A 71,146-nucleotide genomic window follows, 5' to 3' on the forward strand; every position below is an offset into this window, starting at 1 on the left:
CTAATTCTCATGTATTATGCATGTCGTTTTCGCATTTGTCTATTTGTCCTCCAGTTAGGGATGGGAGAAATTCCAACATGGACTATGGTGTTCTGTTGGTGTATATGTGAGTCCATGTATAGAGGCCCATCTAGAGACCCATGTATAGGATCTATATATCCCACCCTTCTAGGGTTTGGAGGAATACAAGTCATTATTCTTTGCATCATTGTATCATTAGCCTAGAGTTAGGGTTCCCTCTTCCCCTCCCTCCTCACCCCTCCCAGCCACTGCCGCCGCCATCAGCTATGGCTGGCCGTCGGCGCCTCCCATCTCCTCCTCCTTCCCTCCCCTTCCCTCCTCTTCCTCTGCTGCCAGCACTGCTCCTGCGCCGAGCGCCTGGCCGGCCACCGCTTCCTCCGCTGGCGCCGTCGCCTCCCCTGCGCCGAGCACCTCCTATGCCTGGGCCGCCGCAGCTACCTGGCTGCAGATCCGGACCGCCGCCGCCCAGGGCTGGCGCGCCCCTGCCGCCGCCGCCGTCCCGACCAGGCAGGGCGCGTGGCCCTACACAACCGCGGGAGGGGCCCCCACAGGATCCGCCGCCGTCGCAGGGGCCGCTGCCGCCCCCGGCGCCGCCACATGGACCGCCACTGCCGCACGGGCCGCACCGCCCGGCCTCGGGATGTCGCCCGCGGATGCGCCGCTCTCCGCTGCCGCCCTCCGTGGGCAGCAGGCCGATGCTGTGCTCGCCACGGCCCTCCTCGCTGCCAAGTCGGAGGCTTTAGCGGCCCAGGAGCGGGTCCGCGTGGCTTCCCTCGCCTGGGAGCGCGAGTGCACCACGGGCGACGCCCTCGCTCTCCGGGTCGCTGAGGCGGAGCAGCACTTCCTCCGCGTCTACTCCGGCCAGCCCGTCGACCCCGAGCCCGGCGCCTTTTCCTCCCACCAGGGCCCGCCCGCTGGATCTGGAGCCCGGTACGACCCGATCGACCCCATGGTCGCCCAGCTCCACCTCCAGGCCGCCTGCGTCCAGAACATCCGGGCCCCGGTCACCGTCCTCCTCGACCCCACGTCCTCCTCCTATGGACGCTGGCGGGACCAGGTCCTCCTCGCCCTCCGCCTCTACTCCCTCGATGACCACGTCCTCCTCGACACGCCGATCAAGGCGCGGGACGTGGTGTGGCTGTGCCTCGACAGCGTCGCCATGTCCTGGATCTTCGGGACCATCTCCCTCGATCTTCAGGACCTCGTCAGGACCCACGGCGGCACCGCGCGACAGGCCTGGGTGGCGCTCGAGGGGTAATTCCTTGGCAATGCCGAGTTCCGCGCCCTCCAGCTCGATGCCACCTTCCGCACCTTCGTGCAGGGGGACCTCTCCGTTGGTGAGTTCTGCCGGTGGATGAAGGACATGGCCGATGCTCTTCACGACCTCGGGTGTCCGGTGTCTGATCGGGTCTTGGTGCTCAACGTCCTACGGGGCTTGAGCAGCACCTATGACCACCTGAAGACCTGGATCACCCGCCAGAGGCCCTTCCACTCCTTCCTGCAGGTCCAGGACGACATCGCCCTCGAGGAGATCACCAGGGGTTTCACGCCCGGATTGTCCTCGTCCACCCCCACCGCGCTCGTCGCTGCTCCACCGGCCTCCTCCGCCACTCCTGCCACCTCCCTCCTTGGTGCTGCTCCCGACGGGCAGACCGGAGGTGGGGGGCGTGGACGTTGCTGGCGGGGGGGGGACGGGGTGGTGGTGGCACTGGTGGCCCTGCTTCTAGGGGTACCGGTACCGGTGGGGGCCGTCGGGGCACGCCGACTCCGGCTCCGGCTTCCGCTCCTGCCCTTGCCCCTGGAGGTACGCCCTAGCCATCCTTCAGCAACCCATGGTCAGAGCGCATCTTGACGTCACCGTTCCAGGGTCCGGGAGGGGGGCCTCGTCCTCCGCTCCAGCCGGCAGCCATGTTCACCGGTGCTGCTCCCCTCTTCGCGCCGTTCTGGACCCTGCCCGCTCAGCCCAGCCAGCAGCTGGCCTGGGGGTGGGACCAGACCGCTCTGGCGCAGTCCTTTAGCACCATGGGACTGACGCCGCCGGTCAGCACCGAGTGGCTCGCCGACTCGGGTGCCTCCTTCCACACCACTCCTAATACCGGTATTCTCTCTTCCATCCGACCCCCACACCCCTCTTGTCCTTCTTCCATCATGATTGGTGATGGGTCTTGCCTTCCTGTCACCGCCGTGGGTTCTGCTCCTCGTCTTCCTAATGTTCTTGTTGCTCCTCAAATGGTTCACAACCTTTTTTCCATTCGCCAGTTTACTGCTGACAACTCTTGTTCTATCGAATTTGACTCTTCTAGTCTAACTGTGACGGATTCGGTTTCCTGGCGTCCGCTCTTCCATTGTGACATCCCGGGGCCCCTTTACACTCTTCGGCTTCGTGCTTCTGCTGCTCCGCCTTCAGCTTCTTCCTCTTCGTCTGCTGCTTTTGCCGTGACGTCTTCTTCCACCACCTGGCACCGCCGGCTTGGACACCCTGGCCGCGACGATTTGGCTCAGCTCAGTCGTAGTACCGATGTGTGGCGGAACCACCCAAAACTACTGGGCCCGGGTGCACTGATCTTTGTGCTAAGCAACTCTGACCCAATTTGGCACTCACCGGTAGTTCCTCGAGTGAAGCCTCGATAAAAGTCACGCTATTCTAGGATCAGCAGACAACACTCACACGAAGGTGAGCCCAGAGATTACAACACAGATCATTTCATACATCTCAGAGTGATTGCAGCGGAAAGAAAATTTATTACAAACCAGGTTCAGAGTAGCAAAGTACTACAGAGTTCCAACTACTCAAATTATTCAAGTCTCATCATTCAGCGGAAGCAGTGAAAGATAACTAACGACATAACGTGACGCATCGATAAAGCCCGTACGAATGTGTCACTCAGCGGGAGAGTGGTTAGCACCAGCTGAAGGACCATCCCACTCTACAGACCAACCCGGAGGCAAAGTACACGGCCAAGTAAGACTTGCAAACAGATCTTCAAAGTTAGTACCTAAAAAACAGTGCCACAAGCAAGGCTGAGTATACTAATACTCAGCAAGACTGACCCGTCACCGGATATAACATAGTCCGATAACTAGACATGCAAGGCTTTTTGGTTGGTGGGGTTTGTTTTGCCAAAAATGCCACTAAATGTTGATCCTTATTTTCAGATTTTATTTAGCCATCTTCCAGTTGGATTAACCATTCTAAGTTTGCATCTAACTCTACACAAACATGGTAGAGCAATCATTTAATCAACCAGCAGTATTATCATCATCATGTTCCACTTGTTACTCTGTGTGACCGAAAACATTAAGCAATCTCATGCCGTGAGAGGCGGACGATTCTGAATCGAATTTCAACCTGGCCAGGGGAACCTAGACCACACGCATGGGGATCGACTTCGCTCCCGCCCACGCTACTTTTCCCCTTTCTTTCCAGTTCGTGGATCCGGAACACCCTCCCCGACTACAGAGTCCGACCACTCTGCACCCGTACGTCGCGACAAAAATATAAACCCTACTTCTACCAGGAGGGTGCGAGATCGTTCCACTCGCCGGTCCAATCAGGTACTTAAGCTTTCCGATTACCATATTTCTCGGTATGTGGCTAGTACTTTCAAACGCTTAACGAAATGAGCCACACACCGCGACCTTAGCCATTTTTTACTACACCAGCGGGGTATCACAACTACACAACCCCGCCCGTTGTCCTTATATTTCAGCAGGAATTAAAGTCAGTACAATTCCTATTTGCTCGCGAGAGGCAGGAAACCACTCGACTTCTACCGTACCTAATTAGCATGGCAACTAGTCGATAAAAAGATCCGGGATCAAACATAGGTACCTAGGGATCGTGCATCTAAGGTTTTCGATCAACGCCTAGAAAACTTAAATGCAGAAAACAAAATATTATAATACATTAATAGATAGATACCTGAATGATAATTCGGAAAATAGTGGGATTATGCTCCGGGGCTTGCCTTCTTGGGCACTGTCAGGCAGAAAGGCCTCTGGGGCTTGGCCCAGGTCTTGAGACAAGTTAGCACAATTCAAATTGACCTCCTGATCCACACGAGAGTCCGCGGGCACCAATTCGTAGTCCCCGTCCGCGAGATTAACCGTTTCTATATGCAATGCAAGATTATGAGTTATCCAGGGTTAACGATTTTTTTCCTTCACGATAAAGTTGTAGTTCAACAAAAGTTAATATAGTGATGAATTCAACATTTCATTCCATGGGCAGTCGTTTATAGAGTAGTAACCACAATTATGTTTATTCATGAATGAGTGGGGGGTTTTGGTTTTCATTCTCAAATTAAACACATAGCATGCTTTCATTATTTTATAACAACAATTCTACTCATGAGCTAGTGATGAAAAACTAAAGTAACACAGATCCAAACTTAAGCATTTTAGGGTATAAATTTCAGCATTTAACCATAAAGCAATTACCATAACTAATCATGTAAGTAGATCACTCTAGTTACTTCATCTTTTTGTACAGAACGCTTAATATGGGTTCTAGTGCTACAAATTTTACGAGAGCAACGTCATAGCATATACTCAGCACTGAAATTTTTCCAGATTTTATACACTTATACAGCAGGGGTGACAAAAAGAATAAAAACAGCAAGCCATTAACAAAGATTAATTCTACAGAAAGTTTTGCTAGGGATATGGTTCTCAAATTTTTACCAGAGTCTAAACATGAGCTAAACATACTCCAAAAAAACTATCGAGCTCTATAACCATCAGATAAATTAGTTATGCATTTAACTTAACATGAATTAGCATAAATTCCTCAAGGTGCATTTAATCAGTACTGCATATGAACTTTTTATTACAGATAGAACATACTCTAAACAAGATCATGTCCAAAAATCAAGATCATTTATCTGAAAGTACTCTAATAAATTTGAAAATTATGGAGTAACAAGATTTCAGTTACACATGAATGCAGTAAAAATTCCAGAGCAAGTCCATGTGCATAATTTCCAGTATTAAATCGAGAAAGCTAGCAATAGATTAGAGAATCTTGATTGTTCCAATATGATAACTGTGTTGGTTGGGTGTCACCTTTTTACTGTGATCTTAATATTCCATTAGTGATAAGATATCCAAAAATCAATGTCATTTGCTGAGTAGAACTTCATGAACATGCATAAGGTGGTTTTCTTATTCTTTTTCCCAGATTAAATTCGGTTGAGTTTCTGCAGATGTGATTGTTACAAAATTTGTAGATCTGGTTACAAGGATTCCAGATCCGTTGAGTTTGCATTTTTAAGATTTTTTTGTGATTTGTTCTGCATTTTAGAAGTTCACTGGTATACACTGGAATACTTGCAAAAACACCCTTGAACGAAAAAAAGAAATTACAACCGGGCCCTTCGCCGGCCTTCTCCGCCGCTGCAGCTCGCCGGTGGTGTTCTGCTAGGCAGGGCTTACCGGGGCTGCAACGGGAGGCGCGTGGGAGAGTAAGGATCGAGGAACACCCACCCTGGTCGGCGTTCGAGGGTTTGACGCACGGAATCGAGCTCGTCGGCATCAATGGCGGAGCAGTTGTTCGGTTCACCGGCGTTGGAGGTGAAGGAGGGCTCGGGGTAGGGGAACAGGGCACGCACGAGCACCACGTGAGCTTGTGGATGCATCTGGGGTAGCTGTCATGCACGGACTCCTTCTGGGCTGGCCGGTCCGCGGTGAGCCCGAGCTCGCCGGCGGCGGGGCAGAAGGGGAACGGCGTCGGGAGAGGGATTAGGTTCGATTCCGCGCGCGTGGAGCTCTACTGGAAGGTGGAGAAGCTACTACGGTGGTTGGACGGGACAATGTGGGGCTGTGGTAGCTGGTCCGGGCGAGCTAGATCTCGCCGGCCATGGCGGAGCGGCGGGAGGAGGAAGAAGGAGGAGAAGGCGCGCGACGGTGGAGCTTTGGGGGTTCTTATAGGCCAAGGAGCTTCTGGGTGAGAGGAGTAGCACCTGGGGGCGGTTGATTTGGCCCCGGACGGCTCGACGGCGGGCTGCGGGCGTACGGCGGGCGGCGCGAAACAGAGCAGCGGGAGGATAGAGAGATGAAGGTGAGGGCCTATCTGTGATTTCTGAAAATCCAGGGACCTCTCGGTAATCTAAGAATATCTCCTATTTGGAGGGCTCTAATGGAAAAGTGTTGAATACCACTTTTGCATAACTTTTCCAGATCTACACCTTTTGTGTTATGCAAATTTTTATTTGAAACTCACATTTTGAACTAATTGTAAAGTTGCAAATTTGCACAAAAGGGCCTTGATTTTAATCAGTTTTTGATTTGTTTTTGGCTGATGTTCAATTGAGCACATGTCAATTGGAGCACCTCTCATGAGCCAACTAAACTTTTGTGCATATTTTTGAATTGAAAATTGAGTAGTTTTTCACTCTTTTTCTTTTCTCCTTTAATTTCTTTTGTTTACTTTGACTTTTATTTGACCTCTCCTCTTGAATTAATTGCTCACCTCTTTCTTTTAAGTTTAAAATGTGATGCAGTGATTGTATTTAAGTGTACTGACACCTGAGGTGTCACAACCTACCCCCCTTAAAAAGCATCTCGCCCCGAGATTGGATGATTGAATTTAGGTAGGGGAAGTGATATACCTGATGTGGAGCTAAGGAAACCCAGATAATGTCGATTAAGATAATCTTCCGTCTCCCAGGTGGCTTCTTCTTCCGTGTGATGAGACCACTGAATTTTATACATTTTTACCACCTTTTGATGAGTACCTCTCTCTTTTTGATCCAGAATTTTGAGTGGATATTCGGTATAAGAGAGATCGGGCTCCACTAAAATTTCTTGTTGACCGATGATTTCCGTAGGAACTCGAACACATTTCTTGAGTTGAGATATGTGGAAAACATTATGGATGGCGGCGAGTCGTGAAGGAAGTCGCAAATAATAAGCCATGGGTCCACATTCTTCAATGATTTCATATGGCCCGACATAGCGAGGTGCTAGCTTACCCTTGACTCGGAAACGTTGAACGCCTCGAGTTGGGGACACTCATAAATAGACGTGGTCACCAACCATGAACTTCAAAGGATCCCTTCTTTTATCGAAATAACTCTTTTGCCGAGACTGGGCTGCTCGGAGATTTTCTTGTACTATTTTTACTTTCTCCTCAGCCTCGACCACTAATTCGGGTCCAAATATTTGACGTTCTCCAGTCTGGGACCAACTCAAAGGAGTTCGACACCGTCGACCATATAAGGCCTCGAATGGTGCCATCTTCAGACTAGCCTGATAGCTGTTGTTATAAGAAAACTCAGCCAAGGATAAACATTTGTCCTAGTGCTTGTCATAATGGATGACACATGCTCGAAGCATATCCTCAAGAATTTGATTCACCCTTTCGGTCTGTCCGTCAGTCTGTGGATGGTAAGCTGAGCTTCGAATTAATTTGGTTCCGAGAGCTTCTTGGAGCTGCTCCCAAAACCTTGCCACAAACTGAGGACCACGATCCGAGATAATAGTTTTGGGTATACCATGTAGACAGACAATCCGATCGATATAGATTTCAGCATATTTCTTGGCTCGATATTCCGTATGCACTGGAATAAAATGAGCGGTCTTTGTGAGCCTATCAACGATGACCCAAATGGAATCATGATGTTGAGAGGTATTTGGTAGGCCCACGATGAATCCATACTGATATCTTCCCATTTCCAAGACGGAATTGGCAGAGGTTGGAGAGTGCCAGCAACTTTCAAGTGACTAGCTTTCACCCTCTGACAGGTGTCACACTCTGCGACATATTTGGCAATCTCTCTCTTCATGCGAGTCCACCAGAAATTTTGTTTGAGATCCTGGTACATCTTGGTGCTACCCGAATGAATGGAAAATTTATAGAGGTGTGCTTCGTCCAGGATTTGTTTCCGCAGCTCATGATTTTTGGGAACGACTAGGCGATCCTCGAACCACAAAATTCCTTTATGGTCCACTCGGAAACACTTGTATTTATTTTCACCTTCTACTACTTTCTGCTTGATGATACCAACACTTTTGTCATGTAATTGTGCCATGATGACCTTGTCATAAAGTGTCGGCTCCACCGAAATATGATTCAAAGAACCCTGAGGAATGATTTCCAATTTCAGCTTTTGCATTTCAGCACACAATGTGTCATTATATGACTCCACTGAAAGGCAATTGCAGTGAACCTTGCGACTGAGCGCATCGGCTACAACATTAGCCTTGCCCGGATGATAATGAACTTCCAGGTCATAATCTTTGATTAATTCCAGCCATCTTCGTTGCCTCATATTCAGCTCACTTTGAGTGAAAATGTATTTGAGACTCTTATGGTCGGTATAGATATTGCAATGAGTGCCTATAAGATAATGTCTCCAAAGCTTGAGAGCATGAATAACTGCGGCTAGCTCAAGGTCATGAGTGGGATAATTTAGCTCGTGTGGCCGAAGAGCTCGGGAAGCATATGCTATAACCCGATTGTCTTGCATTAGAACACAACCAAGACCAGTACCTGAAGCATCGCAATAAACATCGTAGGGTTTATTGTTGTCAGGTTGAGCCAAGACTGGTGCTGTGGTAAGATGTGCTCTCAATGCATGGAATGCTTCATCGCACTTCGTATTCCATTTAAACTTGACATCCTTCCTTAGTAGTTCTGTCATGGGTTTTGCAATTCTGGAGAAATCCGGAATAAATCTGCGGTAATACCCCGCTAAGCAGAGAAAACTGCGGATCTGATGAACTGAAGTAGGAGGTTTTTAGTCCATCACCTCTTGTACTTTGCTGGGATCAACTGAGATGCCTTCACTGGATATAGTGTGACCCAGAAACTTGACTGTGTCCAGCCAGAATTCACACTTGGAGAATTTTGCGTACAGTTTATGATCTCTGAGACGTTGAAGAACAAACGCAGGTGTTGTTCATGTTCTGCCTCATTCTTGGAATAGATTAGAATGTCATCGATGAAAACCACGACAAACTTGTCAAGTTCCGGCATAAATACCGAGTTCATGAGATACATAAGATAAACCGGAGCATTGGTGAGACCGAAAGACATAACCAAGTACTCATAGAGGCCATATCTGGTTGAGAAAGCGGTCTTGGGAATATCACAAGGCCGGATTTTAATTTGATGATACCCCGAACGAAGATCAATCTTGGAGAAGATCTTTGCTCCAGCCAACTGATCAAAGAGTACATCAATGCGGGGAAGTGGATATTTATTTTTGATGGTCACCGCATTGAGAGGCCGGTAGTCAACACACAACCTCAGACTATCATCCTTTTTCTTTACGAACAATGCTGGACAGCCCCAAGGTGAAGCACTTGGGCGAATAAAACCCTTGTCCAGGAGTTCTTGCAGCTGGATTTTTAGTTCAGCTAATTCTTTAGGCGGCATTCGGTACGGCCTTTTTGAAATAGGTGCTGTACCAGGCTGAAGTTCAATGATAAATTCAATATCCTGGTCTGGCGGCATACCAGGTAAATCGTCCGGAAATACATCTGCATATTCACGGACTACCAGAATATCTTCGAGACGAATATCTTTCATGGCATAGGCACAAGAGTTGTTGCATTGGGGATGAGGTAAATATAGAACCGAATGGCCATGAGTTGGAGAATTTATTTAAACGGCTCGGGAAGAGATATCTAACATTACCCCATGTCTTTTCATCCAATCCATTCCCAGAATAATGTCCATACCTTCTAGTGGCAACAGGATTAAAGTGGTAGGAATGGTTTTACTACCCAAACTAAGTGGCGCATTATGAACGATTTGATTTGATGCGACTTTACCACCCGGAGTAGATATCATGAATGACCCTTTCGTGTGACAAAAATCTAACCCAACCCTTGCTCCGAATTTAGAACTAATGAAGCTATGAGATGCACCAGAATCAAATAAGATAACTGTGGGGTGATGGTTTATCGAGAATGTACCCGACATAATTGGTGCTCCCTCAGGAAGGTCAGCAAGGTTGGTGAAGTTAAGTCGGCCCTGTCTGACTTGAATAGTTTGCCTCTTGCCCTTGTTCTGATCATTTCTGCGGGAAGCCTGCCCTTGAGATTGTCCCGCCTGGGGGCACATCTTGGCAAAGTGATCCGGACTCCCGCATCTGAAACAACAGTTATTGTGGTCAGGGCGAGCGGCTGGCTGAGCATTCGGCCTAGGGCCGTTCTGCAGCTGCTGAGGTGCAAATCGAGCTTGCTGAGGAAACCCGAATCGAGTCTGCTGCTGCTGTTGAGGAGACCGAATAATCCAACGCCCTGGCTGAGGGGCCTTCTGAGAGGGTGCGGGTGGGTTGTTCTGCATAATACGATACCTCGGTGCAGAGGCACTCGAGGGTCCAGCAGGTGCCTTGCGCTTCTTTTCAGCGCGGTGTGCAGAAATAAGATCCTCCTGAGAGATAGCCATATTCACCAATTCATTGAAAGAGTCTGCTCGGACAAGATTTAGCCTTTCTTGTAACTTAGTGCTAAGGCCTCGACGGAAGCATTCACGCTTCCTAACGTCGATATCCGCGTGGTGTCCAGCATACTGACACAATTGATGGAATACTTGGGCATACTGCACCACAGTACGAGTGCCCTGAGTTAAGGCCAAGAACTCATTGAGCTTACGGTCAAGAAGTCCAGCTGGAATATGATGATCTCGAAAAACCAATTTGAACTCATTCCAATTCACCACATGATCAGCCGGTAGCATCCCGTGGTAATGATCCCACCACATACGAGCTGATCCGCGAAGCTGCTGCGCGACGTAGCAAGTCTTGTTCGCTTCGGAACAAGGAGTAGTCAATAGAGAAAACTTGGACTCGATTGTGCGAATCCAAGGGTCCGCGTCCAGAGGCTCATCCGCTTTATTGAACAGCGGAGGCTGAGTATTGAGGAAATCTTGGTAGCTCGCTTCTTGTGCTTGATGAGCATGATGCCCACCCCGCGGTTGTTGCTGAGCTTGAACCAACTGCCGCAAAATTTCCGTCTGGGCGGCAAGAACCTCAGCGATACCCACTGGTGGAGGAGGTGGAGGTGGATCGCCATTGCCCCCGGCTCCAAAACCACTAGGGGTGCCTCGAGTTGATCCCACCATCTGAAATGTGAGTACTTTTGCATTAGACTCAACATTATCATCATTTCGAATGGAAATTACAACTCAAGATGACATGGAAATATTCGGAATTGCTTAAATCACGTCGTGCAGAAAAACCAGTGATACGAAAGCGCTCATAACTGGAGTTCTGTACATGATATAAACTTGAAACTTTTACAGGAGATAGATAATTTCATGGGCTACAACTTTGGTAGTCATCACAAAGTCAGATTTCCAGAGTAGGTTAGTCGAAAAATTCATTTACTCCTCCTCTGGTTTTTCTGTTTTACAGAAAACAGAGCTCTTGTAATTTGCGATTATCTCCTGCGATACCAATCCGTTTGGGCTGAAATTTTGTGAGCATTTTCCCCGATGAAATTTGGAACAACTTTGGTATTCAACTCAGGAGCTAATTCAGAAAGGAAAGGAGGATAAAAATTCGAACTAGCTGCTGCCTTCAGCTTTTCACATATCACTGATAATTCACATTAGTAGCATTAGGGATTCATTACATCCATCCTCCTCTCATTTCTACTTGGTTACTTCTAACATCAGTACTAAGGGGGTTACTCAACTCTAAGTTAGCCTAGTAGCCATGATCCAAAAGTAGGCTACACTAAGAGGAGTCTACAAAAGCTAAGAAAACAGCGCCTCGGTCTACATGTTGACCGATGCCTCACTCGCCGCGGGAGTGTGAACCTCAACCGGTGCGGGCTGCGGCGCCTGGTCCTCGGAGTCCATCTCTGAAACGCCCTCGATCTCTTGGGGCTCGTCCTCATCGTCCACCTGCATCTCGTCGGGAGGTGCGTGAAGGGCATCCTGCGCGTGCTGTATCGCGTGGAGCTGCCCCTGGGCCTCGTCCAACTCAAGCTGCAGGTCGTGGAACTGGTCCTCCAAAAAGTTGATCGTAGCGTCACAATCCATCACCGTGTCCTGAAGCTCGTGAACCTGGCCGTGGAGCTGGGCGATAAGAGTAGCCCTGCTCTCGAGCACGGACTAGCCTCCTGAAGCTGCCCATCTCTCAGCTGGACCGCCAGGTGCAAGGCCTGAGCGTGGTCCACCAACTGAGCGACGGCGTAACTCTGGTAAGTGTGAAGTCTGTAAAGACCGTCCAAGCACATCGCTGTCGTCCGAAGTGCCCCGACCGGGTCAAGGGTAACGACCACGTCCACGTGTGCCATCCGGTCGAGCCAAAGCGGGTCTGTCGGGTCAGGTGCAGGGAACAACCCGAACGCGGTCAGAACCACCTCCAGAGGGTGCGAAGAGCAAAAAGTGGTCATCACCCTCATGGCGGTGAGCTCCCAAGTGTCCAGCAGGTAGTGACCGACCATCTGAGTCACGATCGGCTCCCACCCGTTGAGCGGGTGCTGCGGGATCACCATTGTCACACTGCAGCGACGAACTCCGTCCTCCACAAACTCGTGGCCATCGTAAATCGGTGGCTGGAGGTAACCGGCTGCACTCAAAAGCTCCCAAAGACGGCGAGGAAACCCATCCCAGTGCAAGCAAGCGGAGTGCACGTGCCCCTACGCGTCAACAACTAGCAGCTCTTCCATCTGTCCCAACAAAAGACCGATGGATCAGCTGATGGTAACAAAACTACTAACTCTGGACAATGAAAGAAATTGCCAAAATGATAGATAATTTGCTCCAAAAATTTTCAAAAATTTACACAAGATCCCTATGATAATAAGGAACGATTGATCTAGTCAACACTAAGATCAACTCAGACTCCACGGGGATGATATGCTCGGGTTTTCAGAATGACGTCAACCAGGAAAACTGGGTGTCCAGAGAGGGTGTATTTTGACCATAACTCTCAAACCAGTTGTCAAAAATTATTCAATTTTTTATGGTAAGATCATAACTTAGTTGTCTACAACTTTCATGTTTAACTATTTTTCGTTTGAACAACTTATAAAGGTCGAAAAATTTCAGTTGTACTGACTGTTCAGAGTAAACAGTTTTACCCAGGGTTGATCTAAAATCATAAATACCAAGCTAGAAGGCTTCAAAAATTCTCAAAATTTTACAAGAGTTTGACAACTTAGGGAACATCGTTTTGTCTCACTACCCCAAGTCGGTTTGAATAATTTAACAGAGGGTTAAAATTCGTGGAAAGAATTTCCCTGAAATTGTAGACTATCTAGATGCTCCTTAAGATAGGTTTTTAGCTGTTTTGATTGGGATTTCTTCCAAGGATTTCTTGGTTAACCATTTTGAGGATGAGTGCAGAACCTATCCGTCCTCACCAAGGAAAAGAATTGCCAAGTAACCTTGGTCTTACGCAATGACTTTGGTGGCATACATATTACGTCTCTCACTATATAGTTACTCGATATAGCTAGATAGCCTAGAATTCGATTTCGAGTTAGCGTACCTGCAGAAAATTGACAAAATATAGATTGAACCTTCCGTGCCAGCACTCACGAAAGCGTTCCCATACATTACCGATCACTATAGAACCGGCATCCATACAATTACCGCCGTATGGACAACGTTAAGCATACGTCATCGAAACAACGTATTGACCGAGTACCGTCTTCGACGGGGAATTGAATTCCAATTTTCGAACCATTACTCCCCATATAATCAACCGAAGTTGGTATATGGGCAGCAGCTCAAGTAGGCCACTGCTTGAGCTCCAGCGTTCGGCTCGCATCACCGACGGGAAGGTCAGACTCCCTCAGCTGACTAAGTAAGCATACCTCCGTGGCGACGATGTAGTTGCAGAATTTAAATTATAGAATTTAAGTACTAAAAGATAATGTGCTGGAAGTTAGCCATACAATATAAGCCACCTGATTGTACCCATAAGATCCCCTAGGGCTTTACGTCCTAGACTTGTCCTTGGAGATCCAAAACTCTTTCAAAGACTTTAGCAGTTTTGAAGTCAAGTTTTAATTTGTTGTTTTAAAACCAAGGCTGCCATCTCTGGTAGGCTGTCTGCGAGCTCTGATGCCAGCTGTGACGGAACCACCCAAAACTACTGGGCCCGGGTGCACTGATCTTTGTTGCTAAGCAACTCTGACCCAATTTGGCACTCACCGGTAGTTCCTTGAGTGAAGCCTCGATAAAAGCCACGCTATTCCAGGATCAGCAGACAACACTCACACGAAGGTGAGCCCAGAGATTACAATACAGATCATTTCATACATCTCAGAGTGATTGCAGTGGAAAGAAAATTTATTACAAACCAGGTTCAGAGTAGCAAAGTACTACAGAGTTCCAACTACTCAAATTATTCAAGTCTCATCGTTCAGCGGAAGCAGTGAAAGATAACTAGCGACATAACGTGACGCATCGATAAAGCCCGTACGAATGCGTCACTCGGCGGGAGGGTGGTTAGCACCAGCTGAAGGACCATCCCACTCTACAGACCAACCCGGAGGCAAAGTACACGGCCAAGTAAGACTTGCAAACAGATCTTCAAAGTTAGTACCTGAAAAACAGTGCCACAAGCAAGGCTGAGTATACTAATACTCAGCAAGACTGACCCGTCACCGGATATAACATAGTCCGATAACTAGACATGCAAGGCTTTTTGGTTGGTGGAGTTTGTTTTGCCAAAAATGCCACTAAATGTTGATCCTTATTTTCAGATTTTATTTAGCCATCTTCCAGTTGGATTAACCATTCTAAGTTTGCATCTAACTCTACACAAACATGGTAGAGCAATCATTTAATCAACCAGCAGTATTATCATCATCATGTTCCACTTGTTACTCTGTGTGACCGAAAACATTAAGCAATCTCATGCCGTGAGAGGCGGACGATTCTGAATCGAATTTCAACCTGGCCAGGGGAACCTAGACCACACGCATGGGGATCGACTTCGCTCCCGCCCACGCTACTTTTCCCCTTTCTTTCCAGTCCGTGGATCCGGAACACCCTCCCCGACTACAGAGTCCGACCACTCTGCACCCGTACGTCGCGACAAAAATATAAACCCTACTTCTACCAGGAGGGTGCGAGATCGTTCCACTCGCCGGTCCAATCAGGTACTTAAGCTTTCCGATTACCATATTTCTCGGTATGTGGCTAGTACTTTCAAACGCTTAACGAAATGAGCCACACACCGCGACCTTAGCCATTTTTGACTACACCAGCGGGGTATCACAACTACACAACCCCGCCCGTTGTCCTTATATTTCAGCACGAATTAAAGTCAGTACAATTCCTATTTGCTCGCGAGAGGCAGGAAACCACTCGACTTCTACCGTACCTAATTAGCATGGCAACTAGTCGATAAAAAGATCCGGGATCAAACATAGGTACCTAGGGATCGTGCATCTAAGGTTTTCGATCAACGCCTAGAAAACTTAAATGCAGAAAACAAAATATTACAATACATTAATAGATAGATAGCTGAATGATAATTCGGAAAATAGTGGGATTATGCTCCGGGGCTTGCCTTCTTGGGCACTGTCAGGCAGAAAGGCCTCTGGGGCTTGGTCCAGGTCTTGAGACAAGTTAGCACAATTCAAATTGACCTCCTGATCCACACGAGAGTCCGCGGGCACCAATTCGTAGTCCCCGTCCGCGAGATTAACCGTTTCTATATGCAATGCAAGATTATGAGTTATCCAGGGTTAACGATTTCTTTCCTTCACGATAAAGTTGTTCAACAAAAGTTAATATAGTGATGAATTCAACATTTCATTCCATGGGCAGCCGTTTATAGAGTAGTAACCACAATTATGTTTATTCATGAATGAGTGGGGGGTTTTGGTTTTCATTCTCAAATTAAACACATAGCATGCTTTCATTATTTTATAACAACAATTCTACTCATGAGCTAGTGATGAAAAACTAAAGTAACACAGATCCAAACTTAAGCATTTTAGGGTATAAATTTCAGCATTTAACCATAAAGCAATTACCATAACTAATCATGTAAGTAGATCACTCTAGTTACTTCATCTTTTTGTACAGAACGCTTAATATGGGTTCTGGTGCTACAAATTTTACGAGAGCAACTTCATATCATATACTCAGCACTGAAATTTTTCCAGATTTTATACACTTATACAGCAGGAGTGACAAAAAGAATAAAAACAGCAAGCCATTAACAAAGATTAATTCTACAGAAAGTTTTGCTTAGGATATGATTCTCAAATTTTTACCAGAGTCTAAACATGAGCTAAACATACTCCAGAAAAACTATCGAGCTCTATAACATGGGTGCGCACGAACATCGCGTGAGCTTGTGGATGCGTCTGGGGTAGCTGTCGTGCACGGACTCCTTCTGGGCTGGCCGGTCCGCGGTGAGCCCGAGCTCGCCGGCGGCGGCGTAGAAAGGGAACAGCGTCGGGAAAGGGATTGGGTTCGATTCCGAGCGCGTGGAGCTCTACTGGAAGGTGGAGAAGCTACTGCGGTGGTTGGACGGGACAATGTGGGGCTATGGTAGCCGGTCCGCGCGAGCTAGATCTCGCCGGCCATGGCGGAGCGGCGGGAGGAGGAAGAAGGAGGAGAAGGCGAGCGACGGTGGAGCTTTGGGGGTTCTTATAGGCCAAGGAGCTTCTGGGTGAGGGGAGTAGCACCTGGGGGGCGGTTGATTTGGCCCTGGACGGCTCGACGGCGGGCTGCGGGCGAGCGGGCGGCGCTGCGCATGGCGGGGGTGGCGTGGCGGCTCGGGGAGGCGTCTGGGACGCGTGTGCGCGTGAGGAGGTGCCAAGGGGCGGGCCAGGTGGCGCTGGAGGGTTTTCCCGGGTCCACTTAGCCGCGGGCGCGCGGTGGACAAAGTCCACCGGCGGCGTACAGCGGGCGGCGCGAAACAGAGCAGCGGGAGGAGAGAGAGATGAAGGTGAGGGCCTATCTGTGATTTCTGAAAATCCAGGGACCTCTCGGTAATCTAAAACTATCTCCTATTTGGAGGGCTCAAATGGAAAAGTGTTGAATACCAATTTTTCATAATTTTTCAAGATCTACAACTTTTGTGTTATGCAAATTTTTATTTAAAACTCACATTTTGAACTAATTGTAAAGTTGCAAATTTGCACAAAAGGGCCTTGATTTTAATCAGTTTTTGATTTGTTTTTGGCTGATGTTCAATTGAGCACATGTCAATTGGAGCACCTCTCATGAGCCAACTAAACTTTTGTGCATATTTTTGAATTGAAAATTGAGTAGTTTTTCACTCTTTTTCTTTTCTCCTTTAATTTCTTTTGTTTACTTTGACTTTTATTTGACCTCTCCTCTTGAATTAATTGCTCACCTCTTTCTTTTAAGTTTAAAATGTGATGCAGTGATTGTATTTAAGTGTACTGACACCTGAGGTGTCACACGATGTTCCATGTACTAGGGCTCCTGTTGAGCACCTCTGTCATGCGTGCTAGTTAGGTCGTCATGTTAGACTTTCTTCTTCTTCTTCTTCTTCGCATGCTGCGCATGCTTTTGATCTTATTCACTGTGACCTGTGGACATCTCCAGTACTCAGCATGTCTGGCTATAAATATTATCTAGTCGTGGTGGATGATTTCTCTCATTACTCTTGGACTTTCCTTTTGCGCGCCAAGTCTGAGACCTTCTCCACCCTCCTCCACTTCTTTGCCTGGGTGTCCACTCAGTTCGGCCTCACCGTTAAGGCCGTCCAGTGCGACAACGGGCGTGAGTTCGATAACTCCACCTCCTGTTCAGCTACGTATGTCTTGTCCGTATACCTCTCCTCAGAATGGCAAGGCTGAGCGGATGATTCGCATGATGAACGACGTCGTGCGCACCCTTCTGATCCAGGCCTCTCTGCCCCCGCGCTTCTAGGTTGAGAGCCTCCACACCGCCACCTACTTGCTTAACCGTCTTCCGTCCACTGCTTCTCCTACTCCCACTCCACACCATGCTCTTTTCGGTACCCCTCCTCGCTACGACCACCTTCGGGTCTTCGGGTGTGCGTGTTACCCTAACACCTCCGCCACCGCTTCTCACAAGCTAGCGCCCCGCTCGACTCGTTGTGTGTTCCTTGCGTACTCCCCTGACCACAAGGGGTACCGATGCTTTGACGTCACCTCTCGTCGTGTTCTGATCTCCCGACACGTCATCTTTGACGAGTCAGATTTTCCCTACTCCACCTCCTCCACACCTTCTCCTGACCCCGAGTTGGATTCACTGTTTTCGACTGACCCGGTGGTTCAACCACCGTTACCTGTCTGTCCTTTCCCTGCAGGTTTTCCCGGTACACCGGCACTGCTTCCGATGATCCCTGTTGCGCCGAGCGCGGCCCCGGTGCTCCCAGTCGCGCCACACGCGGCCCCCGGACCTCCGGTCGTGCCGCGCGCGGACCTGGTGTCTCCTGCTGTGCCACGCGCGGCCCCGGTGCCTTCCCCTACATCTGCGCGGTACGCTCAGCTGGTGCAGGTGTACAGGCATCGTTCGGCGCCGACACCGGCACCGCCGCGGTACGCTGAGCCGGTGCAGGTGTACCGGCGTCGTTCGGTGCCGACACCGGCGCCGCCTCCTGCTCCGGAGGCTCCTGCGACGCCTACGCCGGAGCCGTCACCGCCGCCGCCTCCACTGGCTCCCTCTCGAGCCGAGCCGGCAGTGTACCACCCGCCAGTCGTCCATCGGAATCCTCGGCATATCCATCCCATGGTGACTCGGCGGGTGGCGTATCAGGCCGCGACTCTCTCCGCCACCGTGGGAGAGCCGCGGGTCTCTCCGGTACCCTCCTCTGTCCGCGACGCCTTGGCGGATGCTCACTGGCGTTGCGCGGTGGAAGAGGAGTATGCGGCTCTTTTTGCCAACCAGACGCGGGACCTCATGCCGCGTCCGTCTGGTTGCAATGTGGTGACTGGCAAGTGGATCTGGACGTATAAGCGTCGGGCTGATGGCATACTGGAGTGCTACAAGGCTCGCTGGGTTCTCCGGGGGTTCACTCAGCGGCCTGGTGTGGACTATGATGAGACCTTCAGCCCAGTGGTGAAGCCTGCTACTGTGCGCATAGTTCTCTCGCTTGCGCTCTCGCACTCTTGGCCTGTGCACCAGCTGGACGTGAAGAATGCATTTCTTCACGGCACTCTGTCAGAGACTGTCTACTGCTCTCGGCCAGCGGGATTTGTGGACTCGAGTCGTCCGTATATGCTCTACCGGCTCAACAAATCTCTTTATGGTCTGAAGCAGGCTCCTCGGGCTTGGTACTCTCGGTTCGCCACGTTCTTACTGACATTGGGGTTCACCGAGGCCAAGTCTGACACGTCTCTCTTTATCTACCGCCGTGGTGCTGAGACTGCATATCTGCTGCTCTATGTCGTTGACATTATACTCACTGTCTCCAGTCAGCAGTTGCTCCAGAGTGTCATCTCCTCTCTGCAGCAGGAGTTTGCTATGAGGGATTTGGGTCAGCTCCACCACTTCTTGGGCGTCACTGTTGAGCCTCGCCCGTCTGGTCTTCTCCTTCACCAACGGCAGTACGCACTTGATATTCTGGAGCGGGCTGGAATGATTGATTGCAAGCCCTACTCCACTCCTGTCGACACTCAGGCGAAGCTGTTTGCTAATTTGGGTGATCCGGTGGCTGATCCTACTGCCTACCGGAGTCTGGCCGGTGCTTTGCAGCACCTCACCTTCACCAGGCCGAACCTCACCTACGCTGTTTAGCAGGTCTGTCTCCATATGCATGATCCCCGGGAGTCACACCTTGCTGCGCTGAAGCGTCTCCTCCGCTACGTCCGTGGCACTGTGGATCTCGGCCTGGTGCTTCACCGCTCGTCCTCTGCTGAGCTGGTGGTCTACACCGACGCTGACTGGGCTGGCTGCCCGGACACTCGTCGCTCCACTTCCGGCTACGCCGTCTTCCTGGGTGGCAACCTGGTCTCCTGGTCGTCCAAGCGGCAGCCGGTTGTCTCCCGCTCCAGTGCTGAGGCGAAGTACCGGGCTGTTGCTAACGGCGTGGCGGAGGCGTCCTAGCTACGACAGCTCTTGGCGGAGCTCCACAGCCCGCTCGCCAAGAGCACGCTCGTCTACTGCGACAACGTCAGTGCCGTGTATCTCTCCACCAACCCCGTCCAGCATCAGCGGACGAAGCATATGGAGATCGACCTACACTTCGTGCGCGACAGAGTCGCCATCGGCGATGTTCGGGTACTCCATGTCCTGACTACCTCCCAGTTTGCTGACATCTTCACCAAGGGGCTGCCCTCCTCGACCTTCTCGGAGTCCCTGCAAAAGATTTGTTGTGTTTGCTGACAGTACAATGTGGGTAAACCTATTGTCAGTAACTTACAATACACGCAACATCAACAGCAGCAAAGGCTTTTGTTCTACGTATTGCAGTCTGACTTTTAGTGTGATGATTGTTTGGAGTCAACTTGGCGAAACCCTTCAACCTAGTATAGGTTTCAATAAATTAGACGACACTTCATGCCTTAAAGGTTATTGTTGAGGAACACTTCATGCCTTAAAGGTTATTGTTGAGGACATAACATTTGCTATTTATAAATACATCTTCCATAATTTTTTTTGAAAGAGATACCCCAAGGGAGACCCCTGAAGTTTAAGGTGCCGCACCCAGGGTTCGAACCCTGGGCGGGAGCCTCCCGGCCTGTGGCCTTTGCCACTGCGCCATGAGTTCCTTGGCTACAATTTCCATAATTGTTGTCATGACTCCCTATTTCCTTCAGGTTAAATGATTTTAATGGCATTCACATTGCAGTTTCATTATCTTCTATTCCCTTGTGGTATTTCTGGCTTACCTGAAAGCTTTTTAACCTCTGAATTACTTTTACCAAGTTGTAAAACTTTGTTAACCCATAAACCATCTTGTATGAGGCCTGTTCCTGACATCTCACTGATGATACAGGTTAGTGGTGAAATGATGTCATGCCAGCAAGGAAAGGGGTCTCTTCTGCTTGTGGAGCATAATATTATATGCCAAGCAGTCCTTATTTTAACATTGTTTTCAGGGTATGAAACTTTTTTGATATTTGACTCTCGATTTTAACTGTTGTCCCTGACCCTAAAATCTGTGTTTAGCAAGCATGAGGTTAAGCTTTTAATACTAGTAAGCTGCATAAAGAATTAAGAAGATCCACAAAAGAATGCTTGTGGATTCTATACAAGTACATTTTCTTTTCATATTATGCGTGTATTATCATTGATATTAGTGCCCAAAGTTACACCTTGGAGATTATAAGCATCATATATTTAAAATGGAATGAATATGAAACATCACTCAGATGTGCTTATCATACTTTTTTTTATGCTTAAGTGATTACTGACCTTTTAAAATTTCTTTCTTTACAGGAAATATTTATGGGGAAATAATTCCTTGCTTGCTTAGTTCCCTCATCAAAATTTGGACCTTACCGGAGTGGAGAAACAATTATTTGCATTTTGGGCAAAGGCTCACATGTCTGTTTTCTGACAGTCTATTTTTGAGGATGGTATACTATACGATCAGAAGCTGTGAATTGAAGCTTGAATGGAGCACAATGGAAGGGTGTACTGCTTCAAATCCTTCGGAACTGAACATAGTAACCCTTTTGCCGTTGATCCTTCCCCTACTCTTAGAGGTAAATGTTCACTTATACTTAGTGGCATTTGTGGCTCACTGCTAAATGCTAGTGAACCAAGTTTTGATAATAGGAGTTTAGGTTTAGATTCTAGCAACAGATTTATTGCACCATACATGATTTCACAGCTTTGTGATGCATCTGTCAGACTCGTGTGGTAGCCAAAACATACCTAATTTGTGCTAGCCATTTCCTTCTTTGGCTAAACTTTGTTGTACAAGTTGCTGTATAAAACCAATCAGGCTCTACAAGTCATTATTTTAAGTTTTAATGCTTATTGTTGTTGTAATTCTAGTTGTCATTTTGAATTTCAGTTGCTTCAATGCATACATGGGCTTTGGTATCCACCAATAGCTGATTCTTTGTCTGAAGAGCTTAAAAGGGCCAAACATCCCGACACTTCCTTTCCATTAGCATGTGGCAATGAATTGTGCATTAATATCATGGAAGGTTCTGAAGAAAATGGCACAAGATATTTATTACAGGAGGTCCTAGAGAGTGGGTAGTATGCTGCTTTTAAAATTTTGTATATGTTCGGCTTTGTGGTAGTTCGAGGGGATGTGAACAAGTGCAGTGCTTGGTAATTTTCATGCGGCATTGCCATGTTTTATGTATTAAGTTATTTAAGTTTAAAATGATATGCATATAACTGAGAATGCAGTCTTTACCAAAATTAACTGTTTCTTATTTTAGATATATAATATTATTTTTTTGTTGAGATATGGAAACATCGTAATGATTGTGTTTTTGAGAAGAAGAGGCCAAGTATACAAGACGTCCTTAGGTCTGTTAGCCTGGAAGGAGGCCTTTGGTGCTCGGCAGGGGCTTCCAAACTCCAGGAGTTGGTGTCCAGGTCGTTGTTTTTCATGGCTTAAAGCTTGGGGTCATTTGGTCGTCTCCCTGGTGTAAGTGTAAATGTAAATGTAAATGTAAATGTAAATGTAAATGTAAATGTAAATGTCTGTGAATGTCTGAGCAGTGCCTTTTCAGGCACCTAGTGTGGTCTTTCTAGATCAATGTACTCTTTCTACCTTAATGAAATGACGCGCAGTTCTCCTGCGTTGTTCGAGAATTTTTTTTTTGTTGAGATATATCTTTATATGTTTTTCTCAATGCTATGGCTGATATCTTATGATGCATATCTATAGTGACATCACCTTGTCCTGGTGTGCACTAATGATTGTTGTCGATCCTTTTTTTTTGTTACGTTTGCAACTGAAGAACAAAAGTAATTTATGGCCAGAAACAAGTTTCTTATGCCATGGTCATGTTGCCTAGCTGCCTTTCAAATGTTATCTTAGCTTATCAAACCCTTAGTTGTGATAATTTTTTTATTTGTTACAGTTGAATTGAATATTTCCGATATCCTTCATGGCTGTTTTTCAGTTTCACTAATCTATATGTGCAGCTACCAATTACTAGAGAACTGAAACTGAAGTTCTTTTATTTCTCTCAAACACACAGGAGAGCTGTGTATCATTATCGTAAGAAGATAAAGAGGGTAAATAACACTGAAGCACTGTTCAGTGTTCACTGTAGTTTGAAAATGACACCACAGGTCTCAATTGTAGTTTCAGCCTAAAGTAAAATATGTATTCATGTATGGCATAAATAACATGTTAGAACTCGTGAGTGTTCCCCAATATATACTGTGACATTTAGCATTTCCAAAGCTATGATGATATTGCCTGGCAAAGTTTGCTCACATTGAAGGTGGCCCACCTAGGGACCCAAGTCAAGCATTTGGGGTGTCTTTTTTTCCCCTGACATATCCTATGTATCAATTATGACAATCATATATTGTTATGACAATCATATATTGTTATGACAACATTATTGGATTATGTGCATCTATTGAAGGTGGATTTTCTGAGTTATTAAATGGCTTCCCTGTTAGTGTTGCTTTATCAAAATATTTGAGGTCACTGGAATTTAGACATTTAAGGAAGCTTATTGAACTTACAATTATTCCTTTGGTCGAGAATTGCCCCCAGAAGTTCTGGAAGGAATGGGTGGACAACTTGTTACGAACCTTACTAAGGCATTCTGAGAAAATACTTCATTATGCATGGTCTTGCATTCTGTACCATGAATGCAACGGAGCAGCATACTATTTTGGTGAACTTTCTGGATCGGATGAAAAGATCAAGACAGCGGAAATGGGCATACTGCTTGAGTTCACTCGAGAATTTTCAGGTCTTCTTGAAGTTTTGGCACTAACTGAACAAAATAGAGCGCTTCCACAGGAGGATGTTACACACGATAGGGACTCTATGCCGTCCACATCTCTTTTCAGGTGGTAATTTCAGTACTATATATATCACCCTATCTTTTGGTGAATAGTATGACATCCTACTTTGATGTAGTTTATCAAAGTATCTAACATTTTATTGGGAGCTGTAATAGTTAATGTTCTTGCAGGTACCTTGTAAGTAATGATTGTTTTGAGAGTTTGAGGATGAGCTTATTTGGGTACTTTGTGGATGATGCAGCAACAATCAAAGCTGTTCAATTTTGCTGTGCTCTTATTCACCTTGCAGTTGGTAGCAATGATGGGAAGCTTAGGATATTTATTCTGGACAATCTGCTCCCATGTCTAATCCAAAGTCTAGATAACCATCTGCCATGTGCAATCCAAAGCTTGAAATATGAACTGAATTCAGGTGCAAGTGACAATGCTGGCAGGGCCCTTGTTGTCCTTTGCCAAGAATTGTATAGCAGTATGCTAAATGAGCACGAGCAGACTCAGGCAAGTCATCCGAACCTTTTTAGTTCTTGAAATGCTTATTTACTAGCTCACTGTATATAGAAGCGTTACGACTTTGCAGCACCTGTTCATCAATGAATTTGTGATAGGCTTTGGCTGGGGAAGACTGTTGGTGTATATGTGAACCCATGTATAGAGGCTCATCTAGAGGCCCATGTAAAGGATCTATATATCCCACCCTTCTAGGGTTTGGAGGAATACAAGTCATTATTCTCTTCTACATGGTATCAGCTAGCTCCTCCTCTCTACCTCTCTTCCTCTAGCCGCCGCCCCTCCCTTCCCTCTCCTCCTTCCCTCCCCTTTCTTCCTTTCCTGGCGGCAAATCCCCTGCCTCTACGTGGATCCCGGCCGGCGACTGCTCCTCTGTTCTGGGCGCCCCCTCCTCTGCTCTGGGAGCCCCGCGGGCACTCTACACCACCGTTGCGCTGGCTCCAGCCGCGGGCGGGCTCCCTCCCGGTGCGGGTCTGGGATCATGGCGCCGCCACCCCCTACGCTGCCGGCGCGGGCTCTATGCGGCCGCCCTACGCCGTTGCGCGGCCGCCGCCGCCGGCGCGGGCGCGGCCGGCGCGGGTGCGGCCGGCGCAGGCGCGGGCGCCCTCGCGTCCCCTGCGCCCCCCGCGATCTTCACGGCCACCGCCCCTGCGACTCCCACGGGCACAACTGGCGCAGCCCCTGCGCCCCACACGACCTTCGCAGGGGCGCCCTGCGCGGGCGCGGCCAGCGCGGCCTGCCCCGCGGCCCCCGCCCCTGCGCCTCCCGCAGGTGCCCCGTGGCCCCTGCGCCCGTGGGTCTTGCGCCTCCCGCGGATCCCGCGGTCCTGGCGGCCCCCGCGTCGCATCCGGCGGCCGCCCCCGTGGCCCCTGCGGCTGCTGCCACTGCCGCTACTGCCCATGCGCGCGCGGCTGGCGCAGGTGGCCCTCCTCCTCCTCCCTGGCGCGGCGTGCCCCCTGCGGCACCCGCGGCCGGCGCAGGCGTTGCCACTGCTGCTGCTGCCGCTGCTGTCCATGAGCGCGCGGCTGGCGCAGGTGGCCCTCCTCCTCCCTGGAGCGGACTGGGTATGCCCCTCACGGACGCGCCGTTCACCGCCGCCGCCCTCCGCAGAAAGGAGCCCCTCGTCGCCGGAGCTGCTACGGCCGACGTCGCTCTCGCCGCGGCCCTCATCGCCGCCAAGTCCGAGGCTGCGGCGGCCCAGGAGCGGGTCCGCATGGCTGCCCTTGGGAGCGCGACGCCGCTCTCGCCGCGGCCCGCATTGCTGCCAAGTCCGAGGCCGCGGCGGCCCAGGAGCAGGTCCGCATGGCTGCCCTTACTTGGCGGCACAAGAGCGGGTCCGCGGCTCTCAAAAACTAGTCGTTGCTCTGTAAGAGTCAGACCGGTCAAACCGGTCCCTCAAACCAGTCAGATCGGTTGGTTCAAATTAACTAGCCGTTAGACCCGAACCGGTCAGACCGGTACCCTGGAACAATTAGACCGGTCAGGGTCAGAGAACATCAAACACCAAGCTAAAATTTTTTACTTGATCCACCAAGCCAAAGCTTGATCAGACAATAGTTTTACATGGTTTTCTCTCAGAGTTCTCACTTGGGTGATCTATGAGCACTTTTGGTATTGTCAAACCCACTGATGTTGCATTCCCCTTGATAGCATGACATCCTATACTCAAGTTCTCATAAAGGAACACACAAACAACACTTGAGCTTCATGTCTTTGACCATGCCGAACTTTCTTCAATTGATATCTTGAGGTTGTCAACATCTTTAATTCATTGAGCATTCCCGCTTTGAGCTAATGACTTTGAGTCTTCCATCATCTAAGAATGAAATCCATCTTTGATTTACATGTCACCTTGTTCATTCAAATAATGACACTCTTCAACATCGAGCTCTCCATGACTCTAGGATCTTCGGTCTTTGACTCGATTGGTTTCCTTGCCCCCCCAAGCCGTCGCTTGCGTAGCCTCTTGAAACTCGCCTCTCGATCCTCTCTACCTTCATCCCAGCCGTCCATTTTGAACTCAAATTGATTTGTGTCATGCATGAAATCTTCTTTATCAATTTTAATCCATAATTCAATTTCATATGCAAGCTTTCCAATTTGAGACTACATATATACGCATGAACTCGTGCCTCATTCACATATACCTTGCTTGCTTTCTTTGATAGTCAATATTCTTCTCATATAACAAGCCTTTCTTGCCAGACGAGACGGCAACGACGTCTTCAATGTTGTTTTCTTCTTGAAGTGTTGCTTTGGAGGTCGGTCTGATTTTGTTATTTCAGCAATGTCAAATTAACGATTCGAACATCAAATTTTCAAAAATACGAGAGATGTGATAGTTTGATGCTACATAAAAATTTTGCAAGGATGGAACTGGAGTGAAGCAGAAAGTTGAAACTTAGCCTTCTAATCTTGTTTCTTTATTTTAGAATTTTTTTCTTATATTTGAGACCCTCGTTTGAGGTTGAACTCTTGTAAATTTTTTACTATATATATCCACTAGATAGATACAGAAGTCGGTTTATCCCAAAATTTTAAATAGCCAGTTATAACTATTACGAAGGGCAGCCGCTATAGCATTTAGCTCACTAAAGCTGGCTATAGCCTGCTAAACACTGTAATGGCAACTCTGCCACTAAACGTCTTAGCCGGCGATTTAAAACTATGGTTTATCCTTTATCTAGAAAAATGCTTACAGCCTCCAGCACATTAGCAAAGATATTGATCTATTTTTTCTCCGGTTGTCAAATCTGAAGGAATGATGGCCAAGATAATAACTGAACAACTCATGTTTGCTCTTTATATTTAGAGAAATTGGTGTTTTTGCTCCTACCTTACACTACAATTGTAATTATACCCTCTTTTTTCTTAACTTTGTGATTTTGTCCTTACTATTCATAAGTCAATGTGATTTTACCCCTCTTCAACACGATTTTGCCGCTATTTTGACCATTGACTAGGGGAAAATTGCGTTGACTAGGAACAAAATCACGTTGACTTGTGAATGGTAAAGGCAAAATTATAAAGTTAAGAAAAATAAAGATAAAATCACAATTGCACTGTAAAGTAGGGAAAATAACACAAATATCTCTTGTATTTACTAAATAGTTATACTTAACTAATGGATTCTTGGATCACCACCAGTGCTCTATTTACTTATCCAGTTTTCTTCATTCATGGGTAACTATTCAAGTCGCTCGGGAAAACTCCCGTTCTTAGACAGTTTCAGAAAATTGAGACTGCAGAATGCAGCTGCCTTGCACCCAGTTTGCATATTATATTTTTTGGATATATACTACAGGACTTTTGGTGGAAAATTATTCAGGAACATTTATTTTTTGCTGCATATATTCATAGAGACTTATGTGATATATGCATCTTAATGTGTGCACATTTACTTTCGCACTGAATGATATTTTAATTCTAAAACTGTTTTTGGTTGCTACGCGCCAGTAGCACGGAAAAATTAAAGAGTCTACCTTTTGTCCATAAGCTAACTTTAGAAATAAGCAAAATAGGCGTTTTAGTGTCTCAACTTTGATCTGAGGCTCAAGTTCATTCTTCAACTTTCAGATAGGCCAATATAGTCCCTCAACTCTCATTTTTGAGTCAAACTCATCCTTGTGCTATATTATACTCTATAATAATATGAGATTTATGCAAAAAAAAAATCAATTTACCCTTTGTCTCCTTCCCCTTCTAAATTCCTCAACAATTTATTATTACTAAAAAAATATTTAGCCAATGCAAGCAAATCATTATAGTAGCATGAGTATCAATGCATCTAGCAGCTCAACATCACAAGTGTTAAATTTAGAACATCGAATTTTATTTATTCATGCATAGCATTATGCTGTGGACGCATAAAGAGTGGAAATTAAGAAGGCGAAGAAGAATCCAAGGGTAAAAAAAAGTTCTTTTGTATTTATCTTATGTTATTATGGAGTATAATATTAGCATAAGGACGAGTATGATCCTAAAATGAAAGTTGAAGGACTATATTTGCCTATTTGAAAGTTGAGGGGCAAATTTAACCTTTCCAATAAAATTGAGGGATCAAAATGACTATTTTGCCTTAGAAATAAGTGTCCCAATTTGTTTTCTTATCAATGACCAGGTCATGAAGAAGAATAGAAAATATTTCATCATGGTAGATGTCAAAAGGAGGTCTCTATCATCTTCCATCGAAACATTGAGAATGAATGTGTAACAAGCAAATCGTTGGTATGTCGTATTTATGGTTTGCTTGGCATGGTTTGTTTAGTTTGACCTTCACCTATTTTACACAAATCGAGACACTGTGTAGCATGAAGCTGCTTTATATACAAGCCGTTACTAGAAGCCAGATGAAGTTATTTTTTAACTTCACCGGTTTTGGCTTCACTAGTGAAGCTGTGCCAAAGTAAATTCATCATTTTTGTTGGCGAGAGGTGGCAGATGGCAGCGATGACGGTTGTCGGAGATACGAAGGGGTAATACAAGACGGTGGACTGCGTGTGCAAGAGAGAGAATTTTTTTATATTTTGATTTTTTTGGCAAAAATAGTTGCCCAAACTAAAAGAATTACAGAAATACACTACTCACGTCAAGTATAATAGCGGGATTTCAATGTCACCAACTTAATTTGCAAAATTTCCTTATCAAAGTCCCTTCTCTGTGCAACAAATCTTAGAAAAAATATAACATTTCATATGAATTTGGATGGAGATAAAGTTTACATGAAAATTTAGAGCTCAATGAGATCTACTATACGGTTCACAACCTTTTCTTCTTCAAGCCATCTTGATGCTGAAATAATTATAGTTTTTCCATATAATCATACTACTGAGTTTTGAGCAGCAAGTTGGCTTCAAATGAAAAAATTTATGAGGAATAGAGTGGTATATCTAGCCAAAATCAGTTCTCATATAATTCTTTTCTCTCCGTTTGAGCCCATCTGGAGAAAGTTGTGTTTATTTAGTTTAATAAAAATGTGCATGCATTGTGCAGAGGAGGGGCATACTGCCAAGTCAATTCTTAGTAAGTAAAATTTTACACATTGAGTTGGAAAAGTTGAAATCCCACCATTTCACTTGTCAACAAGAGTATATTTCTGCAATTTTTTTTGGGTAATTATTTTTATATAAAAATGAGATAAAATTAGAAAACACAAAAAGAAAAAAGTCCTATTTACCTCTCTAAATTATGGGCCGACTTTACGTTTCTACCTTGAACTCGAAAACTGGGTTTTTTGCCTCATCGAATTTTATTTTTCATTCTATGATTTTTTTTTGTGATTTACTATAATTTTTAAAGAGTTATCCAAAATAAACATAAAAGAAAAAGAGGAAAGCCACTAAGAAAAAACACCAAGAGATGTCATATGTCTGGTTTCGCATGTTCAAAAAGAAAAAATAATCAGTTTTTGAGTTTAAGGTGGAAACGTAAACTCCACCTCACGAGGTAAATAGAATCTTATTTCTAAAAATATTAAGAGAGAAGGCTATTGGCCGGGTGGATCCATGTAGCGTAAGCCCATGTGCAGGCATGCAGCCCATGGAAGACGGCCCAGCCCAGCCTTAACTCGCCTGAGTCGCCTCGCCTCCGGCCGCTTCGGCAGCCGCAATCGGCCCTCCCCATTCCCCAACCCAATACCGGCGGCGCGCCGCTCCATCCCTAGGCCGGCGCGGCGGCACCCCCACAGCCCCCAAAGACTCAGGCTAGGGCGGCCGGGCGGATCCGCGCCATCTCCATCCGGCTGCTGCTGCTGAGCTGATCTGCGCCTCAGCTGCTTGGCTGCGGACTGCAGTGCGGTGCAGCCGGCAGGCACCGTCGTGGCGTTGACGTCTGCCGTCAGGGACTCTGGATCCGGCAGGCCGCATTCCGGTTGAGCGCCCTCAGACCTCAGCACGACATCCCTTGCTGCAGTGCGCAGTGCTGCTTGCCTGCTTAGGTATGCAATTGCATATTTCAGTTTAGCTTTCGATCTACAGTCGATTAGTTACTGTCTTTCTGAGAATCAATTGCCATTGCGTACCGTAGGTATATCAATGTACGAATGCCAATGATCAAGGCCATGTCAGTGGCTCTGTGAATTCGTTGCTTCTTCGCGAATATTTGTCCAATTATTAACATTTTGGTTGAGTTTCAGAAGTTCACAAATATAAAACTGACCATGTTGCTCAAAATATACCAATTTGTTTTATTTCATCTGTATATCATTGTTGCACATAAATTAAGTTCCTGAAGACTAGATTACTCAGCCAAATTTGTTTCCAGACTTCGGCTGTATGCTTATTTTACATTTTGTTTGTTTTGGATTTCCCAAAGATTTGCTCACCTTTTCTAGGTATACTACTTAACAGATATTTTCTTTCTTCTTTCTAGCTTTCTGAGCATGAAAATTTTTATCTCACGTGTTGTTCAGCTTTGTCACCGTGATTGATATAGTCTCGAGGAGTCTTAAGCATTTGAAGCCATTTTGGTGTGGACAATTTGATGAATGTATAGAAAATGCCAAAGGTCAAACACTCAAGCTAGCCTGCTAAAGAAGAAGCACACTGAAGAGAAATATGTTCACAGAGTGAATGCCATCATGCATGCCCTTGAAATCGAAAGGTCCCCTTCTCTACTTGAAGGTAATAATAATCTTCAGGTTTTATGTTCGTTCATTAATCTCGTATTTTGATGCATGTTTTACTTGCAAAATGGTGAAAGTATACATAATCTGATATTTATCACTCTATGAACTTTCATACGAAGGATAGACTAAAACATGCAACTGATTTTTTCAGGTCAGTTGAATACTCATGAATCTAGTACATCCATAGAAGACCTGATGTTTTTCCGAGAACGTATAAAGGATCAGATATCAAAACCGATGAGCCAAACTACTGATTGTAGTAAAGAGGGTGTATCTTCTATTCAAGATCATAAGGGTTTCAAGGTGGAAAACATAAGCTTTGTGACACCAATACCTGAAGGTAGCCACAATAGCTGTAAGAATTTGTTGCCACCCCTGTATGAAGGGACAATGAAATGCCAGTCACAAGACAGTGATGTTGTTGGGTTGGGTGCAAGGGTTAAAGGTGTTGGCTGCGAGCCCACTGAACTTGAAAATGAGACACAACTTTATGACGTAGAGCTGACTGTTCATGGAAACTATGAGGGCCATGGCTTGCCCCTTGCTTTATTCACAAGTAAATCAACCGGTAAACCTGTAAAAGGCTACCCTGTCACTGTGGAGGTTTTGGAGGATGGTTGTTCTGCAGCAAGTATCGCCGCTCACCAATTAGCAGCCTTGAGTGGCTACACAAGAGTAGAAATTAATTACCGTGGCTAGCAAGATATTTACATGCATCACGATCAAATCCGGGGAGCAAACAGGAAGCCTGTAGTTGCAACTTGCAAATGCCTCCTTTCTGCCGAGCTCATCCCAAGGGGTGTTCAGCTGATGCTGGCAGCACAAGGGAGTGCCATGTGAGACCGACAACCATTTTCACTGGTTCCTGAGGCCCTGTAACTGACGGCGAGAAGAAAAGTGCACCTGTGCGTTTGTTATAAACTTATAATTCAGTTGAGAAGAAAAGTTGGGACTATTGCAGGGTACAATTCAAGTGGCAAGTCTCAGCTGTTTTGATCTCTCTCAGTTGAAGTGGCAAGCTAGGGCATGTACAGTAGTCATCTGTGTTGATCTCCACCAAACCTAGAGATGACTTAAGAGACTATTCATATAATTAGTTGTGTATCATAGTATCATGTGCCTCCATATGATCCTACGAGATTTCTTAGTAGTCCATGTCTCCATGGGATTGTAGGATTTCAAGATATTTCAAGATAAATATCCTGATCCTGACAAAACCTTCTTGTTCATTTTGAGTAAACGCACAATAATGAGTACATACCTGCATTTATTATTTGAGAATTGAGAAGTAATTTATTTCCTAAGAAGTCAACATTCTCCTGGGCATATAGATATCAACAGAATAGTGAATGTATGACAGTTAAAGGTCATTATTATGTAGGTTAGAGAAGATAGAAGAAAATGTTGTCTGAAATCGGTAGGTGAAAGTTGAACTCACATGCTCGAAACTGGGCCATGGAAAGCTGGTGGTTGTTAGGTACCATAATTCTAAGGAAAAAGTCCATTTTTGGCCATCGAACTATTGGGCGGGTTTGTTTTCGACCATCGAACTTTGAAACCAGGAATCTTTGACCATGGAACTGTGTAAACCGGTTAAACATGACCACTGAGCTGGTTTTGCTCCGTTTTGACTGGTTTTGACCGCCACGCTGGATCCAGTCGCCACATCACCATGCTGACTCAGCAATAGGCCCACACGTCAGGTCGCCTCCGCCCTTATCTATCCACGGACGGCTGCGTGCGGCTGTAAAGCGGCGGCGCTAGGGTTAGAGAGGAGGCGGGGACTGAGTGCGGCGTTGGAGTGGAGTAGGTGGGGACTGAGCGGCATGGCAAGCTCGTGGAGCTCCAGCAACTCGATGGATCTGGGAGGAAGAAGGGGGGAGGGATCATCCGCTCCCATCCCGTACAGGGAGGGGCCTCTGGAGTACTCGCCGCCGATGATGTGCAAGTGCTTGAAGAAGGTGGCGCGGTGGATTTCTTGGAGCAACGATAACCCCCAGGCCGACGTTACTTCACGTGTTATCATCGCCGGGTGAGTACATTGCTTCGATTTCTTGGCGATTTGTTGATTTCCGTTGAGATTTGGGGTCTTGTTTGATTTGGGAGTCCAAATTCGTACACATGAGGGCGGATGCAACTTTTGGTGCTGGTTTGATCCACGACCTTCTCCGTTCCTCCACGAGCTGCTTGTGGATTTATGTGACACGGTTTGGGCATTGAAGAGGCAAAACAGAGAGTTGATGAACCAGCTTGCTAATGCAGCATTGACGGTCGAGGAACACAAGGGAGAGGTTACTGTATTGAGAATAGAGATGGAAGCACTTGCAAAAGAAAAGGAAGAAGGGAGTGATGTTCTAAGGATTAGACTTTCCAGAGTGGAGAAGGAATTAGCAGTGTACAAGGTCATGGTGAAGTGCTGTGTTGTTTTTGTGCTAGGAATAGTTATGAACAAGTGGTTGCTCGGTTGAGAAATTAGATGTGGTCAAGTGATTGGCATGTAACCAATGTTCAGCATCTTGTTTGTAAGATGACTGCACCTAAATCATTATGAATGAAGTTGTACATTATTTGCTTATGAAATGGATACAATATTCCTAGGAATTCCATATTCGTACATGTTAATGGAGATTGATACTTGAGTTGCACATAAATCATTGGAAACACACATTGTCAAGTTCAAACACAACTGAAAATCAAGTTCACACAGAGCTGAAAACCAAGTTCACAGACACAGAATTTAGGACCCAACAACTAAAGTTCCCACAGGTAGTAGCCATTAGTTTGGCATTACAACTGAGATTAACCAACACACAACTAAGATTAAAGTTGACACACACAATGCATGGTACTTCAGTCAGCTTCACTAGGACCTTTGAGAAGTAGTTTTGGGGCTGCTGCTGATCTTCTCACTTGAAGCTTCTTCCTGGTAGGTTCTTGGGCTCTAACTTCTGCTTGTGCCTTTCCAGAGGCCACATTGATAGTGACACTACAGCTGGCTTGGGACATAGGTACATTGGCATGTAAAGTCATGTCAACTTTGCCAGAAGATGTTGTTTGCACTCTAGCTTTGGCCAATGAACTGATAACTATTGTAGAGCCATTTCCCTGCAAGAACACACAAATATCATTATAGATCATCAAGGTGTTAGGGATGCAATATACTAAAATTATGTGTACATACATCAGTAGTCTTCCTCTTCTTAGAAGCAGCTGAGGTAGTGCTTTGCTGAGTGGTGGAGAACACCAACGATGGTTCAGGATTAGCATTAGCCGAGAAGTTTGCAGGGGCAGAGCTGCTATGTGCATTGACTGATGGTGCTCCAGTTTCTTTTGCTGAGGTATTAGTTTGACCATTTCTTTTGTCACAAGTAGATCTATTGTGCCCAACTTGCTTGCATTTCCTACACCTGATGAATGTGGCAACTCTAGACACCCTTGCTGCTTTTGGTTTCTCATTTGGCTCCCTTTTCCTCTCCTTCTTGGGCCTTCCATGCATCTTGATATATCCAGGAGGCTGTAAAGGTTCCCTATCTGACTGAGGCCAACTTTGCATACCTTCTAATGGCATCAAGCAGTGGCTGTATGTTTTCTTGAATCCTTCAACTGTGAAACATCTTGCAATATAGTCATCAAGTGTATTTGTCTTGAAGAATATACACGAAATGGCATGTGGGCAAGGTAGACCAGACAACTGCCAATACCTGCAGCTACACTCTCTCTTATTCAGGTCCACAGTGAAGGTGTTGTTATAGTGTTGAAAGATTCACACATGTTGTTATCTACAGAATCACAATTAGATCCTAACCTGAACCAGGCTCTGCTCCAATGATGTGGATCTATGTTCATAATTGCCTTAGCTCCTGCTTGTGTTTCCTTGGCTAGTCTAGCTTTTGCAAGATTGAACAAAGTGATGCATGGAGCCTTGGCACAATTCCAAAATTTCTTTTGCCACTCCTTCTTGTGCTTCTTTCTCCAATTGGCATAGATGTGCCTAGCACAATTCCTATGCTCAGCTTCAGGTGCTCATTTCTCAACTGCTGATAAAATGCCCTTTTGCTGGTCAGATATGAAAACCCAATCAGATCTTAAACCAACACCAATGTCTCTGAATAATAGATCACAGAACCAATCCCAGCTATCATTGTTTTCTTTCTCCACCACTGCCCAAGCCACAGAGTACATCTGGTTATTAGCATCCCTGCCTATAGCACATAACAGTTCACCATTTGTTGCTCCCTTGAAAAAACACCCATCAAGTCCTAATACTTTCCTACACCCGGCAATGAAACCTTTCTTTAGTGCATCCAAGCAGATGTACATCCTCTGGAACACCCTTTGATATGATCTAATAACCACAGTGCTCCCTGGATTAGACCTTAACAGTTCCAGTTGATAATTGTACAGCCTCTTGTACTGATCCTTGGTAGCATCAAAAGCCCTTTGCATGACAATGGACTTGGCTCTTTTTAATTTTGATATGTGAACATCAGCAAACATGTCCTCCTGCACAGTTGTTTTCATTGCCTCTAAGCTCCAAGTTGGATTGGCTATGATCATTTTCTCATATTTTTCAGCAATCCTTCGTGCAGTCACAAGCTTGTTGTCCCTTCTTGGTGGACAAGTATGCACATCATTCATGCTTGCAATCTGCCAACTGTTGCACCTAGAATTAACTGAAGCCAAGCATCTCCACTGTCATGTAGGCCAATCACACTTTGCAATCATCCTATCTGCCTCATTCTTGAAAACATGATGAATCTCCTCTCAACCAATCCATGCTTAATGACTGCTTTCTTAAACTGTCTCTTCCCATTGAACTTCATTCCTATCTCAAATTTTGGAATTGGCTCCTTCTTGTTGTACCTTGGATATTTACTTCTCTTCATGGCTACCTCATCATCGCTTAACTCCTCTACTGAATCTTCTTTAGCACTACTATCCTCATATTCAGTTTCCTGGGCATCATCTTCTAACTCATATACTTGTGACACTTCTCTGGGCCTCTCCAAAATCACATCATCTATGTTTGTTGGCTCCCCAGCCTTCAGCTTTGACTTGAACTGCTTGAAACTCTTAAGTATTTGTATTGCTTCCTCATCCTCTTCAGATGACATATCATCACCTGGCAAGTACTCACTGTCACTGGATGAATTTTCATCTTCTGCTGGAGGGCCATCTGAGTGCTTCTCATCACCTGAACCTCTGCCAATTGTGTTTTGTGCCACTGATGGTTGAATTGAAGACTCACCAAATCTCTTTGCCACCCCCGCTTTGCTAGGGCTATACCACTCCCTTACAAACTGAATTTGTCTCTCAATTTTCTCCCTACTTTTAGTGATGGCATTAACCTTCCTGGAACTATTCTGACTCATGTTGTAGGTCATCATCAGGTAATTCAATGATATCAGGATCCTCTACATAAATTTCAGCCACTCCTCCTTCCACAATTGAATCTACCATCTCAATGCAGAATTTATCATCTATGAGAACACGCAGGCCATTCACCAACTCTTTGCCAGGAAAGAGCCAATGCAGCAGAGCTCCTTCATTGACAGTGCAATGATCCTTTAGGTGACCAACAATCTCTGGGAGAGAAACTTTGTCTCGATCAATGTAGGACATTTGTTCCCTTCCACTACTGTAAAACAACTCCTTCCCTGCGCTTATGAACTCCCCATTGAAATGAAATCTAACCGATAATGTACCCAAAACATCCATCTTTGCCTTCCTACCCTTAATCACATGTATCTGCACCAAATGCATAAAAAAAGCATCAATGCTCGTACTATTTTATTCAACAAACATCAGGCTGCACAACAAAGCACATGACTCTGTGTTATGTACCAACAAACCACTAACAAACACCACATTCACCAGATCCAAGCAATAATCTAATCCTACTTGCGACCATTGGGGTCCATAAACAAATCGACGGGACCAAATTGCAGAAAAAATTTAACCAAATCGAGGTTGCATGCAAAGGGAGTACGATGGGTACCAATAGAGAACCACTAACCCGTGCTTCATCCACCCGGAGTCCTCCGCTTGCCAAATCGACCGTCGCAAGTACTCGCCAGTGATGGATTCTCGGGGCGGCGGCGCGTCTCGCTGCGGCGGCACGTCTCGCGGCCGCGGCGTGTCTAGGGTTCGTCCCCTGCAGCGAGCCGTCCGTGGATAGATAAGGGCGGAGGCGACCTGACGTGTGGGCCTATTGCTGAGTCAGCACGGTGATGTGGCGACTGGATCCAGCGTGACGGTCAAAACCAGTCAAAACGGAGCAAAACCAGCTCAGTGGTCATGTTTAACCGGTTTACACAGTTTCATGGTCAAAGATTCCTGGTTTCACAGTTCGATGGTCGAAAACAAACCCGCCCAATAGTTTGATGGCCAAAAATGGACTTTTTCCTAATTCTAACTATGACTTTCTCTCTCACTTAAGCGTGATACACACATGGTGGATAGTTATGTAGGCAATGTATAAGTAATTTTACAGTTAACAGTTCGCTTCTAATTACACTTCTGCAAATTCCTCTCCTAATCTTCTTGTGCACTCCTTGAATGTTGATCTTGTGATCCAGATTAACCCCTCTCTAACCCCCCCCCCCCCAAGTAATCACAAAAGCGTTAACGGGCTTGGAGCCAACAATGGTGGATCTCGTTTGGGGGAACTGATTTTTTTTTTTGAGACGTCTGATTTGCTGAACTCCCCTAACCGAGAGACAACATTACAAATGAAAGAATATCCAAAATAATCTACCGAACGAATGGTTGTTACTTTTATAGCAGCTTTACGATATTGAAAGGTTACTGAAACATATGTGACCACTAAGATTCAAGGGCGAAGAGAATGGATCATTTTAGCCGGCTTCCAGCTGTCAAATTTTCCACTTATAATGTTTCTCATGATACTCCATTCATTCTAAATTATAACTTATTTTAAATTTTATAAATTCACAGTAAAATTTATGTACCTAAATATAACATGCATCTAGTCTACATACATAGCAAAATTTTAAAAACTAAAAAAAATAAAATAACCTATATTTTTTTTATTTTTTAGACCTATAATTTAGAATGGAGGAATTATGTTTTTTTTTGAGATTACACAGTACAACTCAGACACTCACAACGCACGCACACTCACACCCTATGAACACACGTACGCAAACCCTACCCCTATGAGCATCTTCGAAGACTGAGCCGACAAATCTTCGAGATTGACGAAGTCACCACAGACATCTCGCTGTCGACGGGAACGTCGCCTACCACTTGATGCACAACAACGTTAAATCCCAGAATATTCGCTCCCATGAGGAGTCAAACCCAGGACCTGTCGAATCCAGAATTTTAGGTGCTACCGAGGCTCTTGTAACCACTAGACTGTAGACTATAGGCCTTTCGCAAATGGAGGAATTACGTTTTTTTAGGGTAAAATGGAGGAATTACGTGACAACTGCCCTTGTGGGAGTTGGCAAGCCCATGCCGAGGCAAAACAAATGGGCTTTGCGTGTTCTCAAAGCCCATCGATTTATTTGCTCACCAGAAAACGGCCCAACAAACACCCCTAACCTCCCACTCCCTTCTTCCTCCTTCCCCAGACTCCGCCCCCTCCGCTCCTTCCACTTCTTCTCCCCACCTGCACGCCCGAGACCCTCCTCTTCGGAGGAGGAGCCGTCGCCTCGCCGCCGCCGCCGCCGCCGCGGGCCCGGCTCGCGCGGACTTATCCCTCGCGCCGTCTCTGGATTTTTCACCCGAGGCCCTTCCTGATTTCCCGGAGAGGAAAAGGAGGTTCCTTGACTTTGATCAGTTCTGGGGAGGAGCTGGAGGGGGAGGCGATGGTGGTGAGTTGATAAGGGGCTGCAGAGACAGAGGGCGATGGGGAGCTGCGCGGGAGAGGAGGAGTGGCCCGGCGGCGTGACGGGGGCGGACGCCGAGGTCGGGGCGCTCGTCTGGGTGCGCCGCCGAAACGGATCCTGGTGGCCGGGCCGGATCCTCGGCATGGATGAGCTGCCCGAGAACATCGTCATCCCTCCGCGCTCCGCCGGCACCCCCATCAAGCTCCTCGGCCGCGCCGACGGAAGCATGTCCGTACAAACCCTCGCCCTGCCAATAGCCCAGCCCTCCTCTGTTGCCCCCCTGTAATCACTTTGTTATGTTCTTTTCTTGAGCATGTGCATGCGTTGATTCTACTGACTCCGGTGAAACTTGGCCATAGCCACTGCAGCGGTTTGCCCTTGGCCTTATGGCCAGTGCATTGGCCCTTTCATGTTGTGTTCACTCTCAACTTTGGCAGAGAAGTATCTTTCTTTTTGTGCCTCTTGGTTTAGGTAGAATGGGAACTTGGAAAGGGAGGCTACTGCATATGTTCGATTGTGACTTTGCGGCTTCTGGATGTTTAACGCTACCTAGAGCTCGTCGAAGTTGCTGAGCTGTTTTTGTTTGCATCCACAGCTTAGAGATAGGAGTGCTTACAGTTAGATGTTCTTGTAGCTCATGGTTGGTAGCATCAATACTTCAATAGAATGCATCTCTCAACTCTATTTTCCTCGGTTATGTGAACCTAAAAAGTGGGATAGGTATCAGAAGTAGTTAGGTGATAAACTTATTTTTATGTTTACTATGGGGCAAAGAAAATGACATGAATTTCTGAAAATAAGGGATACAGATTGAAATTCCGTGCACAGTGATTGATCTGTTTTCATGACATCTATTTGATCTGTGAACATACTCTCTAGTATTTTGTGTAGTTCGAAAATTGTTTTGATTTAGTAAGAAAATGTTCTCCTACTTAAAATTGGATTTTGAAACTTTTCTTCAGTTTAGTGATATGATCATTTGAAGTTGTATGCATACTTGAGCTTTAATATTTGTTTTTTAACTTCTAAAGCATGTGCAAAATTAATGTTTGTCACTCTTCTGTTGCATCTTTCAGATATTCTTTCTTGCTTGTAGCACAGATTGTTTACTAAATTATAGCCTGTATTCAAAGTCTGAAAATTTCTTACTTGCTCTGTTGGACTTTGCGCAGTGACTGGTATAATCTCGAGAAGTCTAAACGTGTGAAGTCATTTCGGTGTGGAGAATATGATGAATGTATAGAAAAAGCCAAGGCTCTAGCTCGCCAGCAAAGGAGAACACAGACTGAAGGGAGGTATGTTCGCAGAGAGGATGCTATTATCCATGCCCTTGAAATTGAAAGGTCCCGTTTTCCAAATAACTGTGATGATCTTGAAGAGGACACTGATGATGATGTGTGTGCATCCCAGAATATCTATTCTGCAAAATCTAAAAACATAAATGGCCTCAACAAAAAATCTTCCCGTGGAGCAAGGAGTCTGTATGATATAGAAGAGAGTTCAGGTCAAGACATGTCTCAAGCCTTGACAGTGTACAAACGGCCACAAAATTTATCCTCTTCAAGCACTAGGTATGCATCGTCAAAAAAGAAGAAGCATAAAGGACGTAAAGATTTTGAGGATGATACGGTTCAAGGATTCCAGCGTATGCGAGATCTTAGGGAGATTGGAACAAAGAATGTTACCAATCAGAAGTCTGGTGCAAGCATCTTTTCAGATGTACCTCTTCTTGAAAGTGGATCAAGCTTTGGCTACGATTTGTCCAGTGCCAATGGGACAAAAAAGGGTAAGCAATCTCATTCATCCATTAAAAAGAAACGCTCCAATATTGGGCAATCCTATGAAAATTCGAGGAAGAAAGATAGGCATCATCATCCTCTATCAAAGTTATGTGAAGATTCAGAAGTGTCTGGAACATATTTTCACTGGGACCCTTCAGGCCAGTCTTCTAGTCAGTACCCAGGAGGCCAGATGCCTAATATAATTGAACCAAGTAGAGCAAAAACCATTTTTTCAACGGATGTAAATAAGTGTTCCTACAGCTCAGGCACTTCAAGTTTGGAGACATTATTAGATACATCACACAACAATCACAAAAATTCTGCTAAGGCTATTACAGTAAAGGATGGTGAAGCCCCATGCACAACTAGATTTCGTGATGAGGGCTGCTCTGATGGTGATGCATCTTTTCATGATGTTCTGGAGGAAGGTAAAGTCACAGTACATTTTTCTGTTTTTATATGCACTATTATTTTTTGGTGAAAAGTGCTTTATAGTTTAGCAAACCTTAACTACTGTGGCTAATTAGATAGGTCAGGTAAATGAATGTACACAAGAACAGTATTTGTGGATCTAATGTTGTTATACTGCTTTGCAATTGGGAAGGCCTTGTGTCGCTAGACAAATGAGTACTCATTGGTAAAAATTTCTTGTTTTCTTGTATAACAGAGTTTGTTTAGATTTCTAGCATACAGATATGATTAGTTATCCCATTTAGTGCCTGTTTGGAAGATCCGGAATGGTCTAGGATTTTTCAGGATATAGTTCATATTTCTAATAAAATTATAAGGATTTACTTCCTAAAAACCCCTTTCCAAACAGGGACTTAAATTGCAGTTTATTATTCTTTCTCATCCAATTTTGATGCAAGTTCGACATACAGATGGATGGAACTGTTACTTTATGATCTGATTTTATCACTCTGAACTACCATATGGAGTGTTGTGCCTAATCTTTTCAACTGGTTTTCTATCTCCAGGCCATTTTGTTGCTTACGGATCTTGTATGTCCACAAAGGGTAAAATTTCAGAGCCAAATAATCAAAGTACTGACTGTGGCATAGTTGGCACATCTTCAACTCGGCATCATAGAAGTTCAAAGAAGAAAAACATAAACTCTGCTACTCTGATACCTACAGAAAGCCACAAGAAGGACAATAATTCGCTGCTGCAGCAGTATGAAGGGACAATAAAATTGGACAGTGCTGTCTTTAGGTCTACTGAACTTGAGAATAATTTACGACATGCGACTCCTGAGCATGAAGAGTCCTCTGAAACTATAAGCAACCATTCAAACTCTGAGAAGGGCACAAACTCATTCCCATATTATGTTCCGCTGCAAGTATTACCACCACCTGAACAGCAGCCTGATCTGAAACCTCCAAGATGCCCTGTGATGAGGCCACCAACCAAGAGAGCACATGCAGACTATAGATTATATGATGTTGAGCTGACCGTCCAAAGAAGCTACACAGGTCATCCTGTGCCCCTAGTTTCCCTCATGAGTAAATGGACAGGTCAACCCATTGTGGGGTACCCTGCCACTGTGGAGGTTTTGAAGGATAGTTGTCTGGCAGCAAGTAGAGATGAGCACCGCCCAGCAATGGGCAGTCTCGATTCTTTACTGAAGAGCAGAGTTACAGAGCCACGGCAAGCAAGATCTTCACATGCATCACGATCAAAATCTAAGTCTAGTGGTCGTAAAAAGGCCTCGGAGCACGATTTGGACAAGTCCTGGCGGCCTCATACCAAGAAACCAGCATCTTCGCCGAGGAAAATGCGGAGGCTCTCATCTTTCGCTGGCAGCCGGAGGGAGAGTGGAGACAGAAAGCCTGTGGTTGTGAAAACTGGTGGACCGGCTGTTGCGTGCGTCCCACTTCGGCTCGTTTTCAGTAGGATCAACGAAGCACTAAGCTTCCCAGTGAGACAAGAAAACCCTACTTGAAGTTGTGGCAGGCTGGAGAGCTCCTTTGCTTGGCAGAGATAGCATGTGGTCAGGCATATACATTTGCTAGGTTTTTGTTTTGTACATTAGTTTCCATATAATCTTATGTCTTAATGCCTGGCATGTTTACACCAGTATCATGTCCTTGTAATCTGTAAACGCAATAGGTATTTATTACTTACCCTCCTCGAGATTCAGGTGGAACAGCCAATGGTGGGAGGAAATAAGGGGAATCAGTTGCCGTCGTTTCCTCTGACGGTGGAAGAGATGGCAGCAGCCTGTTCGCTATACATCTTATAGAGTTCCATGTTATATATGCAAATATGATATATGCCAGCAGCCTAGCAGCATTGGTTGCTGTAAACTTTCGGTGTAACGATTAGAAAGGATTGGAGAAACTAATTCCAGCCTTGCATTGAGGTGTCGCGAGGCATCTCTCTTGTGGGATGAGTCTTCTCTTGTGCTGATGCTGGTATTCCTGTATCTTCAATAAATGGGGTCGTGGTGTCAAATCGCAGGTTGAGCCACACAGGTGCTTGTGCTGTCCTTGTGCAGAGCGAGCAACTTGTGCGTACTCGTAATCCCGAACTATAAGGTCAATATGTACTTCCTGATAGCATTTACTAGCATGGAGCATGGTGCATCTTATTTGTTTTTCCAGTTTCTAAGAAAATCAATTTAGCACTTAATATGAACAGGCATAAGAACACATCATCTGCTTAAAATGTGCTGCAGTCAGGAGACATACTTCCAATATCCAACAGAGAACACAAGTTTTCCGATAGTGATAAGACTTAATTTACAGGGATAGAGCAACCAATTCATGTTTTGCTTGCTGCACAATCACACTACCGCAATCTAGATAGACGATCAAGAGCAGCAGCTGCTTTGCTGAGCAACAGGCTGACCCCGCATTTGCACCGTTGCAGGCCTGCTAGCACCACTTGCAGCTGGTTGACTTGCCATCCTATTCAAGACAAAGGAGAGCAAATATCACTTGGTTGCTCCCATATGGAGGTGAATGATAGCGAAAATAGCTGTGGCTTATCATCTGGACTCCCAATGAAAGGGGCTTTCATGATTGATGAATCCATAATGAATAACAGCTGCCTCGTTGTCTAAATATGAAGTACGTATGTTGTTACCTGTTCTTTATCTCTCCTGCCATGGTCATGAATGCCTTCTCCACATTTGTTGCATCCTTGGCACTAGTCTCCAGGAATGGTATCCCTATCTCATCAGCAAGGGCCTGCAGTAGCGAGTGACATGCAGCCATTTTAACCACCTTCCTTACTGAACGACATTTATGCAGAAGGTAACTGATGTACCGAAATATTACCTTGCCAGCCTCATAAGAAACTGCTCTGCTCTCAGCTAGGTCGCACTTGTTCCCCACCAAAAGCTTGTTCACATTTTCGCTGGCGTACCTGTCAATTTCATTCAGCCACTGCTTGACATTGTTGAAGCTCTCCTGGTCAGTCACATCATACACGACCTATAGAAAATACAGCTGTTATTAGAGACACAATATCAACCTAGATGAGACAATATCAGATACAAAGAAAGAAAGCTCACAATGATGCCATGAGCTCCACGGTAGTAGCTGCTTGTGATGGTCCTAAAGCGCTCTTGGCCAGCAGTGTCCCACTAAATGAGAAGAACGTGTGAAAGCATCAGCAGGAGCTTCAAACTGCTATTAACTTATACAGCCTTTACTAGAATCTGTTACTTACAATCTGCAGCTTTATTGTCTTCCCATCTTGCTCAACAGTGCGGATTTTCTAGCAAGTCAAAGGAGGGTGAAAAAATGGTCATACAAGAGAAACAAGGACATTGGCACACGACAAAGGGAATTTGGCTTTATTTGATCTCACAGAGAAGCCAACTTACAAAATCAACACCAATGGTACTGATATAGCTTTCCAGATAAGAATCATCCTGTAAAGTCAAGATAAGAAAGATACTCGCATTAAAAAGGATGAACGAGATAACAATTAGAATGTATGATACATAATAGGAAATATAGTAGTCTTCAAACACCATTCTATAAAGGGTACTGTATTGTATGCCACAATGCCAAACATACGCTAAGTATTATAGCAGTGAACCATATAAAGTTTCAACAAACCATGCCCATATCAAGTCAAGAACCATTTGACACACTTGTGAGCTCATGACTAATCTAAAACACCATGCCTTGGAGAACATCAATGACATCTGCAATTTATGAGCCTTTGATATTCCCTGCTACAATCTTCTCTACCTTCCGAAGCAAATGCATACTCCTACCGGGTGCTGTCATGTGAGATGCATCCAAACTCAATGATCACATGCAGATACTTTTCTTAATGCATCAATTTGTCATGGGGGACGCCCTCAAACTAAACAAAAGACCTGTTTCTCCAAGGCATGCTCTACTTAAAAGAACAACTGTTTGTACATATGTGGAGGGAGGGGAAGAGCGGAATATAAGAGTCCTCAGTCCTCACCGCAAACCTCAGCAGCAGGCAAGACTTCCCGACGCCCGAGTCCCCGATGAGCAGCAGCTTGAAGAGGTAGTCACTGCACGGTAACAAGACAATCCTGTCAAACGAAAGCACGAGCATCTTGTATTCCTGTCATCATCATGCACATCGACACAAGCTAACAGACGCTACGGACTAACTTTGCACACGCATCTACAACAGAACATATATAGAGTAAAACAAGACAACCGTAGCTTCCAAATCCCCAAGCTGAGCAACGCGATCGAACGGGCGCACGCGCGGCACGAATCTAGCTCGTACCTAGGCTAGCAGGGAACGGCGTATCCAACCATCTGTTATTTCTGGCATGGAGCCCGACAAAGGCACGACTACCCGCACCGAACTAGGGACGCGGTAAGCTACCAAGTAAACGCCGCTAAGGGAGGGCGACCCCGCTAAACCCCAACACGATTGGGTCCCGAATCGGCGGCCGGCGGCGAGATCGGGCGTCCCCCGGACACCAGCAGGCGCGTCCGTCGACGGAGCTCTAGATTCCACGAATCCGCCACCCACCGAATCGGAAAGCCGCCGCGCGATTAGAGGAGGAGGAACCGAGGAGCGGGGACTTACTACTCGGGGTTCATGGCGGCGGGCGGGGCGGGAGGCGCGGTGCTCCTGCTCTCTTGGGGGAGGCGACGACCGAGGAGGAGGAAAAGGGGAGACGGAATTGGGGGCAGACGAGACGAGCACGGGGCGGCGGAGGAAGAGGGGGAGGGGAAAGGAAAGGAATAGGAAAGGGGATGTCGAGTGGGGCACGCCTCCGTCGCGTCGGCGTGCGCCAACCTTACTTTGCCTGCCAGCCCGGTCCAGCCGCGTCCAGGCCAGCGACGCCCAGTCGCCCTCGATCGCCACCCGCACCGGCACCGGGGGTCCGGGTTCTGGTGTGGCGCTTGGAGTCTCCGCCGGGTGGGGCCCGGTCGCTCGGGTTGGGCGGTTTGTCGGTCCAGCTGGGCCTCCGCTCCATCATCAGGTGGAGATGCAGTTGGGCGGTATACGCGTGGCGTGCATGTTCAGCTGCAGTACCATGAGAGTTTTTTTTTCTTATATAAAAAAAAGTACTATGAGAACTGAATGCACGCCAATTCCCTCCTGGATGTGCAAATAATAATAAATCCAGATGTGTGTGAACGTATGGTGTGGTGTACGTCGAGGACGTGCGTTCGAAGCTGTTACCTTTCTAGAAAAAGTGAAGATGTAATAAGGTGAGAGAGAATTTTCGGCAAGTTTTTTTAAAAAATCTATATTCTATTTTGAAGAAAAGAACCATTTTTGTTGAACTAACCATCTTATTTTTTAAATAAATCATTTATGGAATTTTTTTCATAGTGAAAAATCGTGTGGAAATTTGTATCAGAAGAGAGAGAAAATATAGAAAGGTGGCAAAAAGAAAAAAAATGAAATCGAAGAGCAGGGGATCGATAGTCGAGATCAGAGACGGATGATGGGATGCTTGGCATTGCCGCAACTTGAAGTATGGCACGAGGAGTATTTGGCCATTCACATCTCGCTTGAAATTGAACATTATTTAAACAGTGATATCGCGATCCATGCATTCCAACATAAGAAATTAATTAATGTTACACATGTTTTGTCGTGTTCTGTTTTAATGAACCCATTGGTTCACTTATGGATATGTACCTCCTCTATTGCAGAACAAGATATTTATATTTTAAAATAAAGTATTCAAAATTTTTAGGCCCATACTCGAAGTTTTTGAGCTTCATTTTGAAGAGGCAGAAGTATTTAATGGAACCTTAGATTTGAGATAGTGTAACAAGTTGAGGAAGTAACACCTTTTATATGTATGCTAAAACATTTCCTCGCAAAAATATATGTATGCTGAAACATGTTCTATGAGTTAACATAAAGCTACCATAAAAATCCTAGCTTGGATGAACCTCGTGTACTAGTAGAATATTGTGAGAGAGAAAAAAAACTACGGAGGTTGGATCAGATGATTATTGAAGCAAACTAGGATATTATTTTCTTTTTATCAGCGGATTATTTTTTCGCGAACATATCTGAGTACGTATTTCATTAAAAGAAAAGCAACACAACCATTACAAACCTTAATAGCCTGGGACTGTTAAGGCGGACACAAAGTACCACCAAGCAAGTGGCGGACGACCATAACCACAAACAAGAACAACAGAGAAAGAGACACCCGGGCTCACGAACCTAGCCAAAACCACATAAATTGAACCTGCTAAAAGAAACTACACTACCAAAGGTGCGAAGATCTACAATACAAATAAGGTGGCAAAGCATCCACCCAACCAACCAATAGTGGCGACAAAGCATCCGCCAGAGCAGCACAGCAACAAAGTATCCGTCAACGAAGAGGCGGTAAAGCATCCGTCAACCGACAACCAACACAACCTGGGCGATGTTGAGGAAACTAAGCGAAGGCAGGTGCAGAAGTGGATCCTCTCCGAGAAGAGCAGGAGACCACCAGGGAGGGAGCGACACAATAAGCGTCATCGTCGTCCGACCAACATGGTCTAGGGTTTCACCTGGAAAGCTCACCGAAGAGGAGAGCATAGGGGGGAAGAATGACGCCTTCAACAAGGCTTGGATGATTATTGAACAAGATAAAAATCCTAGCTTGGATGAACCTCGTGTACTAGTAGAACATTGTGAGAGAAAAAAAACTACGGAGGTTGAATCAGATGATTATTGAAGCAAGGATATTATTTACTTTTTATCAGCGGATTATTGTAGATGAAGTTGCAGAACAACACTTATGTATGTTCAACACTGTCCGTTGGTTTCAACAATTCCTTCTGTTTTACAATTGGCAAGTTTGCATTCATCGACAGGGTCATCAAACTAAAAGTACATTGCCACGAAAACCACTCGGCAGAGTCAGAGTCGGAACACTTACCGGATCAGTCGGCCTCTTCAAGCAGAAGGCCTTGGGACAACCTTGTCGCGAATCGTCCCCTGCATGATCCAGGTGACTCGATTTGTTGCCTCCTCCCGGGAGACCTTGCAGCTCTGCTCCCAGGTTGGGTCCTCTAGGCCCGAGTACTCGAAACCCGGGTGGACTCAGGCCTTGATTGGTTGCGTCAATGGTTTACAAAAGGACAGGGCCAAGGCAGCACCTGTCAATCCAACGGCATTCAAGGAGGCCTCGCCCAACAGGGCATTGACTTGGATAATCTCTTCTTTAGACGACACCTCATCCCACGTCGCCTTATGCACGGGTAGGAACTCGATGCAGGGCGACAGACAAGGAGCGGGGTTTGATATATAATCCACTCACTCTCCCACTCCTTGTTGTTGTTGTAGAGGGCAACATCGAGGTACTCCACCCTTGGCGGAGAGATAGCGGTGCCTCAACGATGTTGGGTGCTTTCTTGGATGGGTAGCTCTTGAGTTGGTAAAGAGCTCGCCAAAGACTAAGATGGGCGGAGATGTCCAGAAAGGACTCATAGAAGTGGATGAACATCGTGATCAAAACGATGGAGTTGGTTTGAGGTGACTCGCCTCCAAGGTTTGAGGTGACTAGCCTCAAGCCCATAGTAGTGAAGAAGCCGGCCCCCAGAAGAAGGCTCTCGAGGGCAGCCGAACCCCTTCGCGAAGAACGGCTTGAAGACCATCGTCTCCATGCGATCCTCCAAGGGAAACTCTTCCTCAAAGCAACTCTTCCAGCCCGCCAACTCCTTCGGTAGAAGGATGTCACATACCATCATGTTCTAGAGGTCCTCCTCTATCATGGAGGATCAACTCCAGACAAACGACGACGCCGGGATCTGGCCAGCAGGGTGGCCGGCCGATGGATAAGAGAAATCAGGGGAGCGTCTCGACATCTCGAGGCCCTTGGAGCAAGCGCAGAGTCTAGCAAGGAAGCTTTGGAGGCTGCGTGGAGGCTATAGTGGAAGATTAGAGGACCGACGAAATCTTGCTAAGCTCGAAAATGTCTTGGCAGCGACGGTGATGAAGATGACAGCAAGAGCGAGTGGATAAGGAAGGGTCTGGGTCAATTCCTTTTATATTGGCTCCAAATCTAACGAGTGGGCACCCCCTGCGCAAAATTCGAACGGGTGTTAATGGCAGTTGCGGGAGCATATGTTGGAAGGCTAGTGATCGACATGAACTTCCCAAACGACGCGGCCCCCAACAGTAAAAATCTTAGGCGCTGCTTAGTGCCTAACGGTAAACATCCAAATGGCACTGGTTACCCAACGTAAAGATTTTGAAGGATCTGGATGCACGACACCCTACATATGAAGGTTTCTAAGAAAGATAGAAAATGAGAAGGGGTGCTCTTCTCAATAGGAGCATCGAACGACTTTGTAATTTCACAGGTGGTGACCCAGCGCTCGGGGCTTGATGGAGGTAGACCCTAGGATGTCCCTATGGAAAGGGGCCTGGATCTTCAGGAGATGATTCTAGATTACGTTCTAGGCGTGCAGGCACTATGCTAGATACGTGAAGCATCCTTGGTGGATCGGATATGAGTTGGATTCTATGTCTCGGAGTTGTAGATTTAAAACCAACTCGTAGAAGTCACCAATACTTATTATGGTGGATAAGCACCCGTCGAGATACAAGCAAAAGAAAAGTGCAAACAAAGTTGGCACTTTCCCGATTTCTCCTCACTCTCTCTCTCTATTTTCCTACACTCCTAGGCCGCCTAAAGCTCCTTGAGAGAGCTCTCAAGCTCCAAGATGAAGAAGAGAATGATGTGTTAGTTGTGTCATCCCTCCCCCCACCCCCCCCCCCCACACTAATTATAGGAGGGAACCAGAGGTCTTCTACCGTGCTAGGAGCTTGAAGCCTGTGCAAACCGACTTCACAAGCCAATGAGGGACCTCCACGTGGAAGTTATAAGGCGGTGGAGTTGTGGGCCCGTCGGCCGACCGACCTGGTCGGTCGAGCCCAACTCGGCTCCAACCGACCTCATTTTTGGGCTAGAGGCTGACATGTGGGCCCTCATGCCTTGGCAGGTGAGTGGTCCTTTTTTCTTGTCGGCTTCTTGCTCTGGTGGGCCCTTCAATCCGTGTGACGCTGCGTGTCGCACTCTAATTGGCCGGAACGTTGTGCCTTGGATCATGCCTCGCCATTTAGCTCTAATTTTGGCTTAAATTCATCTGCACACAATTTCAAACCAGTATCTGTGGAATTCGTTAATATTTTACCATATGCTAGCATTTATTCCTTTTTATGTATAGTTTTTTGCAGGATTTGAGAGTCAAAATGGGTCAAAATAGTCCGTCAACTGTGGCTAGGGATTGGGGCGCACCATAGATCCTTCTGCATGCTTACTAATCATCTTGTTTTTTCTTTCAGTCGGCACGATGTGAAGGGCAGCCTTGCAACGAGTTCACGGCAGACGTTATGGCTCACGAACGTCGCCTTCGACCCGGCGGCTCCGTCCGAGGCCTACAGCAACCCAAACATCCACACCCGCGTGACTCGGTACACGGAGATAGGAAAGGCGCTCCACGGGGACACATGGGATCCGGCCACCGCACCCCTTTCTAGAGAAGCCGTCGTGAGGGCGGGAGGAGGGAAGAAGCACGGCCGGTACTGGCTCGGCGACAGCGTAGTCGACACGGCCAGTACGCCCACTCTCTCCCAGCTTCGGGCAAGGACCACTGACTCGACTCCGCCCATACTTCCACGGCCCGAGATTTCAGTGTCCAGCATGCCTGCATTCCAGGTTATTTCTGTTTCATTCGTCGGTTGTTTACGTACCTTTGTTTCACATTTTGACATTGGGGTGAAATCTTGTAGGCCCGGCTTGACAAAGAGAAGAGGCTGTGGCAGGAGTTGGAAGAGAGGTTGGAGCAGGAGCGGAAGCTGAGGGAGGAGCAGGAGCAAAGGGTTGCCGCCATGTTCGCCTACATGCAAGGTCTAGGTGCATCAATAAACTATCAACCGCCGCCAACAATGCCGTGGCCTCCGCCAATTGCACCTCCACCACAGTTGCCCGGTGCACCGATGGTATTTCCTACTGCAGTCACTCCCGTGAGTATGAATGTATTTGCTTGCAACCGCCGCCTAAATTAAATATTAACTTGGAATATAATCTTGTATGTCATCCTTTTTGCAGAATTAATCGGGGGTGGCATCGAATCAGCCTCCGGATCAGCACTCCCCGGCGTCACAGTGGCCAGGTTCAAGATCTGAGCAGAGATGATTAAGGTATCGTTAGATTGTCATGTGTACGCTGTACTATGGACTATGATGTTTGATTATGTGATATTTGTGATATATATATGCGATGTTTGTGATGGATGTGAAATGACAATATGTGATATTAATTGCCTGTGATGTATATCTATAATGTTATGTCTGATTTATACAAGAGGGAGCTCATATAAGCGAGAAAACAGAGAAAAATAAAAATAAATTAACTTTGCCGAGTGTTTTTAACTTGGCACTCGGTAAAGCGTCCATTTTCCAGGTTGCTAGGAAATGGCTTTGCCGAGTGCCAAGGGAAAAACACTCGGCAAAGTTTCTGCTTTGCCGAGTGGTTTTGCGTCGGCACTCGACAAACCTAGCGGCTTTGCCGAGTGCCGGATCTGAGATACTCGGCGAAGCAAGGGGCTTTGCCGAGTGCCTTCCGTTTGACACTCGGCAAAGCCAACACAAACCGCAACTGGGCAGACCGTTTTGCTTTATTTTGCCGAGTGTTGCTTTGTTTTGCCGAGTGCGTGTTGGCACATGGTAAAACTTTGCCGAGTGCCCGAGAAAAAGCACTCGGCAAAGGTGGCTTCGCCGCCAGTTTGTTTGCCGAGTGTATAAGGGCCTTTGCCGAGTGTTCCTGACACTCGGCAAGCCGCCTCTTTCCCGTAGTGACACGCAGGGTGCTCAGCGTTGCCTCGACGGAGGCTTCCAACGACGTCGCCATTCCGACAAAGAGAACCTAAGAAAGCTTCGAGCCTTGCAAGTGACAGCTAATAAATTGGCGAGGCAAGTAGACTACTGCAGTACTGCTGCGTGCGCAGGAGACTCAGGCATCTCTAGAACTAGAATCATACACATGTCAAACATATATACAGACACAAAAGTCTTCAACTGAATGCCAATACAATGAAAGCAAAACTATCATGGATCTCTCGTAAATTTAATAAACGACTAAACCAGGCTTTGAACCTCTTTTAATCGGACATAGAAAAATGACAGCAACATGCTTAAATCTGCTTCATTATTGCCCGTTCAGTTAGTCTTTCAAACAGAAAGCAATCAGCTGATATACAGGAGACTGTCTGATGGTCTCAACTTTTGCTCGAAACACATTTGATAGCATACAAGCACGCCCCCACAGAAATATGATCTGAACAAAATAAAAGGAAAATAGAAAAGAAAAACACACATGTTACCAAGTGAATATAGAACAAAAAATTCACAGCTGCCTTCCTTCATCCTGGTTACAGTATAAAACTACTGCCCCATTGCACCTAGTGCACGAACTTGAAATACAGGATCACTAGGATGGCCAAGACAAGGACGGCTATGACGAGACCGATGATCCACTTGTTTCTGTCCATTCTCCTCACCATGCCTCCAATAGTCCTACTCTTGTCAACGTTGACATCGACATCATCCAACTGCAGTGCCAAATAAGGATTACACAGCAGGGTTAAAACGAACAGGAGATTTGAACAACTGCATGTTGGTAATGGTAGGTACCTGCTATATTTAACTAGCAGCAATGACTATGTCGTCATGCATCGCCAATATTTGTTTCAACTTAAATTATGTACTACAAATCGGTACTGATCAAACTTATACCACGTTTGACTAATCCAAGTTGAAGATTTTGTTATCATTAAGTAAGTTGAAGCATTAGAGGATCTCATAACATTATGCCCTTGGTGATGTTTGGTTCAGTTCATCTTGTTTATATATTTTTTTTATTTTCAGCCCCTTCAGTTCTACAATTTTAATAACAGCATGTGCCAATTTTCAAAATTACTTTGTCGATCTTAGCAGATCCACCAATGAATACAATGCGGGCCAAAACTGTAACACGCGGCTTATGGCATGAAGAAGGGGATTACAAAGTTATCCATCTTCTCCTTCCTCTCGAGCTCATCCTTCTCAGCTATCTGTTTCAGCGTCGTCCACCCTTTCCTTGCCCGCTTCCTTGAACTACCAGAGACCGGTGCAGAATCACTTGACGCACATTTTGAATTCTTCCGTGAGTCATTTGGGACAGACTTGCTTGAGCTTGAAAGGGTGTTGCTAGTAACTGAGCCAGGGTTCTCTCCTTTCTTGCCTGTCTTACTTCCTGTTTTGAATGGTTCTACCGAATGTTTAGTATTAGTCACCTCCGCAAGTTTCTTCTTCTGAGGCGTCACAAATGTCGATGCAACTGGAAGCTCTGCTTGGGAAGTAGCATTGGCTTCACATATTTTAACATCCTCGCAAGAAATAGGCTTAGTTTCATGCATCTGTTCATCATTTGTATTTTCTATTACTTGTATGCTATCTTCAGAAGTAGAGGCTGCTAAATGACCAGACTTTGCCGTTGACAAGACCATTCCCTCCATTTTGGAATCTATAAGAGGAAGATTACATTTTAACCTTTCCCTATGTCCACCCCTTTCAGAAGTTGACTGTCTCAACTCGGATGGTGAATCCACATGCAAACTTGCTGCTTGAGAATGCTCAAACACTTTTTTCATATCTTGTGCTCTTGTGTTGCTACTGTTTCCTTTCAAAATTCTACGGGATGAGTCCATGGTTGCATGCTCTCTTGATGGTAACAAGCTCTTAACTACACCCTTCCCACTACCCAATATTAGATTCTGATCTCCACAGAAATGGCATGCATAGGAAACGCTGTTCTGACAGCAGTTTGATTTCTTCCGTCGCCGACCTTTATTTCTCTTGTTCCTTATGCAGACAGTGCAGTTGAAGCCTGGCTTTAAGACTGTCTCACACCTGCAATATTGGAAAAATCTGTTACAGATCTGTGTAAGCTGAAACAACGGCAAAACTTACCAAATAGAAACAATCAAAATAGCATGATTATCATCTAAATCAAATACCACAGTCTACAGGAATGTACAGATAATTTCACTATTCTTGGGAATTTCTGAATCATTCTGGCCTGGCCACTAGTATTGTATTGCATCATATCTGGGATAATTTCATTATTTTATTTCAGTTTCCTTCTAAAAGAGGAAAGGATTCTTAGCTATGAACCTACACATGCAATTGTATTGCATCATATCTGGGATAGTTTTATTATTTTTATTTCAGTTTCCTTCTAGCAGAAGAAATGATTCTTAGTTATTAGATATAAATAATTTACACATGTAATAGATCTGAATTTCAAAAACAATTATTTAACAAGATGAAAATATTATCAGCAGCTCATGCTACATGGAAAAGGAATATACCATTATTGACATCACAACATTTTCATTTTACTTTGCTGGTAGTAAACTAATGAGGTTTGTGCAGACACATGTTTGTCCCACTGGCACAGCTGACTAGTTACAAGACACAAGGAAGAACACCAGGAGCAATGCAACCTTTTGCTTCTACGGTATTATGAATATTGATTGACCAAGAACCATCTTGGCAAGCAGTGTGTTAATAAGGAAGCAGAATTCTACGGTATCATGATCAATCATACATTTGGACCACCCAATTAGAGGTTATCAGCACATGCCACATGGCTAGAATGAAACATTATCAATGAAATATGGATTTGTGAGCAAATCACTGAAATATATTAATTGCTCATCCAAATGTATTTCAACAGAAATTGTTACGGTGATTGAGTGGAGTTTAGCTCAAAGTTAAGTTGAACATGAAAGTTGAGAAAATTCTATTTGCAAAGACAAATGTTAAGAAAGATAAGTTCAAGACCTTGCAATAACCCAATTAAAAGACGTGATGATTACAGGGTTCTTTTTATCATTTCCAACCGACATTAAAATCTTTGCTAACTCTTCATAGAAGTGAACCATACATATTGGTTTGGCTGTTTACAACTACATACAACCCCTTCACTGGCATATAAATATTGCACTAGTCAAAACATAAAAAACGTCAACATGAGATATTAATAACAAGATATGTAATAAATAATAAGATCAGCATTCTAACAAAGCAGCCAGTCAGGACGTCTCTGTGGTGCAAAACCTACAAGAACAGTTATGGTTTGTATGCCCATTAGAGTTATCTAAACAAGGGGAAAAACCTAGCATACAGCCTACAATTTTCACTAGAATTATCAACTGCATGTTGACTGCCATTAATCATATATGAATGGCACTTGGCAGTAGTACCTCCATTATGTTTTCAACTTACTGCAGTTTGCACTTGAAGGGTTGAGGCATAAAAAAAATGTTTTCAACTTGATAGAAAAGAATCATCGTTGATCTAAAAGCATTGCATTATCGAAGATATGCACATATATACCAGACTAACTAGCAGAATAGCAATGTGCCTGACAACAATACATTTCCCATTGTACTTTCACAAAAGCTAACAGCCAATACAAGTTAATTTGCGGGAAAAGGAGCGAATTGGTTGTATGCAACAGTCGGAAAGGAAGGATAATTAGGCAAAAACACACGGGTAAATTCTGGTAGCTAGAAAACATGCTAAGAGGATGGATAAGGCGCAGTAACCAGTAGTAGTAACACCTACCTCTGGCAAAGGAAAGTGACGGCGCCGAGGGAAACTCGGGCGGCCTCGGCGCTTGCGGCGAGGCGGCAGCCCAGCAGCGCGCCGACCGGGCCCACCCCTGCCTCCGCGCCTGCCCAGGCCGCAAGCCGCTGAAGGTGCTTGACCCTCAGCAGGGAGGCCTCGTCGACGCGCGTCCTCCCGGAGGTCTCCTCGCGGAGCGACACGGACAGGCCGCCGGCCTTGGCCGGCGTCGAGGCGCCGCTATTCTTCTTGCCCATACTGCCGCCGGTTCAGTCAGTGGCGGACCCAGGAATGAAACTAGGGTAGTCCTGGCAAAAAAAATTCAAAACGCAAACCGGTATACTCTAATATCACTTCGGCAACCATACGGTATATAATGATCAAATTTACAATAACATAAGTAAAAAGGTCGCATAATACATTCAATTCAACAAATTGGTTCATAACTCCAATAATTTACAATATAAATAGTTGCAACATCAATAAGAAATTACATAAATAGAAGATTACAATACTAATGTAGTCTAATGCTGTGGCTTTACTTACGCTTCTTCATGGCCATGATAGTGTGAATTATGTCATCCTCACTTATATTAGAGAAAATTTCACGCTCAAGAAAAGTGACCAAACAATCATTCAATAACTCATCACATATGTGATTTCTTGTTTGATTCCTCACTAGATTCAACCCAGAAAATACTCTTTCCACAGTTGCAGTTGACACTGGTAGAGTCAATGCCAATTTAAGGCTCAAGAACACCCTACCATTCATTCATGTTTCTGTGTCGCAACAAGATTAAGATGAAAATGAAATCACAATCACTTCATGTTTCTGGAAAAAGAATGTACTCACCCGACACCAGTGAGTAGTACTGCCAGTGATGGTTGGGGCTGCAGGTGACGGCCGTGCGCCCGTGCAGGTGCGCGGGACGGCGGGAGGTGCCGGCGCACCGGGTTTGCCGGCTTGCCGCGGCCGCGTGCCCGCGCACAGCGCCGGCGGGACACGGGAGGCACGTGCTCACCCAGGGCCCCAGGCGCCCAGAAGCAGGCAGCGACGGCGGGAGGCGGGGCCACGCGGGTGGCGGCCGGCGGCGGGAGGCGGGGCTGCGCGGGTTGCGGCAGCCGGCGCGAGGCGCGGATGGCGGCGGCGCCCTCGAGGTAGGTGGGCGAGGGCGAGGGGGAACGAGAGTAGGAGACGAGCAGATTGGGCCAAGCTCTGACGGAGATGGAAAGGTGATGAGTTACTGGGCCGAGGGAGTCATTGGGCCAAACTTGGATTCTATTTTGAAAAACTAAAAAAATTTTGGGCTCAAATTTTGGGTAGTCCGGGGCCTACCCGGACTACCCTTTGGGCCACCCAGTCGTGCAGAAGATGTTTCACGCCTACCTCTGGCAGCGCGAACGGGTTCGCCATCCCTGAGCTTGCGCGTCCCTTGTCCCCGGCGGCGAGGTGGGGCCGCGAGGCAGTAGCGGACCCAGAAATTGAAACTAGGGTAGTTCTGGCGAAAAAATTTCAAAACGCAATCCGGTATAGTCTAATAGCACTTCAGCAATAATACAGCATATAACGATCAAATTTACAATAACATAAGTAAAAAGGTCCCTTAATACATTTAATTCAACAAATTGGTTTAGAACTCAAATAACTTACAATATAAAAAGTACTAGCCAGTGAGGGAATTGCAAAGTGCCATTGAATTGATTGGGCTGAGCAGTACTAGGGCTGAGGCGGCTTGGAGTCTCGGACGGTCGATGGTCGGGGCTCGAGGCGGAGCGCACAGCGCAGGCGCGTCGCTCATCGGGCTCGCGCCGGCGGCGCCGGCGGAAGACGTGCGCTCGCCCAGTAGTGCGCCCACCGCCCACGACGCTGCGCCGGCGCCAGGCAGCAGCGGGAGGCGCGCTCTCGCCCTGCGCCCAGCGGGAGGCGTGCCGCGCGCGTAGGGTTGGCAACGGGCACAAACCCGCTGGGTTTTGCCAACCCAAACCCGCGCCCGTGAATATAAAATCCGCCCGTTAAGAAACCCGTGACCCGTCACAGGCACAGGTTTTTGCCCAAACCCCCCAAACCCGTGCCCGCTCGGATCACGGGCGACCGTGCCCGACAACAGTAGGTTCACCAACCTATGGCAGCAGCAACCAGTATGCACAAGTCACAAGCCATATGCCCATATATTATCAACGGCAAGCAAAAGAGAGCAGCATGCAAGCAGTATTACAAATCTACAAGTTCATTACAAATTACAATTGATAAATCACATTTCAATCAAAAGGAGGGAGGGCAATCAATAGTTCCTTGCACTTGCACCTACGGCTCTTGATTTGTTACTTGCTTCTTCTTGATCCACTTAAATTGCAAGCTACTGCGTACACCACCGGAGGGGGGGGGGGGGGGGGGGGGGCTTAAGCGCAGACTGGACCTACCTGCACACCACCGCAGCTGAGGGCTGGCTGCCGAGCGGCACCAAGAGGCGATGAGGGGCGGAGGGCTGGCTGCCGTGCGGCGTCGCGATTCGCGAGGCCGAGTCCAGATGAGCACCGGCAGTGCGGGCAGCGGGCGCGCTCGCAGCCGCGCGGACTCGCGGCTCCGGGTCGCAGCTGATGCGCCGGCGGTGCTGCAAGGGGCTGGAGCTAGGGTTGAAAACGGGACGGGAAAATCCCGTCCCGACCGGCACCGAATCCCGTATAAATCGATCGTATACCGTATTGATAAAAAAAACAGGAAACAGGAAAAAAAACCCGGGAAAATACGGCAGGAACAGGAGCGGAAGCGGTTAGGGGCGATTCCTGACCGTATCTCGGTTACCGTATTTGACGGGAAAATTCCCGTCGGTATTCCTGTTTTTCAGCACCTAAACCTCATATTCAGCCTACATCTACATTCCGTCCAAGCACACGCCTGGCGTCCCCCCGTGCGCCTGATGGCCTGGCCCGCTGGCAGCCCGTCACACACCTGCTGGCAGCCGTCTCCAGCAAAATCAGTCCCCAACCCACCCGTTTCCTCTCCTAACCCTAGTTCGCCTCCTCTCCATTCAGACGCCGCCGCCGCCGCCACCGCGTCGCCCCAAGTGGCCAGGCCCGCGCCCATCGACCCTGCACTCCGCCGCCCACCTGCTTCCCACCGCCACCACCCACAGGCTGCCAGGCCCCATTGACCCCAGACTCCGGCACTCCGCCACAAGCTGCTCTATCCAATTCCATCGCATGCTGCTCCGTCCACTCCGCCATGGACGCATCTCTACAACTTGGAAAGGCGAGTAGGGAGAAGGATGCACATGCGCGATTGGACCTGTGCCTGTGTGATGTACTGCTGTGTCAATGTGTCTTATGCATGTCGCATGTGTGTGTCTTGGTTTTGCTGTTCTGAATTTCTGATTCTCGGTATGCATGTGCATGTGCTGACTGCTGATATGTAGTGCGGTGCGTAGGAGCAATCGGCTCCAAGGTGGCTCAAGGATTCGTTCCTTGTTCGCAGTCAGGACAATATTTCTTTGAGTGGTTACATGTATCGTGTTCCCGTCTTGAATTACCGTTTCCCGATTGTAATCGATGTGTTCCCGATCGATATGTTCCGTTCTCGATATCCCGTAATATCGGTTTCGTTTTTCCGTCCGCCTTTCCCGTTCCCGTTTCCGTTCCCGAAAAAAAAAAACAGGAGCAGGAACGGTTTAGGTATTTTCTCGACCGTTCCCAACTGTTTTCAACCCTAGCTGGAGCGTGCGGCTGCGGGGGTGGGGAAAATGATTAGGTTTAGGTTTGGGGTGGATGTGATCTTTTATACTATCAATATTGAGCCGGGCTATTTGGGTCGTTTTTTTGCCAGAATAAAGGCTAATTTGATTTGTGGACTGGGTAAAAAAAATCCATGGATTTACGGGTTCGGGTTCTACGTTCCCAAACTCAGACCCGCAAACCTGATGGGTCTAACCTTTTACCCATTAGCAGACCCGCGGGCCATGTTATACAGTCGTCCGACTAATCGCGATTAGTCGCGATTAGTCGACCTTATCGCTCCGCTGGCTTCGATAAGTGAAACGACTAGCTTTTGTCGATCAGATGTCTGATCGTCCGACTAATCGTCGCCTAATCGCGATTAGTCGTCCGACTAGCGACTTGGACGATCAGGCCAAAACCAAAAATGACCAGCAGACCAGCACTCCAGCCCGCCGCCTATACTGGGCTCAATTAGGCCCATTAGCCATTAGGGTTAGGTTAACTATACCTTGCACCACGCAGGCACCGCAGACCGCACAATCCTCCGCTCGAGCGCTCGAGTCGAGCCGCCACCGCCGCCTGCGTCACGCCGCCGCGCTCGCCTGCATCGTGCCGCCGCCGCCGCTCGCATCACGCCGCCGCCCGACCGCCTGTTTCACGCCGCCCGGGTCACGCGGCCGCCAGCTCGACCACCTCCGCATCTGGCGCATCCCCTCCGCCGCCGACGCCGACGGCGACGCCCCCTCCGCCAACAACTCCGGCTCCGTCCACTGCAACGGCGCCCCGCAGCCGGGCGTCGAGCTCCGCTGCGAGCTCAACTGCAACCGCAATAGCGACTACTGCGGCCTGCTCACCTCCTTCGACTGGAATGACGACGACCCGCACCGCATCGACACCTCCTCCATCGACACCACCTGCACCATCTGGGACGTCGAACGCGAGGCCGTCGACACCCAGCTGATCGCCCACGACAAGGAGGCCGCCTAACCGCCTGTGTCACGTCGCCTGGCCGCCGCACGCCGGCGTCTGAAGATGAGCTCCTCCTCCGATGGTAACTTGCTCTTGCTCTTGCTATGCTCTTAGCTCGTTGCTCTTGCTCTTGCTCTGCTCTGCTCTGCTCTGCTCTTGCTCTTGCTCTTGCTCTTGCTCTGCTCTGCTCTGCTCTGCTCGTTGCTCTTGCTCTTGCTCTTGATCTGCTCTGCTCTTGCTCTTGCTCTGCTCTGCTCTTGCTCTGCTCTTGGCTCTGCTCTGCTCTTGCTCTGCTCTTGGCTCGTTGCTCGTGCTATGCTCTTGGCTCATTGCTCTTGCTCTGCTTGGCTCATTGCTCTGCAGATTTCGATGCACAGCGGCAAAGGCAGGTGCAAGTGATAATGCCGCCGCCGCCACAGAATGAAGCCGTGGCCAATGAAGTAGGTGCCACAGGTTCCTCCGCTGCTGAAACTGCCTCCTCAGCTTCTCCAGATGGTCAATCCATAGTAGAGAAGGCCATAGCTGAACTGCCACCAAATCTTGCGGAGATGGCTAAAGATCCTAAGAGGAAAGCAAAATCTAGAGACCCTGGATGGAAATATGGGTTCTGGCCAGATCCTCTGAAGAAGGAGATGGTGCAATGCATATTCTGCAAGAAGGTTGTTCCTGCAGGAATCAAAAGGTTCAAGCAGCACCTTGCTGGGGGCTATGGTGATACAATAAAATGTCCAAAAGCACCAGAGTTGATCTCCAAAGAGATGAGCATTTACCTGAAAAAGAATGCAAGAAGTGTGATTGTGCAAGTGGATGAAGGTGAAGGTGAAGGTGAAGGTGAAGGTGAACAAGAACAAGAGCAAGGTGCAGAGGAGGGTGAAGCTGTTGACCAAGTAGCAGTACCAAGTTCTGGGACAAGGCTTAAGCAAGCAAAGGCAGCAAAGCTGAAAGTTTCTCAAGCTGCAATCACTTCTTTTATGGTTTCTGGTCCAGTAAAACCACAAACACAAAAGTACTCCAAGTCAATAAGTTCAATGCTTTGCGATACACCAGAGGAAGTAGTAGCAAACAGACATAAATATGGTACTTCACAACCTACTCTTGAGCACTGCACAAAGAAATCTAAGGAGGCCAAAGAAATTGTTGATGATCATGTCGCTGATTTCTTTTATGAGAATGCCATAGCTTTCAATGCCATCAATTCAAGAAGCTTTGAGATTATGGTTGAGTCCATTGAGCAATATGGTCCTGGGTATCGTGCACCAACATTTCGTGAAATTAGGGAGGAGCTGCTTGAAAGGGCTGTGCAGCGAACAACGGAACTGAGGAAGAAGCATGAGGAGGCTTGGAAGGAATATGGTTGCACGATCATGTCCGATGGTTGGACTGACACAAGCCGTCGTCATCTCATCAACTTTCTTGCCAACAGCCCAGCAGGGACCTTCTTCCTAGGCTCAGTGGACGCTTCAAGTGAAGTAGCCGATGCACAAATGTTAGCAGATTTATTGGAAAAGCAAATTGATAAGGTTGGAAAGGAATATGTTGTGCAGATAGACACAGACAATGGAGCCAATTTCAAGGCAGCGGGAAGGATTCTAATGGAGAGGATCCCTCATTTGTTTTGGACACCTTGTGCAGCACATTGCTTGAATTTGATGATGCAGGACATTGGGCAGATAAAGGAATTCAACACAACTATCAATATGGCAAAGAAATTGTCCAGATTTCTGTACAAGCGTGGAAGGCTTCTTGAGTTTATGAGAAAGAAAATAGATGGAGATCTTGTCAGACCTGCTGTGACTCGCTTTGCTACATCATATCTCACTTTGGCAAGTATGTTTCAAAAGAGATAAGGTTTGAAGGCTTTGTTTGTTAGTCCCCAATGGAGTAGCAGCGCCTGGTCCAAATCTGGTGAAGGACAGCAATGTGAGAGAATTGTCCTTTCAGCACCATTTTGGACAAAAGTGCAAACTTGCCTAAAAGCTTCACAGCCCCTTCTCATTGCTCTAAGGATAGCAGATGGAGATGAGACACCAGCAACCCCTGAGATTATGGCAGCAATGGAAGTGGCAAAGAGCACAATCAAGGAGGACCTGAGAGCCAATAACACTTTACTTAAACAAGTAATGGACTGCTATGACAGGAGGTGGGAAAACCAAATGGAGCAAAAGTTGTATGGTGCAGCCCTATTCTTGAATCCAGGCAAGTTCTTTGCCATAAGGGAGAAGGACAGGAGGCAAGCTACAAGGCTAAGGTCCATGTTCAATGATGTTTTTTGGAAGATGGTGGAGGATGATGATGAATAGTGCAAGATTAGTAAGCAAGCTGATGATTATGAGAGGTCTGAAGGTGATTGCTTCTCAAAGCCAATGGCAATAAGGGAGAGAGATAACAAGAATCCTAGTAAGTTCCTTCCCTTCAATCCCTGCCTCTTGATCTGCTTTGTAGCTCCTTACCTTAAATTGTATTTGCCTTGCAGTTTTGTGGTGGGGATCATATGGTGGCCTAGCATATGAGCTCCAAAGTTTAGCAAAAAGAATTGTGAGCCTTTGTTGTTCTGCTTCTGGATGTGAACGTAATTGGAGCACATTTTTTCATGTAAGTACCACTGTACTAGTACAAACCAATTGGAGTTTGGTGGCTATATTCCTTGGACACTAATCTGATTTTGCATTGTCTATTTGTTCAGGTCCATACCAAAAAGAGGAACATATTAGAGCACAAAAGGTTGAGCAAGCTGGTGTATGTTAGCTACAACCGGAAGATGTCAAATAGATTTCAAAAAATTAGAGAACTTGGCTCCAAAGCAAAGAAATCCAACCCTCTGATTCTTGAAGAATTTAATTGGGAGAGTGAATGGGTTGATGTAAATTCTGATCCAGTTCACACAGGAGCAGCAGTAGATGGGGATGGCAACGTGCTGACTTGGGGGCAGATGGATGAAGCTATTGGTGCAACTGAAGGTCTCCAGGGTCGTGGCCTGAAAAGGGCGGCTGCTGCTCGTTCTGCTGCTGCTGTTAGCCACACTTATGCTAGGAAGAAGCATCCAAGGAGGGCAAATGCTACTCAGGAAGTGGCTCAGGATATTGCTGAACTGAATGATAGTGATCAGGAGATGATGGAGGTAGATGCACTAGGTGACCAGCATGGTGTATCAGATTCAGAATATACAATGGAGGATGGTGAAGATTCCGGAGGACCACCTGATGGAGAACAAGAATTTCAATTGAATGAAGCATTGCTTGATTAGATGCATGGCTGGGCTGTCTTCTTTTGAAGTTTGCTGCTTTGTTGAATTGTTGTGTGCTGATGTGTTGTTCAGCTGAAGTGTTCAGCTTATTATCAACTTATCATTTGAACCTATTTATGTACTGAATGTCTGAACACTGAACCTATTTAGCTGTCTAATTGTCTATGTAATATGTATGCTTTGCTAGTTGCCTGCTGCCCTGGTTTAGTTGTGTTCTTTTTAAATTTTGAATTACTTGCTCACTTGTTGTAATGCTGTTACACATTTAATTTCAGCAGCAGCACAACAAGGATATGGAGTGTGGGACAAGAATATGGAGTTCTGGACAGTTCAAACATCAAATCTCACAAGTAAGTGTCACCAAATTGACTATCATTGTGGTCTTCCTGCTTGCTATATAGTATATAAGTACATATACATGTACATATATGACGTGGGATATATAGGACGACTATAGCGACGACTAGGACCGACTAGGGTCGACTAATCGACCTGATCGACGACTAGTCGCCTTATCGGTGCCATGGCGACTAGGTTCAACTAGACGACTGTATAACATGGCCCGCGGGTCGAGATATTGACCCAAACCCGTACCCTAATGGAGTAAAAACCCATCGGGTTTCGGGTACCCGTTGCCAACCCTACGCGTGCGGTGGCCAGTGGGATCCGGCCTCCGGGAGGCGCGTGGGGGCGCGAGTGGCGGGCTGGCGGCCGGCGGGCAGTTGAGCCCTCGCGGAAGACGAGGCGGCAGGGCCAGGTCGGGCGGACGGGGCGACTGGGTAGGGTTGAGGCTCTGAGCGGGAGACGAGCTCTTGGGCAGTTGGGCTGAGGGAGTTGTTGGGCCGTTTCGAACTTCTAAATAATTTTGGGCCGAATTTTAGGGTAGTTCTGGGCCTACCCGGACTACCCTTTGGGCCCGCCACTGCCGCGAGGGAAGCTAGAGCCGAGGGCAAGCGGCGGCGGAGCAGAGCGGCGCGGCGCTCGAGTCGGGGCTACAGACCTACAGTTGGATCGAGCCGAAGAAAGAGCGGTTGTTGGGCTAGGTTTATTTTTTTCTTAGGGAAAAAGTTGACACGTGACACAGGTCGCGCCGGGAACCAATTGCCCACGCGGCCTGTTGCCTCTGACGTTACTAGTCTCCGCGGCCCATATTCTTTTCTATTCTAGATTTCACCTATTAAAAAGTTACTCCCTTTGTCCCAAAATAAATACAATTCTAGTACTGAGCACGCAAACCAATACTATAAGTAAAATTATGAAAACACCCCTTGTCTTTTTGTAATAAGTGACTGAGATGTTAGTTGTTTTTTGAAAGAACATTCCGAAAATTATCGCGCCGGGAACCAATTGCCCACGCGGCCTACTGTGGCCTCCGACGTTACTACCCTCCGCGGCCCATATTCTTTTCTATTCTAGATTTCACCTATTAAAAATGTTACTCCCTCCGTCTCAAAATAAATACAATTCTAGTACTGAGCACACAAACCAATACTATGTATAAAATTACCAAAACACCTTTTATTTTTTGTGATGAGTGGATGATGTGTTAGTTGTCTTTTGCAAGAATATTCCCAAAATTGTCTTATTCTTTTTGATAGGTAGGTCAAAGTTGCATTCTTTGTAAGACAAATTTTGAACTCTATAGTTGCAATTATTTTGGGACAGAGGGAGTATAACTTTCCTCTGGATTATACGTTTTCAATTCCGATTGCATCATTGGATTCATTACAACAATATCTACAAACTAGACGCCACTTGCATTTTTTTGACGATATTTTGCACTAGTAGCAATTTATATGATTATTTTCTCTCTTTCTATAACAACTTGTGTGTATCACTCTGTTCACTGCATTCAGCCAATAGTGTTTTTCTCTCATACCAAACCAGCACTAGCCAGCAGCCACCAGCCAGCCAGCAGTACTTTTCTCTCACAACAAATCATCACCAGCCACCGCACAGTGAACAGAGTGTATATCGGCTTACTGGGGTGACAACTTATGTGTATATCAACTTTTGTTTTGTGTCAACTTCTGTGTATGAGTGTATGAAGATTTTGTTTGTAGTAACCTATATCTTGTATGTATAACAATTTATGTGTATAATAGATTTTGTTTGAGTAAAGTCCATCACCGGTCCCTAAACTTATTTGAGTGTGTCATTCTGGTCCCTAAACTTGCAAATCTATCGTTTAGGTCCTCAAACTTGTTCAGTTATGTTATCCCGGTCCCTAAATTTGGTTTTAGGGTTATTTGGAAAAGGCCATTACAATTCTTCCGGTTTGGAGATACGCCATTGGAATTCATGCAATTGGAAAAAAGGCCATTACAACTCTATATCTACCACAGCCAAGCCATTATGTACATCTCCCACATACATGGACCCACATGTCAGACCTTGTATTTTCGTATGTCCCTGTATTGCTCCTAGACCCACCCGTCAGCACTCAGTATAGGGAAAGGGCGTCCTCTGCATCACGTCCAGCGGCTCCTCTGCATCGCGAGCAAGGGCCTGGCCGCGCCTCCCGCCTGCCCGCGCCGCCGCCTGTGCACGCTGCTGGCTGGCCGGACTGCCTGGCCGGACCGCCGCCGCCTGTCCGGGCCGCCGCATGGCCAGACCACCACTGCCTGGGCGGACCGCCGCCGCCGGGTGTAACACCCCGGTGTTAATTTTGATGTTAATATCGTGCTTAATCGCTAACTAAGGCTAATCAACATCATTAGCACTAATTAAGTTTGCGTAGTATACTTCGGTTTAGCCGAGTTCAATCTCATTTTTCTCCCTAATCCAAGCTTCAAATCAACTTTCGCCCAAAACAAAAGTTGTAAATCTTCTCTTCCTCTACAACTTCTATTTTGGCCAAATTTCAAGTTCCTATAGAAATATTTGAGTTTCAACCGGTCAAAATTGAGTCAAAATTGGTCAAAATGAATCACCGTGCTTCCCTGTTCTCCACTGTGCTCGACGCTCATACCGCGACCAACCGCTGGTGACTCCACGCGTCGGCTGTCGGCGATCCTCGCACGCTGCATGGAGGACGCGTCCTTATCCGCTCGCGACGCCCATCATCCATTCCTCTTCTTCCCCTTCTCCTTCCTCGCGCTCGCGCCGAGCCAAGCCGAGCAGAGCTCGCCGTCGACGTCCCTCCGGCCGAACCTCGCCGTCCCGCCCCAATTCCTCGTGCCCCAAGCCGATTAACCTCGCCCTTCACCTCCAACCCCCTCCATGAACCCGTTCGTGTCGTTCCCCGGCCGAATCGGCCCCTCCACTGGCCGGCCGCCATTGTTGGCCGCCGGAGCTCCGCCCCCTCCCGTCGAGCTCCCTATCCCGCCCTCCACCCGATTCGAGCGCCCAGTGAGCTTCCCCATGCTCTCCTCTCCCTCTTTGCCTCCTTTCCCACTCGAATCCGGCGCCGCCTCCGCCGGGATGCCGCCGCGTGCCCCGCCGTGGCCGCCCATGCCGCCGCCGCGTGCCCCGCCTCCGCCGCCGGCCGGCCACGTCCGGCAAGAACGCCGCGCGCCGCCGCCCCGGCCTTGCGCCACCGCGGGCTGCCCCGCGCACGCCCCTGCGCTACCCCACGTGCGCCCCCGCTCCGCCGGCCGCCCTGGCCGCGGTCCGGCCATGCCGCGCCGCCACGGGCTGGCCTGGCCGCGCGCTGGCCATGGCCATGGCCGCACGTGCGGGGCAGAGCAGAGCACATGCTGGGGGCTGGGCTCCCCTAACATGTGGGGCCCAGTCGTCAGCCCCTGTTTAGGGTTTAGGGTTTTTGAAAAATATTTAAATTGGCTGAGCTTTTGCAAAATGAATAATAAATCACAAAAAAATGCTAAAAATGTAAAATCAATTTTATTTGTTGGATTGCTTAAATCAAGATCTTCAGAGGAAAAATACTCATACTTATGAAATGCTAATTTTGTACCATGCTAAATTGTATTGTGTGTGTAAGCTAGTTTATTTTGTATCGGTTGTTCTGATGCTCTAAAAATTATGAAATCTATGCAGTAGCTTACTCCTTACACGTGTAGTTCACTGGAAATTTTGCACATGTAGAAGCTTTGTGTGTGTTGCAAATTCTTTTATGCTCGATTTATTGTGGCTAGGGGCAGAGTAAATGCTTTCTTTTCTCAATAAATGTTAATAAATTTTTCTTGCATGTTATATTAATGCATTATCATGCTGGTAAAATTTTTGTTGCTATGTTAGGATTGCAAGTTAAGTTTTGCAAGTGTTTAGCTCCTAGCCGCAGTTTTTCTTTTGTTGTTGCTAAATAAATTCTTTTCTACCATATTTATATCCTTGCAGCAATTGCTCAATTTTCCGTTTACTTATTTCTGTCATGGTTTCAGGATCAGAATAGGGCGCTCTTAGATATGTTTTGGTTCTTTTTGCTTGCTATTAAATAAAACCTCTAATGAATCGTTACCAAGTTGTGTGTATCTTTTGTTTACTGTAGTGCATCCTGAGTGCATTGCATCTTTTCATTGCATTATTTTAACTGTTGCATGGCATCCTTTTGCATACGTGTAGACGCCGCGAACGAAGCCGTCTACGAGCTGGTTGCTGAACTGGTCCAGGAGCCGCAAGCAGGAAAGGAGCAGGAGGCCGTAGTTGAACACGCCCCCAAAGAAGTCGCTAACCCCGCTGACCTGCAAGGCAAACCCCGGAGCATAACCCTTACTTTCAGTATTAAATGTGTATCTAAGTAATTGTGCGTTTACGTTTATAGGAGTTGTATGAAACCCTAGTATGCATGTTTTTTCATAGGTACCTATGAGTCTCTACTAGTGTGCAGGTCGTTAGTACTGCCATGCTTAACTAGGTTTCGGTAGAGGTCGAGTGATTCCTGTCACTCGCGTGTTATAGGTCCTTGTTCTAATGGCAAAGTTACTTGAGAATGAACCAAGGAGGAAAAGAGAAATGGAGACCGGGCGGGAACGAGTTGGATTATGGATATGGAATGGATGAAAAGAAATCTCCGCCTGTGTCGATTGAGGACCGTACCATTGTTGGCAGTGTTGATCAAGTTCGAATAGTACTAACCACTTGCCGGGAGTAGGAGGTAGTCGAAACCGGTAAGCTCATTACTTAATTCACAATGATACTTTGAATCGCGACTTGCTACTCTGGGAGTGGGATGATGGCGGGTGTTGTAGTCGCCCTCGGGTCCACTGGGTGTGGGGCTCCTCACCCGAGTTTTGGCAGGCGTGATTCAGACGTCGGGGTGATGATGGGAACAGTTGACCTGTGTGGCCCGACGGGGTTGCACGTGTCGTGTGAGTTAGGTCCACCTTGCAAGGTTAAATCAGATCGATTCGCCGTCTCTCTCGGTTAAGAGAACCTTGGTCACTTTGTCACATCGCAGTAAAGATTTGAGATGAGAATGGGAAATGAGCATACGAGTTGAGGTGGTGGTTTTCTGAAGAGATAATATGATCAACCATGTGTGCTTAGCTGTTTAGGCAAATCTAGTTGTTACTTAATAAACTAAGCGGGCCTAAAAATTGGAAAGTAAGGATGCAGCATTAGTAGCCCTTTTCGGCAAGATAAACCTCCAGAACCAAAAAGCCTGCATGTCTAGATATTGGGCTAAGTATACCCGAGTCGGGTAAGCCTTGCTGAGTAAGTATACTCAGGGTTGTTGTTGTAACCCTTCTGAGCAGGTTGTATCCCCGCTGACTTCTAGGAGGTCTGTGCATCCTGGATTGGACAACCGCTTCCTCCTGGGTGGACCGTCGAGTGGGCCCCGCCTTCCCCGTGAAGCTCGGGCAGGTTGGCATCACATCGGTGGGCAGGATGTGGAGCTCACCTTGTATCGTCGTTCGTAGTACCTTATTGTATTTCGATCTCTGTTTTAAACTTTCGCTGTGTGTTTGAACTCTGTCGTTTGTATTCAAAACCTTTATGTAAAACCCGTGTTGTAAAAATTAATTTGAGAATCTCTATATGCTTGTATCACCTGTACTCGTCTTCGTGCGAGACTTCTAGTGCAAATGTGATCCTGGAGTACGGTAGTTTAATCGGGAATTATCCGACGGACTGTCGGATTACACCGTTTTAAGTGCGTGGTAACTTGATTATTTATTAAGATGATAGTTAGCGCACTTAAGCTGATTTAATTTGGGCGGATCTGCTACACCTGGCTGGGCCCCCGCTTGGGCGGACCACTGCCGCCTGTCCGGACGCCGCTGCCTGGCCGGGCCGCAGCTTGGCCGGGCTGCCGCCTGGCCGGACCGGCACCGCCGCCCGACCGTGCCATCTGCAGTGCCTCTGGCCCGCTGTCGGTGCCTGGTCGTGCACCATGCTCAGCGGCGTCAGGCCTGAGCATGTCAACATTGATGCAGGGATTAATTTGTAGTACATGGACTTGGTTTAAAACCAAAATTATGGATGGATGGATCAATAATTTCTTGCTGCTAGCAAATTGAGAATATATGGTGAGGCATTGGATTCACAAATTGAGAGCAAAAATTCACACAAGTATGGAACAATGCTGAGCCCGTGGATTCACAAATTGAGAACATATGCAAACACAAAGAACTGAATAATTCGCAGCTACATATGAGAGTACACAGGAAGTTGTGACAATTTCTGATAAACACACAGCAGGATGATGTTCACAGGTTTCAGTTTGAGATTCATGAAGTCAAAGGCCATACAGGAAGTAGTTCACAGGCCATTACAGGTTCACAAATATTACAAACGACCCTATTACAAAAGATGTGACTTTGATAGTTCACAAATTATTTGACAAAAGACCATCCCTTCTCCTCTACACCTCACTTGGACTGCATGGAGCTTGATTCACCTGTAGAAAACAGGGCCTTCAGACTTTTCACAACCTTTGGTGGAGGAGCAGCAGCATCCCTCTTCTGCTTCTTCTTGGCTGGTGTTTTCTTCTTCTTGGGAGTTTTTTTTCTTCTTAGGAGTTGTTTTCTTTTTCTTTGCTGCCTTCTTTGTCTTTCCCTTGGCTGGTCCAGGAGCATCATCCTCTGGTTTCTTCCTGTATGTAGATATAAGCATGTTAACACATAATTGAAGTAAAGTACAAATCACAGTACAAATCATAGTATATACAATAATTAAAGGGAGCAGAAGGTTACCTTTTGTTATTAGGTGCCGTCTCTCTATCTTCTCCCACCATCCCAAGCTTGCAAGTCTTGGCGAAGTGTCCAAAACCCTTGCACCGACTGCATTGCACTTTCTTTTTGTTTGCATTTTTCTCTAGACAACTCCTTCTCCTTTGCACCTTTGGCCTTCCTGGTGCTCTACCCAACAAAGGTGGGTAAACCTTGAAACCAAGATCAACTTCAGGCCACTGTGTCTTATGGCTTTCCTGAATGCAACTATATCAGGAAAACGCTCCCCCTTCACTATTTTTGGGTTCTCTGGATCATACAGTACATGTACCTCCAAAGGGTCAGCATCATCCACCTCTACCTCAACATGAACAATTTCAGGATTTGGCTCAGAATTTGAATCATAGTTAGCATTGTCAAATTGAGTGGCAGCGGGTAATGT

General features: G+C 46.6%; 3 protein-coding genes and 2 long non-coding RNA genes across 6 annotated transcripts; 2 read left to right on the top strand and 3 right to left on the bottom strand.

Moving 5' to 3' along the window:
* The first annotated feature begins 29,947 nt into the window (after positions 1–29,947).
* LOC120709544 lies at positions 29,948–32,261 on the top strand. Its single transcript, XR_005689720.1, has 3 exons — positions 29,948–30,290; positions 30,765–30,975; positions 31,132–32,261. It is a non-coding gene; the product is annotated as an uncharacterized LOC120709544 (long non-coding RNA).
* Positions 32,262–38,541: 6,280 nt separating this feature from the next.
* Positions 38,542–43,024, top strand: LOC120709545 (uncharacterized protein At1g51745-like). The gene is made up of 3 exons (XM_039995214.1): positions 38,542–39,064; positions 40,009–41,045; positions 41,595–43,024. The coding sequence occupies exons 1-3, from the start codon at positions 38,856–38,858 to the stop codon at positions 42,557–42,559; spliced, it is 2,211 nt and encodes a 736-aa protein (XP_039851148.1). The 5' UTR covers positions 38,542–38,855; the 3' UTR covers positions 42,560–43,024.
* Positions 43,025–43,250: 226 nt separating this feature from the next.
* Positions 43,251–45,857, bottom strand: LOC120709546 (ras-related protein RIC1-like). Its single transcript, XM_039995215.1, has 8 exons — positions 45,655–45,857; positions 45,049–45,121; positions 44,450–44,497; positions 44,293–44,340; positions 44,135–44,206; positions 43,899–44,054; positions 43,705–43,808; positions 43,251–43,526 (listed from the first exon to the last, which is right to left on the bottom strand). Exons 1-8 carry the CDS (start codon positions 45,666–45,668, stop codon positions 43,430–43,432), a joined length of 612 nt encoding a protein of 203 aa, XP_039851149.1. The 5' UTR covers positions 45,669–45,857; the 3' UTR covers positions 43,251–43,429.
* A 6,461-nt stretch (positions 45,858–52,318) lies between these two features.
* Positions 52,319–56,874, bottom strand: LOC120709547. 2 transcript variants are annotated; one of them, XM_039995216.1, is made up of 4 exons: positions 56,561–56,874; positions 55,708–56,015; positions 53,100–53,985; positions 52,319–52,646 (listed from the first exon to the last, which is right to left on the bottom strand). In XM_039995216.1, the coding sequence occupies exons 2-4, from the start codon at positions 55,962–55,964 to the stop codon at positions 52,497–52,499; spliced, it is 1,293 nt and encodes a 430-aa protein (XP_039851150.1). In that variant the 5' UTR covers positions 55,965–56,015; positions 56,561–56,874; the 3' UTR covers positions 52,319–52,496. The 2 variants fall into 2 exon arrangements, with proteins under 2 accessions (XP_039851150.1, XP_039851152.1); XM_039995218.1 differs by having other exon boundaries at positions 55,708–56,487.
* Positions 56,875–57,819: 945 nt separating this feature from the next.
* On the bottom strand, positions 57,820–58,330 carry LOC120709548. The gene is made up of 2 exons (XR_005689721.1): positions 58,129–58,330; positions 57,820–58,067 (listed from the first exon to the last, which is right to left on the bottom strand). It is a non-coding gene; the product is annotated as an uncharacterized LOC120709548 (long non-coding RNA).
* Positions 58,331–71,146: the final 12,816 nt, after the last annotated feature.

The sequence above is a fragment of the Panicum virgatum genome, chromosome 5K (genome assembly GCF_016808335.1).
Source record: "Panicum virgatum strain AP13 chromosome 5K, P.virgatum_v5, whole genome shotgun sequence".
In the NCBI taxonomy this organism is placed as follows: domain Eukaryota; kingdom Viridiplantae; phylum Streptophyta; class Magnoliopsida; order Poales; family Poaceae; genus Panicum; species Panicum virgatum.

Coding starts and splice junctions, on each gene's coding strand:
- LOC120709545 (XM_039995214.1), top strand. CDS start 38,856: ATGGGGAGCTGCGCGGGAGAGGAGGAGTGGCCCGGCGGCGTGACGGGG. Junction 39,065..40,008: donor GGCCGCGCCGACGGAAGCAT/GTCCGTACAAAC, acceptor GACTTTGCGCAG/TGACTGGTATAATCTCGAGA. Junction 41,046..41,594: donor TCATGATGTTCTGGAGGAAG/GTAAAGTCACAG, acceptor TTCTATCTCCAG/GCCATTTTGTTGCTTACGGA.
- LOC120709546 (XM_039995215.1), bottom strand. Junction 44,498..45,048: donor GCCTGCTGCTGAGGTTTGCG/GTGAGGACTGAG, acceptor TTGACTTTACAG/GATGATTCTTATCTGGAAAG. Junction 43,527..43,704: donor GCAGGAGAGATAAAGAACAG/GTAACAACATAC, acceptor TGTCTTGAATAG/GATGGCAAGTCAACCAGCTG.
- LOC120709547 (XM_039995216.1), bottom strand. CDS start 55,964: ATGGGCAAGAAGAATAGCGGCGCCTCGACGCCGGCCAAGGCCGGCGGC. Junction 53,986..55,707: donor GTCACTTTCCTTTGCCAGAG/GTAGGTGTTACT, acceptor CCAATATTGCAG/GTGTGAGACAGTCTTAAAGC. Junction 52,647..53,099: donor AGGAGAAGATGGATAACTTT/GTAATCCCCTTC, acceptor TTGGCACTGCAG/TTGGATGATGTCGATGTCAA.